Below are 72,089 nucleotides of genomic sequence, written 5' to 3' on the forward strand. Positions count from 1 at the left end.
TTAACAGAGAAGGCTCCTTCATTAGAGGATAATCTAAAAGCAGCAGTTTTCTTGTAGAGCTGATTTGGTGTGTGAAGCATTGGAAGACCACTAAATTCAAGCAGAGAATGATAACCACTGTTTAAAACTTTAAAATCTAGAGACTAATCTCAAGCCACTGCAAATGTCTTTCCAATTAAAAGAGGCTAGCACCATGAGAATGTTTTGATTTATATAATGTAATTTAATTTCATTTTCATTTCGCCATTCGTATTCATCATGGGTATGGTCCCAATGCACTGTAGGTTGAAGGCCTTCTGAGGGACAGATGTCCAGAGTTTAGGAATGTTTGGAGGGGCTAGTATGCGTGTGTGCATAATGGCCATTAAAGGTTGTGAGGGCGTGGCTGGTTCCCTGCTACCGACCCATGTCTAAATGGCATGTGTATGGATGGGGAGAGGTACACTGGAGATATAGGCAGGGGGTCTGTGTAAGAGGATAGTCGATTATGTATGCAGCTACAGATTTGAATTTTTTTGTCATGAAAGGTAGCTACATTCTTATGACAGCAGTGTTGTGCAGAGTGTCATTGGAGTTCTTTCTGAAAGCAGATGTGTGCAGAGTGAGGCCCGCCTTTGGCTAAATCCAACAGCATGGATTGTGAGTGGAAGAAAGCAGTGGTTATAATCAAGAGAAAGAAGAGATTTGGTCAATTTGGTATAATTCTGACACATCTGGGTTGGTAACTTATGGTGGGTATATTCTGAATGCTGCATATATCATTAGGTGGTTACCTTCAAGACCCCACTTAACCGTAGAGACAATGCCAACACCTGCATTACAGGCAGTGGAGCACATTCTACAATCACCTAGAAACTCTAATTAGGTCACCCTCATGGCATTAGCAAGACGCAGCACCCTGGTCAACTGTGAAACTGAAACTTTGGTTGCCCTAATTGCCTTGGCTAAGTGCAACACCCTGGCTACTTGCACAACCCTTCTAGGTGCTATTCACCGGATCTCACTGGTGACTCCATCTAAGTGGAAAATCTGCTCTCTCTCAGTGTCAATCTAAGTGCAATATATGTCCACACCTCAGTGTTCATCTGAGTATGAATATGCTGCCCAATCTCAGGACCATCCAACTGCAATATATTACCCACATCAGACAGTTCGAGCTATGAGAGAAAAGCCCACACTCAAGATGCACTAAAGTATAATCCATTGTCCACCCGTAAGCAGTCCAGATGCAGAGCATAGTCCACCTCCAAGTCTGTCCAGCACAACACATTTCTTGCCCTCAAGAGTCAGTCTAGGTGCATTATTTTTCCCTCGCACCTCAGTGCTCTTCTAAGTGTGATACAAAGCCCACTCTCAATTCCTTCTAAATTCAATGCATTACCCACATCAGGTAGTTCCTGTGCTGGGAAAGTGCCCTCCCACGGAAAGCATTAAAGAGTAATACCTTGCCCACCTTTGGACAGTCCAGATGCCTTGCATAGTCCACCCCAAAATCCATGAAGGTGTGACACATTGCCCGCCCTCAGGTAGTCGCTCAAGTGTGCCACATTGACCGCGCTCAAGTTCATGCAGGTGCAATGCCAAGACCTGTTTTTGAAGGTCTTCCAAGTGGGGGTAGGCTGATGCCCCCAAGACTCCATCACGTGCCATACCCTATCCCTTCTGGTGGGGTGAGGGGAGCAGTAGCACCGGCGAGAGAAAAATGATAGGGTTGGGGAAGTGCCCAGATAAAGGCTAAAGGAGTGAAGCAAAGTAACTGAACGGGGAAGGAGGAGCCATGGCACAGGGAAGAGAATGGGAGAGATTTTGTGCAGGGCCCAGAAAAAAAGAGAGAGGAATGTAGCAAGTAACTATAGTGGAGTAGAACAGCGGGGTTAGCAGTTGCATGCCTGTGGTTGTGTGGCAGCAGTGTTTCATGTATCGGGGGGGGGGGGCCAGGTTTTAAGGCCCTTCCTGAAGGATAGGTGGTCCTCTATGAGATGGAGGGTGAGGGGTAGGGAGTTCCAGAGCATGGGAGCTAGGATGGAGAAGGAAGAGCCTCCTAATCTGGAGAAACTGAATGGAGGGACCACCAGGATGTGTGCAGAACCTGATGTTAGGATTCGATTGAGGATGTACAGTTTAAGTATGTCTTGGAGGAATTTGGGGCCTTTCTCGTCTAAGGCCCAATGTATAATTCACATGGCTTTGAAAAAGGCCTGGTGGCAGATGGGCAGCCAGTGGAGCACCCTGAGAGCAACTGAGACTTGCTCCCTGGGCGAAAGTCCAGTCCAAGGGGGAGTCTTGCTGCAGAGTTGTGGATCTGTTGACATTTTCTGAGAGGAAATTGGAATAGTCTAGGCAGGATAGGATGATGGCCATGATTTCTGAGATTCGGTGAGGGGAGGAGAGATAGTGAACAATCTGCTTGACCATGTGGAGTTGGAAGCGGCAGGATCTGGAGATTGCATTAATGTGGAGAGGTAGAGTTGACTCTGACCTGAGGGTGCAACCCATATATTTGACCGAGGATGATGGAGTGGAAGGGGGTCCTAAGGAGGGTGGCCAAGGATTAAGTTTTAGAGCATTTTTGCAACAGATTAGGTTTTGCCAGGGTTGAGGAGGGGGTTGTTGTTTGTCATCCAGCGATCTATGTCTGTGAGGCAGGATCCACGATCAGGGAGGGGTGAAGATGGGGAATTATGGATCTTGAGAATGATCTCTGTGTCATCAGCATAGTTGTAGCAAGTGAGGTTGTGGGAGTGCAAGAGTCCTGGGAATGGGTATAGGTAAAGGTTGAAAAGGAGAGGGGATAGGGAATCTCCCTGATGGAGTGTCTGGTTGACAGGTCAGGGGGGAGATGTGAAAGGTTGGAGAAAGGTGATTTGGCAGAGTGTCAGACAGGAAGGAAGTGATCCATCTTAGGGTAGAGTCTCTGATGCCTAGTGAGAAGAGTATGTTAGAGAGAGTGGTGTGGTTGATCATGTCAAAAGCTGACGAGAGGTCCAAGAGGATAAGTGTGGTGCAGCCTTCTAAATCTGCTGTTCTTTTCAGGTCGTCCCCGATTGAGACAAGGGAGTTTTCAATTCCATGAAGGGGTCTGAACCCTGACTGAGCAGCGTCTAGAAGGCCATGGGATTCTGCAAAGAGGATGAGCTGGGCGTAAGCTGTGCAATCCAGGTGTTTGGCAACAAAGCAATTGTTAGAGATGGGGCGGTAATTGGAGGGGGAGATGGTTAACAGAGGGCTTTTTAGTAGAGGTGTATTGTAAGAGGTTTTGAATGCTTCCAGGAAAATGCCTGATGTCAGTGAGTGGTTCAATAAGCATCTGGTGAGTTTGCCCATGTATGTGAAGAGATAATGTCCTTGAAGCGGGTGGGGGTGGCAAGGGTCTCCAGTGGATCCTGAGGGGCAGCTATGTGAGAAGAGCATTAGGAATTCAGAGTGGGAGATGGCAAAGAAGGAGCAGAACAGGGCATGTGTCGGGTCGGGGGTGAGGAGGGGTATGTGGAAGGTGATGGTGGGGGAAAGGATGCTAGTTTATTCAGGATGGAGAGGTTTCTTTCAATGGCTATGTTGTAGTAGAGGTCTGACAGGGAATCACAGAGTGCTTGGGAGATAGTGGGAATGGGGTTTGTGCAGAGAGGGGATCTGAACTATGTGATAATCTTGTGGCATTCCTTACAGTGGTTGGTGGCATTGGAGATGCAAGAGTTTTAGAATTATTTTTTAGCTTTCCTGATTTCCATCCTGCAGGCTCTGGTCTGTCTAGCAAGGATGGATTTGTTCTGGGGGGAAGGGCTGGCCCACAATTGGCATCCCAGGCATTGGTTGAGTGTTTTGAGCGATTTTAGGGAGTCATTGAAACACCTAGGAGAAGGACTTGTACAGTTGGAGGTGGGTCTCATCTGAGTGAGGGGTGAGAGGGCATTGGAAATACATTGGACGAGCTGGTCAGGGGAGGGGTTACCTCCTTGTAGGAGAGTGAGGGAAGAGAGTAGAGTAAGAAGTTGGACAAATGTGTGTAGATAATTACCTTGTTCCAAAGTAGGATTCAGGAGAGGAAGTAAGGGGTACAGGTTGGAGGAGGGCTGGAAGCTAGGCATGAGAAATAGCGCAGTGATCAGTCCAGATTAGGGGATACTTGAGGGGGAGAAGATGTGAGTGGTGTAGCTGAACACAGCATCCAGGGTGTGACCTGTTATATGGGTGTGCCCTGATATAGGTTGTGAGAGATAAAGGGCTTCCAAGCTGTCAATGAGGTGATGGGTCATGGGGATGGAGGGCATGTTGAACCAGATGTCTGATCCACTAGAGGGGTGAGTGAGGGGTGTGAGACAATGATGGTGGCTACAGAGCCGCAAAGGGAATCTGCGAAAGTTCTGTTAAACCGCAGAGGTCTGTAAAGGAGGAGGAAGGAGTGAGTGAAAGATGGTGACATTTGGAATTTGACAAGCATTTATTCACAGTCATTGCTGGAGAAGGTGTGTGCATACCGAGCAATCATCAATGTTCTGGAAACAGGCAAATTGGCAGGTAGAATACAGGAAACTGTTCTTGCTCTCAATTTGAGGATGTGCATCAGAGCACTTTGATGCGTGCTGGAAACTGTTTAAAGCACCTGCGGTCAATGCAGACAATATAATCAGTAAGTAAGAGTGACTCTTAGTGGCTAGTTTATCTCTGCTTCAATGTCAGACCTTGCAAAGGATTTCAGGAGCAGTTTAGGAGTTCATGCATCCTTTACAGGCGTTCAAAGAGTGGATATGCAGCATGCAAACCTTTGAGCAGAAAGAAAGACAATGCCAACCACAAACAGCGATTGTTATCTAGATATGCAAATGGTTATTTAGGAGAGTGAACAATGTCCTATATTGTTTAGATCGAACCATACATAGACAGCAGGATGAATATGCCAACAGTTGATAACATTATAGAGAGTGAGACGGACAGAAATATATAGAACAGAAGAGTTCCTTGCAACGTTGCTTTCTGTTTCTCACAATGGCAGTCACTTCTCCTCTGGTCACGACATCAGTCAATGGAGTGTATTGTAATTTCTGGTGCCATTTAGGGATTTCTTTTCAAGGAAATAAAATGAATCAGGGCAGTGTCCCTCGTGAGGGTGGAGATTTTACTCTTAGTAAAGTCCAGGTTTAGGATCTTGGAGAACAGAGACCTGCTGAGGATGAATCCCTGTAGAAGTATCAGCATTCACTGACAATGTGACCGCAGTACCAGCTGGAACTTGAAGTAAAGTCTGCATTGGAGATCTATTACCAGTACAGCAGCTATGCAAACAAGAGAAGACCGATATGAGAGTGATCCTAGTGACAAATCTTTCGAAGAATGGTTGAAGTCGAGGTCACCGAAGATGATGTAGTCGGTTATGATGCTCCAACTGGAGGCTGGGCCTGACTGCAGGAGGGATCATGAACCAAGGATGGCTGCCTTTCACAATTAAAAACTGTCTGAGTCATATAAATAACTTTGTGGGCCACCTGCCATTGTGGTTAAAGCACCAACATCCACTGGTGCACTAGTAGGTAGACCCAGTGCCCTCACTTAAGCAAACAGCAGAGTCTGTCAGCTGCTTCCAATAGACTTCCTTTCCACTGTGGATAAATAAATCTGATAGCCTTTAAAAGGGCCTTGAAATAATTTCAAATCTTCCAAATAAAGTTTCAGGCTGCACTGAGGCGCGTAGTAGCCATACCCATGAGGCACCTTGTCAGGTTCTGATTTGGACAATGCTGGAAATTGAAATTATTAACTGTGGGATCCCACCGGTCACAGAGGGGGTATGTGCAGGGTGCAGTTCAGTGAGTGATGGGGCTTAGGAGGGCACAGTTTGTAAGCATGGAGGAGGGGGAAACTCAGGAGATTTTTCTCAGCTCCGCCCAATAAATGTACTTTTAAGTAAACCGGAGATTCATTAATAAATTATTAAAGAAAGGATAAGTGTTTCCTATAATGTTGCAATCAAATTAGAAAAGGTGCGTAACTTTACAAAGCTGAACTTGACTATTTTGTGCAGGGTACAATCCTGACAGGATTACTAACAAGTGTTGCATGCAGACCTTCCAGTAGTCTAGTGGGTAATTCACTCAACTTGTCCTGATGATCTGAGATTGAATCCCTGGCTTGGAAACAAAAGCAAATTGATTAAATTCATGGGCACAACAGTTTTCCTGGATCTAAGACCGGCTGACATTTTTGTCAGATTTCGGATCCAAGAAAATCCAGCCCAATGACCACCGTTGGATTTAGATTATTACAGATATTAAGTAGGACCAAAGTAGGGCCCAAGGCCGTTTCAGACCAGTCGCTTAGCAAAACCTTTCACAAACCGGTTTTATTATCAGCATTGTTACACTCTACCACACTTCTAGATTGAGGATCATAGGCACAATTTAAATGTTAGGTAATATTTAGAGCTATGCAACTATCTTTCACCACTCGGCCTGTCAAGTGTGATCCCCTGTCAGTGTCTATTGTAGCACAAAGACCACAGTGAGGAATACACTTTGTAACAATTGTATTACCAACAGCAACAGGGCCTGTTTGTCCACATGGGAAAGACTCAATACACCCAGAGAACACATCTATAACCAAAAAACAATACTCATATGATAAACCTTTGCACAACTGACACAATATTATCTGTGTATTAAGGAATGGGCCCTGTGGAGCAGGGTATTCAGAGTGTAAAATTGTGACAGCTTGTTCCACGATATGAGCTAAAGAAATTGGACAAGTACTAGATTAATTTTGAGATGAAGTAGAATGATATGGTGAAAAGCAGTTGTGGTTAACAACCACTATCATACAATGCTTACCAGAATGGTCCACTTAGTGAGCCAGCCAGGCACGGTAAGGTAAAAGCTATCTAGGCGTTATCAGGCAGCCATCCAGGCTGCACCTTGAAGTGTGAATGTCTGCAAGACCAGTTTGCCTTCTCTTGCTCCGGATTAGATCCTCCAACAAGGCCTGCCCAGAGAGGGTGCCACTTGAGGAATGATGCATTGCAAAACAGAAAAGGATATTGTTATGATCGAAAGAGCCTTTTAAGGATGCAGTTTGAGCTGATTCATCAGCAAAGTGCTTACTACTTGCAACATTGTATGAGAGATTTACTAAGCCGTACATCTATCCATCAGATTGGAGGCTATAGGTAACTTCAGCTCATCTACCAAAGCAGCAACATAGGGACCATTCTATATAAGAGGGCCATGTGAAGTTAAGCAACAAAGCTGCTTCCACGATATGCCAAAGACAGGTGTGAATTCATGCTAAAGCAGGCAGATTTACCCTTTTCCAAAATACAAGCACACGTGACAACAAATAGCATGGCAACTTGGACTGAATCAACATGTGGTAATCAGTAACTTCGAAAACATCATATCCTGTACCTTCTGCATTCCACTACGTGAGTTATCCCAGAAGAGAATCTCTCAAACTAGAACCATCTATGCACTCACTTAGTTCAGGGTTTTGCAAAGCCACATCCTTTAGATAAATTCTAAGCATTCTAAAATTCTCTGTGATGAAGTGATAATCATGGGGCTGACAGTCAGTGGGAGTCACAAGTAAAGAAGAGGCTGTCAGAATAGAGCATTGAAGGGATGACACCACCTAATCAAACAGGAGCATCTACAACAAATCTCCATCCAGAGTTTCTAGGTACGTATAAATGCACCACTCTGTTGGACACCGGCCGCATGCATGGTTACCCGCACATGTCAGAATACAGCAATGACTACTACAAATTTGTTCTTACTCTGCACATAATTGTTCCACCTACTTACACCAGCTTAAGCATCAAAATACCTCTGCCACCAGTATGCAGTTAAGACCTATGACAAATTTGGGCCAGCTGGACATATAATGACTCTCGTGAACTCACGCTTCCTCTTGACCGATCTCAGCACCTACTCACATGCCTGACCCATGGGTTGCTTTTACCAGAGCCTGGCCAGCCCTCCTAAGACTTTTCATGACCAAATGCGCACACGCATTCTAAACCTACTCAGTGATTTCTCACATTTTGGAATCCGGTCCTGAGGACTTTCCCACCACTATTGTATTGAGACTAATAATGGTAAAAGGCACTATTAAAATCTCAACTACAATACAATGGCTGCAAGGACCCAACCCCTGAACAGTGTACCTTACTTGCTACATTTGTAAACCAATAATTATGGGTGTAGCCAAAATGGACCCTGCAAAGCCCAGTGTGGTGGAAAAGTAGCTCCTATTTAGTTTATAGAAACCAACAGTGATCATCTTCTGAACCACTGGTTTTATTACGGGCAGCATTCAATTCCATTGTTTTTTCAGTTGTTTTTGTAATTAAAGGAGGGGTTAATCAGAAAGGCAATGCTGGAATTTAAAGTACAATGTGTACGAGACCCATGTCTAGTATTACTCTCTCAACATCTATGTCCAGCACTATAATTTACAGAACTACAGCTTAGCATGTTGCCTATGCTATAAATGCGGTTTAATGCAGATTTGCACCCAGGAAAGACAGTTTAGCAAATCAAGTGTCTGGAACAGAGGGCGAGAATACACATTCCATGCCTGCTGTTCCAGCCACACAAGGCTCTTACCTCGGTGGCATCATTGGCTCTCCCTGTTGCCCACTGACTCCTCCATTCCCCCAAAATAACTACAATCGCCTCTCCAACCCTCCATCCATCCCCTCTTTCCTGCTGGACCAGAGCTTTGTGCTCTGGTCCCAGAGCTCCTCCTATCTCCCAGCCACCACAGAAATGGAAAAGAGACTTGGTTCCTTTTCCTTATGACGGCAGACATCTTTTTTGCAGAGATTAGCAGTGCAAGCGGTGCAATTCTCCAGAGGGAGAAAAAACATGTGCACCCTAGTTAAACCTCAGGGTGCAAAGGACATTCACCCCTGCAGTGTGGGGGCGACCAGGTCTTTTTCAAAGCAGTGCTATTGTTTACTATTCATGTATAAAATAACCCAACATTGCGTTAGAAGGCACATCAAATAATCCATATAAGTCAGGCCAATAGCAAATAGTAAATGAAGTCCACTAAACAAAAATAAAATTAGTTGAAATTAAAAATCAATATAAATAAAAAATAGCCAATTGCAAATTCAGATGACCAAAGTTGCAGAAAATACACAAACAATATTCATAATTACAAATGAGTGGGATGCATAGGGTTGGTATAGGGAGGATTGTCAGGGAAAGAGAGGTATACAAATTCTGCATCAATATCAGTTACTGCATTTTTTAACATAACAGAGCACAACGTTTACTACTGATCTGGTATTCAGTCTTGAAAGTGCCGGTTGCATGCACACCCATTACTCGGTTACCATTCTTTACACATGTCCATAACTCTGTGATTCCTAATATGCTGTAGTGACTGGGCACTCATACTGCACTTGTCTTAAAACATGCATTGAGGTTAATGTCACATTGCCACGCATTTCGTCACCTTATTGTCATTTAAATCATTAATCAAGGTCTACTCGTTTATGAATTTGCATGGAATTAGAAATCCCTTTAACCTGAAAAAAGTAGAATATATTTGGTTTATTTCCAGACATGTTCTACCTAACAATATTACAGAATTGTATATAGTAGCTTGTGTCACATCCAGGCAGAATTGTGAATATTAGCCAGTGTCACATCTAGACAGATTTCTTTATTTAATATAAGCTTGCTTCACATCCAGAAAGAATTGTGAAGATTTGCCTGTGTCACATCTAGACAGAATTGAGAAGATTAGCTAGTGGCACATCCAGACAGAATTGTGAATATTAGCGTGTGTCATATCCAGACAGAATTGTGAAAATTAGCCTGTGTCTCATCTAGACAGAATTGAGAAGATTAGCTTGTGTCATATCCAGACAGAATTGTGAAGATTAGCCTGTGTCTCATCTAGATAGAATTGTGAATATTAGCTTGTGTCACATCCAGGCATAATTGTGAAGATTAGCTAGTGTCACATCTAGAGAGAGCTCTGAAGATTAGCCTTTGTCACAGCTATACAGAATTGAGAAGTTTGCATCACATCTAGACAGAATTGTGAAGAGTAGCCTTGAGTCACATCTAGACAGAATTGTGAAGATTGACATGTGTCATTTCTAGATAGAATTGTGAAGATTAGCATGCATCACATCTAAATGGATTGGTGGATATCAGCCTGTGCCCCATCTAGATAGTAATGCCGCTAACCAACCCTACTAAAAAAAGAAAAAGTCACCCCCCTGTGTACACCTCTCAAACTCTAACCTAAACACAACTATGCCTCTAAAGCACAAAAAACCTCACACACTTCATTATACCGCAACAACAAAACAAACTACACATAGCCTCGCACAATAGCACATGAAGGCTACCAACTGGAAAACACATGTGTGCACAGCGAACCGTTTAAACCAAACTGAAGCTGCCAACAGCACATCAGAGCTCTCTTGCTTTTTTCTCCTGCTCAGTCCTACTAACTTACTCTACCCTCTTGCATTTCAGATCCGCCTGAGTGGCAGAGGACCACTCCGGTGGTGGCAGTGCACAGTATAAATATCCTTTAACATAACATAACATAATTTGAGCACTGTACAATAATAATGAATCTTCCCTGTTAGAGTAAGTACTTCTTAGAAGAATCTTTTCAAATAATTACAGACTCTGTTATGGTGAATATATATTTTGATCAATCTGCTATAATCAGGTTGCAGTCGGTCTTGTTATTGTAGGCAATAGGCCAGGGCCATCTGTCCGTGTCAGATGTGCATGCTGACGTCTACATTGCACTTGCAATACCTGTTCAATTACTGTACATAATCAGGGCTGCATTAGTCGTACTTAGGGTATCTAGTTGCTAGCGTATTGACTTTAACAGGTATCTATTATTAGCATAATGCTGTGTCCCTCGATTGGACAGCAATGGGATAGTTAGTTTTTTCTTATATAAGGCAATACAAGGTTAAATACACGTACAGTACTTGAGTGATGGCCAGTTTAATCTTACCTTATTATACGTATGTTGAGCCAATGACCACACCAGCAGGGCTTATTGGTTGGTTTATTAGCATTAATAAAAACACATTACTTAAGACCCCCAACCTATACAGCAGCTCTAGCCAACTGATAAACTTTAAGCAACAACAACATAGAAATTCTATCATCAGAATGCTCTGACCTCATAAGCTCAGAGCCTAGACCATAACATTCTACAATGAATATCAACAGCACTGTAAATGCATTAGGCATTCATATAACACACCCCCCTCCCTTATTGAAAAGAAAAAATACACAACATTTTATAAGAACAATTCCAGTGAATCTGGAATTCACATCTCTTTGAGAAATGTTGCAAAATATTGTCACATTATATCTACTTCTTACTTCTTCATTTTTGCTACTCTGGACATATTGCACACTTGCACACTCTCCAATCTCACAGCATTTTCAAAAACCTGAGTGACCCTTACTAGATCTGAGTACAACGGATCCCGCTTTTTGGGTATCACAGCTCTCCTTATCCTAACAAGATCTCCCACCTCAACTATCGTTCTTTTTCTTGGAAATTTCCTGTTCACCCTTCTCACCCACTTATCCTTGTGGTCATTCATCCTTTTCCTTACATCATCCGCAACAATGTCAGATTCTCTCACCCTCCCTAACCAGGCAGGTGACAATAATGTGTTGCCCTTGCGACCTCTCATAAGTTCAAAGGGGCTAGCGCCAGTTTCAGCACACGGTGCCATTCGCAAAGCATATAGTCGTTCCTTCACTGCCACCTTCTTATCAAGGCCACAAGCATTTGCACCTCTGACAGCCTCCATTATGGACCGGTTTACCCTTTCAATCATACCGTTTCCCTGTGGATAATATAGAGCAGACCTTTTGTGCTTTATACCACACTTTGCCAAATACTCTTCAAACTATTTCCCGGCAAATTGCGGGCCATTATCCGTGTTAAGGTGAGAATCACGGGAATGTTGCGTACCTGAATTCCTGGTCGATCTCGACGGGGCAGCCAGGCTGACAAGAAGATTGGGTGACGCAAGCAACCAGCCCCTCCTCCACCCTGAATGGATACTGGGTAGAAGATGGACCGATTTCCAACGCCACAAGCTGGATTCAGTGGCGACAGAACTGTGCAAGCACAGGCAGGTGAAGTAGAAGGAGATAATCCTTGAAGAGGCGAAGCTCCGGAGTACAAAGATGAGAGAGTAGTTCTCCAGAAACTAGCACGGGTTGTCTTGAGAAGTTGAGAGTCCCAAGTAGTGGGAGCGTACTCCCGTAGCTGGCAATGGGTGTTGTGGTGACGAGAGTCCGAAGGTGTGGGAGCCTACTCCCATAACAGTCACTGGAGGCTGAGGTAATGAGAGTCCAAAGGTGTGGAAACTGTACTCCCGTAGCTGGTACTGGAGGCTGTGAAGATGAGAGACCAAAGGTGTGGATTCCGTACTTCCGTAGCTGGTACTGGGGACTGAGATGATGAGAGTCCAATAAATGGGTAAAGTCCCAAGAGAAGCACTGGAGGGAACCACAGAGAAATGGCCTGGCCAGGAGGTTTAGGAGGGAGTAGGCAGGCAGGAAAACCAGGGTTGGCAAGGGAGAGGAACCAGGAAGGGAAAGGAAGCAGACTGGAACCAGGGGAGAGAGATCAGGGGACAACTTGCCCAAGGGGAGACCAAAAGGCAACAGGCAAAGGAGAAGGGGAGCAGGTCAGGACACTGGGGAAAAGGCTAAGCTGAGCTGAGCAAGGGAGAGCGAGGACACGATCCGGAACAGAACGCGTTGAGACGCGATCTGCTCCCGACCGCGTCTCTCCCTTTATGGGCCGCCGGCACCTGCGAGGCCCGGAGCGCAAGCCTGATGGTTGCCAGGCGCCGGCGGACCCAGAATGAGGCTTGAGCAGCAAGCTGCTCCAATCCTGGGTGACTGCCCCACGACGCATGCGCGGGACCGTGACCGTGGTCCCTGACGCACACGCCGAGGAGCCGCAACCCATGTCCCTGGAGCTCTCCCCCCGGCGCCTCCCCAAGCGCGAAAGCGCAAATAGAGGCGCCAGGGAGGAGGAGCGCGAGCAAAGAACCCCGGTCTCCCGGTAAGCGTGACACTATACCCCCTCCCAGGAAGGCCCAGAGCCCCAGGTTTCCAGGGAAACCAGTGATAGAACTCGCGTACAAGATGCGGAGCGTGCACATGCCGAGAGGGTTCCCAAGTGCGATCACAGGCCGGGTACCCCTTCCAATCCACCAGGAAATGGAGCACACCCCTGCGATAGCGGGCATCACAGATCTCCTGAACCTCGAATTCTGGAACCCCCTGTACCAGAACAGGGGCCGGACAAGCACTGGTACGACCATAAGGATCTACCACATAGGGCTTCAGGAGGGAAACATGGAAAACAGGATGTACATGCCACGAACGGGGCAGCTGGAGACGAAAAGCTACAGAGGACAGGCGTTTAATAATCCTAAATGTGCCAAAGTACCGAGGAGCCAATTTAACAGGTAGGTTGCGAAGAGGCAGATTCTTAGAGGACAGCCAAACCCTATCCCCAACCTGGAAGTCAGGTTCCACCCGCCTCCTACGGTCAGCCTGAACCTTCATATGGTCACGAGCAGCCTTCAAAGAGTTACGTGCCAATTCATGCTGCCGTTGGATAGTCGAAACCAAGGCATCAGCGGAAGGAACCGTACTGGTAGGTGCAGGGCGGAAATGAAACAACTTGGGATGTTGTCCCATAGAGCAATGAAAGGGGCTGGTCCCAATGGAGGAATGAAAAGAATTATTGTAGGACACCTCTGTTAGGGAGAATTCTCTGTTTAGGCTGAATTTCCCTACCTAGTGAGTCCCCCAGCAGCTTTGCTGGATTTCTGGGGTTTAATTTTAATTTTTTTTCTCCTGCCAAGAGTGAGACTCTTTTACCCTCACTCTTGGACATGTTGAAGTGTGTTTTCTTGGTTAAACCTTGTGTTGAATGGGCTATGGGGTCTTTTACTCCATAGGGCCTCATGTATTTTTGTGATGTGGGTTACACAGCACCCTCTGTGCCGTGACCCAGGGGTGTCCTAGGGACTCCCCAACATAGACTCCATACCCTGGGACTGACTACTGTCTCCCAGGGCATGTAAAGTCACCAAAGACTTTGCTAGTCTTGAATCCTGAACAGAACCAGTACAAACCATCATATTGTGGACGTACTGGCTGGGGCAATTCGATTGCCCCAGGGTCTGTTAGTCGAGGGGGCACGTCTCCGTCCCCCCTGATCGAGTTTTGGCTGGTGGCAGTGGAAACTACGTTTTATATTCGACCGCGAATATTTTCCTATGGGATTTCCCATTGTTTTAGGCTAACACATTTAATTATTTATTTACGGTAGCCTTAAACATACCGCCGGTTTATATATTTATTTTTATAACTCCGGTTGGGACTTTTTGCCAAAACTTGATTCTAAAATGGCGTTGGTGTTCGCCTCTGTAACTCTGACCCAAAGTGGAGCCCTTTGTTCCACTTTTGGCGGGCTTCTCCACAGAAGCCCTCCAAAGTGGTGCCACTCTGTCTGGGGTACTTAGGAGGGGTGGAGGGGGATTTAGGCACCCTGGACTGAGTTACCTTGGTAACTCAAGTCGCACTCCGTCCTGATTGGCCCAAGTGGTGAGCCGCCCGGCTCACCACTTAGCATGTTTGAGTGACAGCTAGGCTGGGTGAATGGGGGTTTGCTGCATAAAAGCAGGGCTTTGGGGACTGGGACTTCAGAAGTCGCCACAGGACCAAGAATCCGACGAGGGAAGGGCTGAGCCGACCTGCTTCGACGACACCACCCGGTGGAGCCCTGCTGAACCGTCTCACCACTTTTCCCGACGACCGAGGAGAACTCTTAACGGAGTGGCTCCTTCCCTTGACTGGTGGGGACAACCAGTTTTCGCCTTCTTTTCGCTTCTCGAGGTATCTCGTGGCCGCCTTGCCAGTGCCAAGCACCCCGGCAACCGGAACCCCACCACTTTTACCCCAACCACGAAAGTCGGTACGACCCTTTAACCGGAGGACTCCGCGGCTGGTTTCTTCCCGGGCAGTGCAACGACCCTCTTCTTCTGCTCCTCAGCGAGAACTTCTTCTCCCCTGACCGACGTCGAGCCCTGCTGCCACTGCCTGGAACAACTGCCACCGCTGGAGGATCCTTTCCGCTTAAGGTACCGTGTTCCGCCTGGCTTCCCTTGCTACCGACTGTACGGGGTAGATTTAGCCCCCGGCTTTCGAACCTGGGAGAGCCTGGGACACCCTGGCTAAACTTTCTAAGCCACTCTAACCTCTTTCTAACTCTTTGCAAGACTTTGAATCCCTAATAACGGTGTGATCTTGGGCACATTTTCGCTCCGGCTACTCTAAGAGTGGGCCCTGCCTAGTGACTTTTGCTCACCTGTGACTTTGTGCTTCTTTGAGCCTATTGCAAGTGTTCTGGACCTTAGAGTGGTGTGTTTAACCCATTTCTGCTTTTTCTCTCCCTTTCTTGGAAACTACTAGAGTGTCATCTAACGTTAAGCACTCACCTCTGTTTTAATTAAGTGGTGTTAACCTAGAGTTGTCTAGTTAGGAGAAAGGATTGAATCTACTTTCGTTATAACTGTGTTTAAAGTGTTTACTATATTTTGCTAGAGTGTTTTTTTAACTTATGTGTATTTTAAATAAATAACTATATACTTTTGAAACCAAGCTCTGGTCAGTGTTTGCTTGTGCTATTGTGTGTTGGTACATATTGTGTATACTTTGCATACTGCCTACCTCTTCTTGAGAGAAGTCTGACTGCTCAGCCACAGCTACCAGGTAAATCTGGGTGGTACAGACTGCTACCAAAGGGGTTTACTGCTCTACCTGTAGTCTTAAATCTTTTGCAGTGTTCCCCAAGGGAACTGCACAGGTTTCTGCCTAACACTGGTGTACAGCGGTGGGATTTGTATTGAGTATACATTTTATTGTGCTTTAGATACCTTAGTGCAACTAACCACAAAGCTTAGCACTGAAAAAGTAAAACCTCTAACATGTCAGTTATAGAAAGCTATAGTCAAGAGTCCCTTGCAGCCAAAACTGCTGATTGTTTAAGAGTGCTCTGTAAACATAAGGATCTCCTGACTAAGGGCAAGAAAATGGAGCTGATTGAAAGATTGTTAGCTAACCAAAGTCTGGGTGATGGTTCAGAGGAACCTACCACTCCAGCAACTGTAGATGACAGTGTTGAAATTAACATGGAGCAAAATGTTGATGATTCTGAGGAAGAGTCAGAAGAGGAGGGTGAGGCTGTTGTAACTGTCCCCCCTAGGCCTCTGCCTGCTCTACCTGCTGTGCCTACTGGACCTTTACCAGGTCCCATATTTAGTCCTCAGTACTTTGAACTGGAGAAAATGAAGCTAGAATTGGAGTATAAGAAACTTAATGCTCAAACTGACAAAGAACTAAGGCTAAGGGAAATGGAGCTCAAGTATGACTTAGAAATGAAGAAATTATCTGTTGAGAATGTTTCTCTCTCTGGCTCCTCTAGAAGTTCCAGTCCTAAAAGACCCCGGATGCCTAAAGAATTGGTTGGTATGTATGAGCCTAAGTTGGATGTGTTGGATTGGTTGTCTCTGTTTGAATATAATCATGGGCTCCAGAACATCACAGGAAATGACTTACTCACCTGGTTGTTCTCTAGGCTTCCCCCTGTTGCAACTGATGTGGTAATGGAGATGGGGGAGGAGGATAGGAAGGACTATGAATGTGTGAAACTAGCTTTGATAGCTAGGTTTGGGAAGACCCCTTCCCAGTATCTTAAGAGGTTTAGGAACCTCAAAAAGCATGATGGTACCCCTTGGGCTACCTGGGTGAGTGAATGTTTGAAAAACTTAGAGGGATGGATTAAGGGTTACAAGGTGAACACTTATGAAGGTATGAAGAATTTGTTTATGTTGGAGACTATTTATGATGCCTGCTCTCCTGAGCTCAGACAACACTTGGCTGATTCCAGGGAATTGGATTCCCGGAAACTAGCTAAGGCTGCTGACTTGTGGGTTGCCAACAGGGCCACTCACAAGGATTCTGGGGTAACTCAGAAGAAGGATGGGGAAAAACAGTCTAAGAAGGACTCCAAAGAGAATTCTAATACTACAAATTCCAAAGAGGGCCCCAAACAAAACTATAAGGGTAAGCCACAAGGGAAACCAAATCAGGCTAGTGTACCTTCTGGTCCCAGACCAGAAGGGGGTCAGAACAAGCCTCCATTCCAGCGAGCCTTTGGCTCATGCTTTGTTTGTAAGGCTACTGACCATGTGAAAGGAGATCCCAGATGTAAGGGTAAACCTTCAGGGGTCCAGCTTGCCTCCTTAGCCTTCGCTCCAGAAGAGGAAGTACATATGGCAAGTGGAAACTTTCTATTACTAGCTGATGAACCCACTGGAGTCTCAGCTAGTGTTTCTTTAGTCTCTCTGGGGTTGTGGGAGCAACAGAATCTAGATGTCTATAACTCTATCCCAGATAATACTAAAGAGTATTATAAGGACAGTGTCCAGGTGAATGGTCAGGAGACTCCTGCCATTAGGGACACTGGAGCCAGCATAACTGTGGTGGATGAATCATTTTTCAAGGCAGAGGATGTTGCTAAGGCACCCAAATGCCTCACCAAGTTAGCTGGTGGGCCTGTGCAGATGTGTCCCCAGTTACCAGTTCTCATCCAATGTAATGATATGGCTGTAAAAATACCTGTCAGTGTACAATGTGAAGTGCCAGGTAGGGTTCTGTTGGGTAATGACCTCAAAGCTCTTGGAGTTGTATCTCATACCCCCAGACCTCCTAGCAAAAGGTTCCAGGAACTCACAAAACCTGCAAGGGAGAAAACCCTGAGAGGGTTATCTCAGGAGATGATGACAGAAATCACTCCTCTACCACTGGAGCAACTTACTGCAGTAACTACCAGATCAGGAGCAAAGGGGCAACCCAAGACTCCTAGGAAAAAGCCAGCAGCAAGCACTCCAGTGCTTCCAACAAGGACTTCCCCTAGGTTGTCCAAAGTTACACCTGTAACTCCACCTCCAGCTGAGGCTGAGAGGGAGGTACAACCCTGTGTGGTTGAGCTAGACTCTGAGGAAGAGCTAGAAGGAGGCCCCAACCTTATTGGAGATTTGGACCCTGAGGACCATCCTGAGCTGCAGTCTTTACTGGCAGAAGGTGGGCCTAGCAGGGCAGCTTTTCGTAAGGGGCAAAGAGAATGTCCAACTCTGGAAGGTCTCCGCCACCAGGCAGCTTCTCAAGCTGATGGGCAAGAGCCTGGGAAGTATAGGTTGCACTGGGAAGATGGCCTCTTCTACAGTGAACCCACTGAGTCTGAACCTGGAGACTACAAACGCCTTGTAGTCCCACAAGAAAACAGACAACAGTTCTTACAACTAGCCCATGAGATACCTTTGGCTGGCCACTTGAGTTTCAAGAAGACCAAGGAAAGGCTCTCACTCTACTTTTATTGGCCAAAGATGGGGGCCGAAGTAGATAGATATTGTAAGAGCTGCCATACCTGCCAGACTTCTGGTAAGGTTGGTTCCAAGAATGTGGCACCTTTAGTGCCTCTCCCAGTTGTGGGAGTCCCATTTGAGAGGGTAGGGATTGACATTGTTGGTCCCCTTGATCCTCCAACCTCCTCAGGCAACAGGTTTATCCTTGTTGTAGTAGACCATGCTACTAGGTACCCTGAGGCCATTCCTATGAGGACTGTTACAGCTCCGGCTGTGGCTAAGGCCCTCCTTGGTATTTTTACCAGGGTTGGGTTTCCTAAGGAGGTAATCTCTGACAGGGGGTCAAACTTTATGTCCCACTACATGAAGGCCATGTGGAAAACCTGTGGAGTTACCTACAAGTTCTCAACCGCCTACCACCCTCAGACAAACGGGTTGGTTGAAAGGTTTAACAGAACCATGAAGAGCATGATAGGTGCTTTGGAAGAACCCCTTAAGAAAAAGTGGGACCTTCTACTGCCATGCCTTCTCTTTGCTTATAGAGAAGTCCCTCAGGAGGGAGTAGGTTATTCTCCCTTTGAGCTTCTCTATGGCCATCCAGTCAGAGGTCCATTGGCCCTGATTAAGGAGGGGTTGGAAGGTGCTCCTCCCCTCAAGCCAGTCAGAGTGACTGACTATGTGATAGGTCTCCGGAAGAGAATGTCACACATGATGGCAGAAGCAAGTGACAACTTGAAAGCTGGTCAAGCCCTGGTCAAACATTGGCACGACCAGAAGGCTAACATGGTTGAGTTTACTCAAGACCAGCTAGTTCTAGTTATGCTCCCAACAAGGCAGAGGGCCTTGCAAGACAAATGGATGGGACCCTTCAAGGTTGTGGGAAAACTTGGAGAGGTCAACTATCTGGTGGATCTGGGCAGACCCAGGGAAGCTCCTAGAGTCTTCCACACCAACCGACTAAAAGCCTACATCTCCAGACCTGATGTAGGAGCCTTGCTTCTAGCTTCAGCGGCCGAGGAGGAAGAGAGTGAATCTCTCCCTGATCTCCTCAGAGGTGTACCTTTAGATGAAAAAGTTGAAGGAGTTAATCTCTCTTCAGACCTGACACCTGAGCAACAAGAGGAGTGCAAATCTATGTTAAATCAGTTTGCCTCCCTGTTCTCACTGTCACCAGGCTTGACCCCTTGGGGCCAGCATGAGATACTCACTGGTGACTGTCTGCCAGTCAAAAGCAGAGGATACAGAATGTCAGAACATATCAGAGCCCACATCAAAGGAGAGGTCAAGAAGATGCTTGATCTCGGGGTAATAGAGCCCTCTACTAGTCCATGGTCTAGCCCAGTTGTGTTAGTACCAAAGGCAGGATCCAAAGACTTGAGATTCTGTGTGGACTATAGAGCTCTAAATGCAGTCACCAAGACTGATGCCCACCCTTTGCCCAGGACAGATGAGTTGGTGGATAAGCTTGGTGCAGCCAAGTACCTCAGCACATTTGACCTGACGTCAGGCTATTGGCAAATAGCCCTGACAGACCATGCCAAGGAGAAAACTGCATTTTCGACCCCAGTTGGCTTGTACCAGTTTAAGGTCATGCCTTTTGGACTAAAAAATGCACCTGCCACATTCCAAAGGATGGTGAACCAAGTTCTGGCTGGGATGGAAGATTTCTGCATGGCATACTTGGATGACATTGCAGTCTTCAGCCACTCCTGGGAAGAACATGTGAACCACCTAGGACATGTGTTGCAGGCTCTGGAACAGGCCCATTTGACAATCAAAGCCAGTAAGTGCCAGATTGGTCAAAGTAAAGTGGTCTACCTTGGACATGAGGTAGGAGGTGGAGAAATAAGGCCTTTGCCCAGCAAGATTGAAGCTGTGCAAAATTGGACAACACCAACTACTCAAACCCAAGTGAGAGCTTTTCTAGGCCTCACTGGATATTACAGGAATTTCATTGAGAACTATGGGACCATAGCTTCTCCACTGAATGTAATCTCCTCTCCCAAATTCCCTAAAAAGGTAAAATGGAATGAGGAGTGCAATCAGGCCTTTGAAAAACTGAAGAGAGCTCTTTGCCAAGCTCCAGTATTGAGAGCTCCTGACTACCACCAACCTTTCATTGTACAAACTGATGCTTCCAATGTAGGTATAGGTGCAGTTCTAAGCCAACTGGATGAGAAGGGTAGGGAGCACCCCATTTGCTTCATCAGTAGGAAACTGAAGGATCCTGAGACAAGGTGGGCAACTATCGAAAGAGAATGCTTTGCTATTGTGTGGGCACTGAAGAAGTTTAGGCCATACTTGTATGGTTCTACTTTTGTTATTCAGACTGACCACCAACCCTTGAGATGGTTAATGCAAATGAAAGGGGAAAATCCAAAACTATTGAGATGGTCAATCTGCCTGCAAGGGTTTGATTTCACCATTGAGCACAGGTCAGGGTGTCACCATCAAAATGCTGATGGACTCTCTAGGATGTATATCATCGACTAGAGGTATGAGGTTCATCCAGGAGTGGATTAAATCCTCCTGTCCCTTAGTCTGGGGGGGGCGAGTGTTAGGGAGAATTCTCTGTTTAGGCTGAATTTCCCTACCTAGTGAGTCCCCCAGCAGCTTTGCTGGATTTCTGGGGTTTAATTTTAATTTTTTTTCTCCTGCCAAGAGTGAGACTCTTTTACCCTCACTCTTGGACATGTTGAAGTGTGTTTTCTTGGTTAAACCTTGTGTTGAATGGGCTATGGGGTCTTTTACTCCATAGGGCCTCATGTATTTTTGTGATGTGGGTTACACAGCACCCTCTGTGCCGTGACCCAGGGGTGTCCTAGGGACTCCCCAACATAGACTCCATACCCTGGGACTGACTACTGTCTCCCAGGGCATGTAAAGTCACCAAAGACTTTGCTAGTCTTGAATCCTGAACAGAACCAGTACAAACCATCATATTGTGGACGTACTGGCTGGGGCAATTCGATTGCCCCAGGGTCTGTTAGTCGAGGGGGCACGTCTCCGTCCCCCCTGATCGAGTTTTGGCTGGTGGCAGTGGAAACTACGTTTTATATTCGACCGCGAATATTTTCCTATGGGATTTCCCATTGTTTTAGGCTAACACATTTAATTATTTATTTACGGTAGCCTTAAACATACCGCCGGTTTATATATTTATTTTTATAACTCCGGTTGGGACTTTTTGCCAAAACTTGATTCTAAAATGGCGTTGGTGTTCGCCTCTGTAACTCTGACCCAAAGTGGAGCCCTTTGTTCCACTTTTGGCGGGCTTCTCCACAGAAGCCCTCCAAAGTGGTGCCACTCTGTCTGGGGTACTTAGGAGGGGTGGAGGGGGATTTAGGCACCCTGGACTGAGTTACCTTGGTAACTCAAGTCGCACTCCGTCCTGATTGGCCCAAGTGGTGAGCCGCCCGGCTCACCACTTAGCATGTTTGAGTGACAGCTAGGCTGGGTGAATGGGGGTTTGCTGCATAAAAGCAGGGCTTTGGGGACTGGGACTTCAGAAGTCGCCACAGGACCAAGAATCCGACGAGGGAAGGGCTGAGCCGACCTGCTTCGACGACACCACCCGGTGGAGCCCTGCTGAACCGTCTCACCACTTTTCCCGACGACCGAGGAGAACTCTTAACGGAGTGGCTCCTTCCCTTGACTGGTGGGGACAACCAGTTTTCGCCTTCTTTTCGCTTCTCGAGGTATCTCGTGGCCGCCTTGCCAGTGCCAAGCACCCCGGCAACCGGAACCCCACCACTTTTACCCCAACCACGAAAGTCGGTACGACCCTTTAACCGGAGGACTCCGCGGCTGGTTTCTTCCCGGGCAGTGCAACGACCCTCTTCTTCTGCTCCTCAGCGAGAACTTCTTCTCCCCTGACCGACGTCGAGCCCTGCTGCCACTGCCTGGAACAACTGCCACCGCTGGAGGATCCTTTCCGCTTAAGGTACCGTGTTCCGCCTGGCTTCCCTTGCTACCGACTGTACGGGGTAGATTTAGCCCCCGGCTTTCGAACCTGGGAGAGCCTGGGACACCCTGGCTAAACTTTCTAAGCCACTCTAACCTCTTTCTAACTCTTTGCAAGACTTTGAATCCCTAATAACGGTGTGATCTTGGGCACATTTTCGCTCCGGCTACTCTAAGAGTGGGCCCTGCCTAGTGACTTTTGCTCACCTGTGACTTTGTGCTTCTTTGAGCCTATTGCAAGTGTTCTGGACCTTAGAGTGGTGTGTTTAACCCATTTCTGCTTTTTCTCTCCCTTTCTTGGAAACTACTAGAGTGTCATCTAACGTTAAGCACTCACCTCTGTTTTAATTAAGTGGTGTTAACCTAGAGTTGTCTAGTTAGGAGAAAGGATTGAATCTACTTTCGTTATAACTGTGTTTAAAGTGTTTACTATATTTTGCTAGAGTGTTTTTTTAACTTATGTGTATTTTAAATAAATAACTATATACTTTTGAAACCAAGCTCTGGTCAGTGTTTGCTTGTGCTATTGTGTGTTGGTACATATTGTGTATACTTTGCATACTGCCTACCTCTTCTTGAGAGAAGTCTGACTGCTCAGCCACAGCTACCAGGTAAATCTGGGTGGTACAGACTGCTACCAAAGGGGTTTACTGCTCTACCTGTAGTCTTAAATCTTTTGCAGTGTTCCCCAAGGGAACTGCACAGGTTTCTGCCTAACAACCTCAGCTAAATCTAGATAGGAACTCCAATTGGATTGCGTGGCATTTGCAAAACTACGGAGGTAGGTTTCCAGTGTCTGGTTTGTTCTCTCCGTGAGACCATTGGACTGCGGATGATAACCCGAGCTTAAGGCTCTATGGATACCAAGATGACCACAAACTTTACTCCAAAAGGAAGAGAGAAACTGAGCCCCTCGGTCAGAGATGATTTTCTCAGGAAGACCATGTAAACGATAGATTTCGTGTAGAAAAGCTGTGGCCATTTGGACCGCGGTAGGTATCTTCACGAAAGGGATGAAATGGGCATATTTCGTAAAACAGTCCACAACGACCATAATACAAGTGTGCCCTGCAGAGGGAGGAAGGTCGACAATAAAGTCGGTAGCAATTGAGTGCCAAGGGTATGGTGGTAATTCAGTAGGAGAAAGCAACCCCAAAGGACGTTGTCTGGGAACTTTGGATTGAGCACAGATCGGACAGGCCTGTACATATCTCCGAACCTCTCCAGCCCAGCCAGGCCACCAAAATTGTAGTGATAGTAAGTCTTGTGTTGCACGAATCCCTCGATGACCTCCAATGGGGGAATCATGAACACCGTGCAAAATGCCATCACGTATCTCTCCTTCAGGGACGTACAGTCTTTTCCGAAAGAATAAGAGGCCATGATTTTCAGATATTGAAGGCCGTCGAAGCAAAACTGACCTCCAAGAATCAGACCGGGTGGCGTCCGTTATTGACTGTAAGAGTGGTGATAAGGTCGATAGAAAATGATGAGGAGAGATCAGTGGTTGAATCTGACTGGAGTTGTCTTCTTTCTTCTCTATCTCCAAGGACCGAGACAAGGCATCTGCTCTTAAATTCGAGGACCCAGGGATGTAAGTAATATGGAACACAAACGGAGAAAAGAAGAAGGCCCACCGTGCTTGCCTGGGTGTCCGACATTGCAAGGAGCGCAAATACTGCAGGTTTCGGTGATCAGTACGGACCTCAACCGAGAAGCGGGCTCCCAATAGGTGGTGTCTCCATTCCTCAAACGCTATCTTGATAGCCAACAGTTCCTTCTCAATAACTGCATAATTCCTTTCGCTAGGATTCAACTTGCGAGAGAAGTAAGCCACGGGATGTTCAACCGATGTAGCGGGATCCTTCTGTAGAAGTACTGCCCCAACAGCAAAGTCCGAAGCGTCTGCTTCAACAATGAAGGGCAAGTCATCCTGTGGGTGGCGTAGGATCGGAGCGGCCATAAAGGCTGACTTTAAGGCATCAAAAGCTTGTGTGGCAGAAGAGTCCCACAGGAAAGCAATCTTGCTGCTCGTCAGTCTAGTGAGGGGTGCAGAGATCTCAGAGAAGCGTGGAATGAATTGCCTGTAAAAGTTGGCGAATCCCAAAAAGCGTTGCAAGGACGTTACATCATGAGGCTGTTGCCACTCTTGAATTGCTTGGACTTTCTTGAAATCCATCTCAATACCAGATTGACTTATTACGAAACCTAGGAATTCTATCCTGGATTGATGAAAGGAACACTTCTCCGCCTTGACAAACAGATGATTGTGGAAAAGCCGATTAAGGACCTCTCGTACATGACTTATGTGTTCCTCCTTTGATCTGGAAAAGATTAAAATGTCATCCAGATAAATCCAGACTGACATTCCGATTACGTCTCCAAAGATGTGATCCATGAGCCGTTGGAAAACCGCAGGGGCATTGCACAGACCAAAAGGCATCAACCTGTATTCGAAATGCCCAAATGGTGTCTTAAATGCTGTCTTCCATTCATCTCCACTCTTGATGCGGACCAGATGATAGGCCCCTCGAAGATCAAGCTTAGTAAAAATCCGAGCCTGATGTAGGGTCTCAAGGATACTACGGATCAACGGTAGTGGGTACCGGTCTTTGATGGTAATATCGTTTAATTGCCGGTAATCTACACAGGGTCTTAAAGTGCCTTCCTTTTTCTTTACAAAAAACAAAGGAAATCCAGCGGGAGATTTGGATGGTACGATGTACCCCTTACTCAAACAGTCCGATAAGTAATCCTGCAACACTCGTCTCTCCTCCCGAGACAAAGCGTACAGTTTGCCATGGGGAATCTCAACCCCAGGAGACAGTTCTATGGCACAATCGAACGACCGATGAGGTGGCAGGGGTATGTTACTTGGTTCAGCAAAGACTTGTTCGAAGTCGGCATACTCAGGAGGAATCAGTAATGCGGAACAAAGGCTGGTCCCCTTGTCGCGAAGTTCCAAATTAGTTGAAGAAACCAGAGTCTGGACTGGCAAGCTGCATTTCGAGGTACAAGAGGTGGAGGAGAAGGTCAAGGTGTGCGTCCTCCAATCAATAACCGGATTGTGATGCTGGAGCCAAGGTAACCCTAAGACCAACTTATAGGTAGGTGACCTTATAACGTCCAAAGCAAGCCTCTCCACGTGATCGGCGATCCGAAGACTTAATCCCACAGTGTGCAGACGAACCGGTCCAGAAGACAAAGGAGTGCCGTCAATAACCTCCACAGGAAGGGCTGTGTGTCTGGGCAAAAGAGGAATCTTGTGGCTGCTAGCAAAATCCTCATCGATGTAATTGCCAGACGCTCCACTATCCAACAGCCCAAAAACTTCAAGCGTCCGACCGGGCAGTTGAATCTGAACCCTCAATGTTTGTAGAACAGCAGGTTGCATGGGAAGAAGAATCGAGCAAAAGGTGGAAAGGTCTGAAAAAGGGGTGAGACCTGTCGTTGCCTTTCCTCCACACGACAGGTCCTCTAGTTTCCCGACTTCTTCTTCTGTGGCCGTAAAGGACACATTCCCAAGTAGTGTCCAGCAGCACCACAGTACAGACATAGGCGTAAAGTTCTTCTTCGTATTCTCTCCTCGTCCGATAACGGCCCTCTCACTGCTCCCAACTGCATAGGTTCTGGTCCAGATTCTGTTGAACCAAAAGCCCCTGCGGGAAGACTGGCTGTTCTGGGATCGAATTTCTCCAGCCGACGTCTCTCAGCCTTTCGTTCGGCCAGTCTCTGGACAATGCGAAGCACCTGATTAATTAAGAGTTGGAGACTCTCAGGTTCGGGGATGTGAAGTAGTTTGTCCTTGTATTCCTCCCTTAACCCCCGGCGAAACAGGGTCTTTTGCGTGACTTCTGGCCATTGTGAATCTGTGGCCAGCAGGCGGAAGTGACTGATGTATGTTATTATGTCAGAACCGCCCTGCTTGATGTCCATTAGCTGATTCTGTGCAGCGGCAGCCAGATTGGGTGTCTGAAAAACCTCCAAGAATGCCTTCTCAAAAGCAGCAAAATCATTCAAAATGGGGCTATTAGTAGCCACAAAAGGTGTAGCCCAGGCTAGGGCATTCCCAGTTAAATTTCCCAAGATATATCCGATCTTGGCCTTATCATTATTGAAATAGGTAGACCTGAAAAGGAAGTGAATACGACAGTGGTTGCAGAATTCCGCCACTCGACGTGGGTCTCCATCGAACCTGATTGGGGCAGTATGGGCCAAAGAACTTTCAGCCTGCGGAGCACCTCCTGTCCCCTGAGTTATCATCTGACGTAAGACTTGATTTTCTTGGTGTAAGGCAGTCATTTCTGCTCTGAGGGCTTGCAACTCGTTTCGCAGGTCCTGTGTGTCTTCCATTTCCAGATCGGAAGGTTGGCGTCTCAATCTGTTAAGGTGAGAATCACGGGAATGTTGCGTACCTGAATTCCTGGTCGATCTCGACGGGGCAGCCAGGCTGACAAGAAGATTGGGTGACGCAAGCAACCAGCCCCTCCTCCACCCTGAATGGATACTGGGTAGAAGATGGACCGATTTCCAACGCCACAAGCTGGATTCAGTGGCGACGGAACTGTGCAAGCACAGGCAGGTGAAGTAGAAGGAGATAATCCTTGAAGAGGCGAAGCTCCGGAGTACAAAGATGAGAGAGTAGTTCTCCAGAAACTAGCACGGGCTGTCTTGAGAAGTTGAGAGTCCCAAGTAGTGGGAGCGTACTCCCGTAGCTGGCAATGGGTGTTGTGGTGACGAGAGTCCGAAGGTGTGGGAGCCTACTCCCATAACAGTCACTGGAGGCTGAGGTAATGAGAGTCCAAAGGTGTGGAAACTGTACTCCCGTAGCTGGTACTGGAGGCTGTGAAGATGAGAGACCAAAGGTGTGGATTCCGTACTTCCGTAGCTGGTACTGGGGACTGAGATGATGAGAGTCCAATAAATGGGTAAAGTCCCAAGAGAAGCACTGGAGGGAACCACAGAGAAATGGCCTGGCCAGGAGGTTTAGGAGGGAGTAGGCAGGCAGGAAAACCAGGGTTGGCAAGGGAGAGGAACCAGGAAGGGAAAGGAAGCAGACTGGAACCAGGGGAGAGAGATCAGGGGACAACTTGCCCAAGGGGAGACCAAAAGGCAACAGGCAAAGGAGAAGGGGAGCAGGTCAGGACACTGGGGAAAAGGCTAAGCTGAGCTGAGCAAGGGAGAGCGAGGACACGATCCGGAACAGAACGCGTTGAGACGCGATCTGCTCCTGACCGCGTCTCTCCCTTTATGGGCCGCCGGCGCCTACGAGGCCCGGAGCGCAAGCCTGATGGTTGCCAGGTGCCGGCAGACCCAGAATGAGGCTTGAGCAGCAAGCTGCTCCAATCCTGGGTGACTGCCCCACGACGCATGCGCGGGATCGTGACCGTGGTCCCTGACGCACGCGCCGAGGAGCCGCAACCCATGTCCCCGGAGCTCTCCCCCCGGCGCCTCCCCAAGCGCGAAAGCGCGAATAGAGGCGCCAGGGAGGAGGAGCGCGAGCAAAGAACCCCGGTCTCCCGGTAAGCGTGACAATCCGTAAGTACGCTCCTGGGCAATCCTTCTCTCTCAAATATCCCAGACAAGAACTCTACAACATGCTGACATGTAACATCTCTTAGAATTTTGAATTCAGTCCATCTTGAGAACATGACTACTAAAGCAAGGATAAATCTTCCTCGCCCCACTCCCATATCGACCTGTCCCATAATATCCATCGCAACATCTTGCAACACTCCCATGGGTGCTTGAACTTTTCTCATTGGCTGTGACACAGCTATCAAATTCTTCCCCGATTTGATACAGTCGGCACAACCTCCCACCATTTTCTCAATATCACGCTCCAAACCTGGCCACCAGTAATCAGCTTTAATTATTTCTTTAGTTTTGTACATACCTATTTGTCCTTGATGTGCGGTTCTTCCAAGTCTTTCCCTCAGACAATGTGGAACAATTAATTTATCCCAATGGTAGACCAGACCCTCCTTCACGGACAACTCATAACTTACTTCCCACAAGGCTCTTTCCTCACCAGATAACAGTCTTTTTTCCGGCCACTCCTCCCTGACAAAACACACTATCCGTTTCCACATCTCGTCCGACTCCAATATTTGTGTCACTCATCCTTTTGTATGATTCCCTCTACAGTTGCAAAAACCATATTTCCAATCTCAAAAAAAAATTCTCTCTCCTCTTCAGTACCTTCTTCCGTTCTTACTCTGGACACATGATCAGCCTGTACATTGTCTTTACCTGAAACTAATTCTATAGCAAATTTGTGACATTGTAGTCTAGTCACCCAACAGGCAACTCTCCTTGACACCTTATCAAGCCCCTTTGTTTCAAATATGGCCTTCAATGGTTTATGGTCAGTTCTCAGAGTAAATTCTTGTCCCCACACAAAGTTTTTGAGTTTTTCTATGCGCCAATGACATGCCAGGGCTTCTTTCTCCAAAACAGAATAGTTAAGTTCCGCACCTTTCAACATGCGGGAAGCATGTAACACAATTTCCTCATGTCCATCTGCTACCAATTGTGACATCACCACCCCTATGCCAGTATCACTTGTGTCTACAGCTAAAATAGTTCTCCTTCTAGTGTCATACATGCTCAATGGTTTTGCCATGTCAATCTTTTGTTTAATAACATTGAACTCTCGCTCACATTCCTCGCTCCACACGAACTCTGCTCCCTTCTTCAAAATAGCCCACAAAGCGGTTACACTATCAGCATAATTTTCCACAAACCTATGGTAGAATTCAATTGTTCCCAGGAACGATCTCAAGTCTGCTTTATTTTTGGGTGGTTGCATTCTCACCATACCATCCACAAGATCTCTTTTGGGCCTCAAGCCTTCCTCTGAAATCTCATGGCCTATATACTCTACCACCCGGGTTGAGAAAACACATTTTTCTCCTCTCAATGTTATGCCCCTCCCTCTAAAGATTTCCAGAACAATTTCCACTCTCTTTCTCAATTCCTCCTCACTGTTTCCACAAATCAGGATATCATCCTGGAAACACCATACTCAATTTACGTCCTTTAATAACTTATCCATTACCTTTTGTTAACACTGAGGACGCAGAGATTAATCCAAAAGGCATGCAGCGAAACTGGTAAACTCCCTCATTTGTAATAAAGGCAGTGAGCTTTCTAGACTCCACATACAAATTTATCTGGTGGTACGCACTCGACATATCTAATTTGGCGAAGAATTTTGCATTCCCTATGCGACTCAAGAGCTCTCACATATTGGGAAGCGGATGTCGGTCAGCAACCACACAACAATTAAGTTCTCTTAAATCCACACAAACTCTCAGATCCCCATTGGCTTTTTTCACTAGAACCACTGGAGAAATCCATTCAACGGCTTTGGCAGGTTCAATTATTCCATCTTTTCCTAATTTGCTAAGTTCTTCGCGCACAGCAGAACGCATTGATAATGGCAAAGGCCTAAGCTTAGCTGCCACCGGTACGCTACCCTCTTTTACCACTATCTTATGTAACATAACTTTGAGACAACCCACTGCCTTGCCGAAGACTTCAGGATATTTAGCAATGGTATCTTGACCTTTGTTGGCAATTTTGTCTAAACTCTCATTGTTGGCTACATTAAGAACTTGTTCCTTGCTGTTGGGGTCTAGTTTGATACTTAGCCCCCTCTGCTCCCTCCACCCAAGCAAAGTCTCACCCTTCTCAGTAACATATATCTTTATATAGGCTATCCTACCCTTGAACTTAAATTGAGCTTTGCAGCAACCTAGTACCTCAATTCTACTCCCATTGTATCCCCCGGGATTTTTATCTGAGGGACTTAAATCTCTTATAGATCCTCCAATAACATTTTCATAAACCATCCTGGACATCAGGGTGATTTTTAAGCAAGAATCAGCTAACATCTTCACCTGATGACCATTTACCTCAACCCAGGCAGAAGGATGTTCACAATCACCATGATCCGAACAATGCACCATATTTACTGTAATAATTTCATTCTCTGAAATATCTCCTTCTTCCGACGAAATTGCATCATTTTCATCAATTAACATTATGCCTTTCCCACCACCTATGCGGTAATTTTTGCAACAGTTTTCAAAATGCCCCACCTCTTGCAAATACTACAATTGGTCCTTCTCCCAGGGCATATGGGAGAAGTGGACAAATGGCGTGCACTACCGCACCGGAAACATAATTTATTATCTTTCTTGGTTCCTCCTTGCATTTCTCCTTGCGTACAATCTTTCTGAGACTGTTTATTTCCCAGATCACTCACACCCCCTTTGCTTTGACCATACTGCTTAGATGATCTGACTTTATTTTTCTTTTTCTCCCTCATGCCATCCTTTTTCTTATCACTCACTCTCAGAACCTCTGTGCCTTGGGCAACCTTAGGTACATTTACAGATAACTTGGCAACACAATGCAACGTATGTTCAATTCTCTTGGCCATCCCATTACTTCCTCTAGACTGGGATCGTCTTTGAGCCACATCTCCTCGCGGATTTTGTCATTAGAACAATGTAGCATGAATTGGTCTCTTATGTGTTCGTCTAATGAACCACCGAATTTACAATTTAAAGACAAATGTCTCAATGCAGTAATATAATCTTCCACCGACTCTCCTTCATGTTGGTACCTCATACCAAAATTGTACCTTTCAAGCACAGTGCTTATTTTGGCTTCAAAGTGCTTATCTAATTTAGCCAGTGCCACATCAAAATCAGTTGCTCCATCTTCCAATTCTAACTCTGAGACATCGGGAAGGGTATCATAAATCCTCTGGCCTTCATATCTAAGAAAATGCATCAGCATGGCAACCTTGCGCTCGACAGACATACCATTCCCACACGTAGCCTTAACATAATGCAAAAATCCCTTTTTCCAGGGAGCCCACTTGATCCTTGGTGCCCCTGGCGTAGGCATGAACACCTGTGAGCCAGGTACTCCTGACAACGCCATCTCCCTAGTTTTCCGGTGTTCGCTGGTTTATGCTAGTCCTCTGACCACCTGGATGCAATATCCAGATATGGGAATATTGTCAAACACGCCAAACTTTCTCCCTTCACACCAGTGAGTTTTTGCACTACTCTCACCTGTGATCCTGAAGCATATCAAAGACTTGCCATTGATGGTTTAATTGCAAATCAACTGGAATTAAAACTCCAGACCGCCTTCCCGTTAGGGCCCTGGGCAGCTGTGTGACTCTGTTACTTCACAAGGCTTAACATAAGTAAACTGTGAGCTTGCAGCGTCGCGTATCATCTGCGGAAGCGCTGGTCTCAGCACAACAACAATCACGTGACCTGTCACGTGATGTTAGGGAGGCGGAGCGGGGAGGGGTGAAGCCTTTTGCCCGATCCAAGCTCTCCCCTTCTCTATACGCATGAACGGCACCGCTTCCGCCCCAGCAGAACAGAGAAGCAGGGGCGGGATCCACTCACCCACGGGAGCGAGCGAGGAAACGCTCTAATCTGCCTCCGCTCTTGGACGCTCTCAGCGGCTTCTGTTCAGCCATTCGTCGCAGCCTCCGGCGAACACAGGGAACTCCGCTCCGCCTCTCTCTGCTCTCTGGCGTCGCTGGCTTCTGAGGAGTTCAGCAAACTCCTGGGTCTCCCGGCGCCAGTACCACAAGAGGTCCTCCGTCTCTCAGGGGCGTCCTCCTTCTGCCGAACGGCTCTCCATCTCACGGCAGCGCCATTTCCCAGCCCTCCAAGGTGTTTGGGAATCGCGGGTCGGTCCCGCAGGGCGCTTGGCAGCCCACTGCAGATCCTTGAGGGGACGGTTGCTCTGCTCCTTAATCCAGCGACGGGGCAACACGGAAGCGATCTGTTGGGAAGGTAGGCACCACCCTGCTGTATCTTGCTGGTCGGGGGTCTTGGGATAGGGACTGGCACTTGAGGGACAGTGCTGGCATCCCACATCCCATCCTCGTCGCCAATGTTGAGCCAATGACCACACCAGCAGGGCTTATTGGTTGGTTTATTAGCATTAATAAAGACACATTACTTAAGACCCCCAACCTATACAGCAGCTCTAGCCAACTGATAAACTTTAAGCAACAACAACATAGAAATTTTAACATCAGAATGCTCTGACCTCATAAGCTCAGAGCCTAGACCATAACATTCTACAATGAATATCAACAGCACTGTAAATGCATCAGGCATTCACATAACAACGTATCCACGTGGTACCGAAGGTTAACTAGCCTAATGGTGCTCCTCGTGCTGGTAAGCCGCCAGCATCATTTTGATGTCTCTTAAGTACAGGTAAAAAAAGATTGCGTCACACTGGTGCCATATTGGAAGGAGCTAAAATCCCTCTATTTTTATAGCATTAATACCATTCATGTTCACAAGTAGTACACCTCAGGATCTAAGATTAGGAGCTCAAAACTGACGTATTATAAGAATCGGTTCCGCATTACAGTAATACATATTACATTATTTATTAATTTTATTTATTTTATTGAGCATTTTTTTCGTGCCTGTACAACAGAATTCTGTTTCAAAGCACCACAAGGCTAAATGGGAAGGGAACAGGAGAAAAATAACAATAACAATAGCAAAACAGTAAGATATACAGACGTGGTCCTACTAGGCCTTGTGGCATTAGGATCAGCAATGCAGTTAGGGGAAGTGCAGGAGATAATGATGGAAGGAGGGTGCGGGGGCAGTGGAGTGGACAAGTGCTGGTGGAGGGCTGGGAGAAAAGTGCTAAGGGGGGCCAGGAGGGAGCCCTCAGACTAAATCCTAGCGCAGGCGACGCCCAAGGTTGGTATGCAGAGTAGCCAGCAGGGGCCCACAAAGGCAGTGCAGTGGGCAGGGGTGGGTTGCAGGTGACGACCGGGAGTTTCATGGGGATCAGGCCACCAGTCACAGCGGCAGTGGGGGGATTAACAGGAAAGTGAAAGAGGGAAAGAGAAGAGAAGAGCTTTAAGCAGTTTCCAGAATTTAGGGAGGTCTGGCTCAAGTCTGAAGGGGGGAAGGGAGGCTGTTCCAGAGGGAGGCACCACACGAGAAGAGAGGCCTGCTGTTAGGGAGAATTCTAATTTATGGCTAATTCCCCTCACCTAGTGAGTCCCTCAGCAGCTTTGCTGGATTTCAGGGGTTTATTTTTTCCACATGGTAAGAGTGTGAGCCTTTTTCCCACTCTTACATGTGTTTTGCCATGTGTATTTCTACTGTTTGTGTGATCTTGGGCTCTGGAGCCACACCACTCCAGGAGCCCCACTTTGTGTGTGTTACACAGCACCTTCATTGCAGGGTTGTCTTTGAGACTTCACACTGAGTCCATTTGTCTAGGGCTGACCACTGTCGCCCAGAAACAGGTAAAGTTGCCATTAACTTTACATAGTCACTTTAAACTACATGCCCAGAACACCCCATCTAACATGGAGCATCGGAAAGGGTTAATTCCTATCCCTTTTTGTCTGTGATTCTATGCGCTTTGTTTTGCTCTCTTAACATTTAGACTTGGCTGGTGGCAGTGGTATCTACCCTAACTTTTCTACCGTGATTATACTATATAAACATGATACTGTTTTAGGCTATTATATTAGCCTGCAACTTAAACCCACTTGACCAAATACTTTTTATTTTTGCTATGGTCGGGTTTAGTCGCCATTTCTTTTTGTTGAAGTCATTCTTGTGTTTTACTTTTCACACCAAAACAGATTTGCCTTCTTTGTTCACCGACCTTTGGCGGGCTTCTGTCCGGAAACCCCCCTTTGGCGTCTGGGTGTCTAGGTAGGCTGAATGTGAGGGAGGGGTTTAGTCACCCCCTGCACAGGGTCTCCTTGGAGACCCAAGTCGCACTTTGTGTCGATTGGCTGAGGTGGTTGTCCGGGCCGGACAACCCCCCTGCTGAGTGATTGACAGCCAGGCTGTGTGAATGGGGGATTTTGGCATAAAAGGCAGGACTCTTGGGCTGGAAGTCAGAGTCGCCACTGGAACTGCAAAGAACCAAAGAGAAGCGGAGAAGAAGACAGCTGCTGCAACTCCCGAGTCCCGGTGGAGCCCTGCTGCAGTCCTGAGCTATGTACCCATCAACGACCAGAGAAGATCAATTCCGGAGTCTTCTTCCCTTGAGCCTGGTGGGGTCAACCAGGTCACCTTCCACAGCCAGAGGATACTCTTCGTGGTCGAAATCGCTGCACACTGCTGTAGTGGTCCGGATAGCCATCTGAAGAGCCTCTCCTGTTTTAAAGGAGTGCACCTTTTATTCGCCGTCGTTTCGCAGGTGCTGGCCTCATCCCTGGGTAGTACAGATCGCTCCAAACGTCCTCCTTCTTGTCTCCATGACTGAAGCTCCAGGAAGCGTGAGTCTGCAGAAACTACCAGGAACAACTGCTGTGGCACCAGCTTTCTTCGATGAATAAGGTACTATGTCCGACTTTGAGGAATTGGGGTGAACCCTTCTTCCTCACCAAAGGCTTGTCCTTTTCTTCATTCCCTCTTATAACTTTTGCCTCCTTCCGTGATGATATCTAAGTACTCCTGGCAATCTCGAATTGTGAACTGTACTAATCGTGTGATCCTCAGCAAAAGGACCCCTGTTACTTTTGACACTGGCGCAGGCCTATTGACTTTTATCTATGGGTTAAATGGTGCCCTCTGATTCTATCTGTCTTTACAAAAGTATTGCCTATGATTTTTATCCCAAATTTTCTTGTGTGAATTCATGTGCTAAGTGTGTTTGACTACGGTTACATTTCTTCCTGCGGGTACGCTTATCTTTAATGAGACCAAACTGTCATTACTGTCAAAAAGTGATCGCATATGTACTCCCTGTAATGTCTTTGTTTCACAACACTGGTCTGTCAAATCCAAATGTACTTACCTTGAATTTATCTACAATAGGGGAATTGGTTGTGTGTAATGTATGTGAAGTGTGGTTTTATCTTAATAGAAGTGAAGTGTTTTGTGAACAGATGGTTTAAAAATAAATGTACTTATAATTTTTTTAACCAGAAACCTTGAGTCAGTGTTTGCTTGGGTCACAGTAATTGTAGTCCTTTGTGTAATCTCTACTACTGCTCATTTGCTCTTGATATAAGTCTGGCTGCTCAGCCATTGCTACCACTTTTCTGTGCAGTACAGGCTTGAACCAAAGGCGAAATTGTACTACCACTTGTAGTCTTAATTGTGTGTAGTGGTCCCTAAGGCCACTGCACAGGATCCTTCCTAACACTGGTGTACAGCGGCAGGATTTTTAAGTATAGTGATTACACTTAGAGTGCTGCTATTACCTTGGGTCAACTAACCACAAGGCTAAACACCACTATATTTATTAACTGAAATATCATGTCAAGTATGGAAAACTACAGTGAAGAGAATCTCTTAAACTACACTGCTGAGGTTTTGAGAACTATGTGTAGAGAACAGAGCCTCTCTGGCAAAGGAAAACAATCTGAACTGGTTGCTAAGTTATTGGCAAAACAAAGTCTGGAGAGTGGGTCAGAAGGGTCTACCCCTCCAGCAAATGTGGATATTGATGTTTCTGATTCCAAGAGTGTTGGATTAGAAGAAGTAGATGAGTCCTTGTTAGGAAACCGTTCAACTCCCCTACCTGCACAGAAACCACAACCTCTGTCCACGGGGACCCCAACAGGTCCTACACTCACTCCTGAATGTATTGCCCTTGAGAAAATGAGACTTCAATTAGAAGTGAAGTGTATTGAGGCACAAACGGCCATGAAACATCAAGAGTTAAGGCTCAGGGAAATGGAGACGGCTCATGCTTTAGAGATGAAATTGTCTTTGGAAAATGCTTCTCTCCCAGAATCTTCTAGGTCTTCCAGTCCTAAGAGACCCCCGATGCCAAAGGAAATGATTAGTATGTATGCGACTAAACTTGATGTTTTGGATTGGTTAGCAATGTTTGAGTACAATCATTGAATTCGCGGTCTCACAGGGAATCAGTTGATTCCTTGGCTTTTCTCCAGGCTTTCCCCTGCTGCAAGTGATGCTGTAATGGAGTTGGGGAGGAGGATAGGCAGGATTATGAGTGTGTGAAGCTAGCTTTGATAGCTAGATTTGGGAAGACCCCTTCCCAGTACCGTAAGAGGTGTAGGACCCTCAAAAAGCATGAGCATTGGGCTACTTGGGTGTGTGAATGTTTGAACAACGTAGAAGGTTGGGTTAAGGGTTACAAGGTGAACACTTATGAAGTCTTGAGGAATCTTGTTATGTTGGAGTCAATTTAAGATGCCTGCTCTCCTGAGCTCAGACAGCACTTGGATGATTCAAAGGAGATAGATCCTAAGAAGTTAGCTAAAGCTGCTGACTTGTGGGTTGCCAACAGGGCTACTCACAGGGATTCTGGGGCAACTCAGAAGAAGGATGAGGGAAAGCAGCCAAAGAAAGATAACAAGGAGAATGCCAATAACTCCCATCCAAAAGAGGGCCCCAAACATAACCAGGGTAAACCACAAGGGAAACCGAATCAGGGTAGTGTACAATCTGGTCCCAAACCAGATGGATGTCAGAACAAGTCCCCATTCATTAAAGCATTTGGAAACTGCTGTGCTTGTGGGTCAACTGACCATGTGAAAGGGGATCCCAGATGCAAGGGTAAACCTTCAAGGGTCCACACTGTCTCCTTAGCCTTCACCCAGATGGAAGAAGTAACTATAGCCAATGGAAACTTTAAGTTACTAGCTGATGAGCCCATGAGAGTCTCAGCTAGTGTTTCTGGAGTGTCTTTGGGTCTTTGGGAGCAACAGAACTTAGATGTTTCTAACTCAATTCCAGATAATACTAAAGAGTACTATAAAGATAGTGTTCTTGTGAATTGTCAGGCGACACCTGCCATCCGAGACACTGGAGCCAGCATAACTGTGGTTGATGAATGTTTTTTCAAGGTGGAGGATGTTGCTAAGGCACTCAAACACTTAAACAAGTTAGCTGGAGGCCCTGTGAAAATGGTTCCCAAGTTACCAGCTCTCATCCAGTCTAATGACATGACTGTCAGAATACCTGTTAGTATGCAAAGTGACATACCTGGAGGGTTCTGTTGGGTAATGACCTGAAAACCCTTCTAGTTGTGTCCAGTACCCCCAGGCCCCACAGAAAAAGGAAGCAGGAGCTCACAAGGCCTGCAAGGGAGAGAACCTTGAGAGGCTATTCTCGGGACTTGATAGAAGAAGCTATCACCCCAAGTCCACAGGACTTATGTACTGCTATTGCAAGACAAAAAGAGACAAAGGGGAAACCCAAGTCTACCAGCAAGAAAACAGCAAGCACCCCTGTGCCTACAAGGACATCACCAGGACTGTCCAAAGTCACACCAGTGACTCCTCCACCAGCTGAGGCTGAGTGTGAGGTTCAACCCTGTGTGTTTCCACCAGATACTAAGGACTCAGATCTGGAAGAAGATCTTACTCTGGTTGGAGATCTTGACCCTGTTGAACATCCTGAACTGCAGTCTTTACTGGCAGAAGGTGGACCCAACAGGGTAGACTTCAGCAGAGGACAAAGAGAGTGTCCTACTCTTGAAGGTCTTTGCCTACAGGCAGCTTCTCAGCTTGATGAGGAAGAGCCTGGGAAGTATAGGTTGCACTGGGAAGATGGCCTCTTATACAGTGAACCGACTGAGTCAACCCCTGGAGACTGCAAAAGCCTTGTAGGACCTCTAGTGCACTGACTCCAGACTCTGACTTACTACAGTTAGCCCACGAGATACCTTTGGCTGATCACTTAAGTTTTAAGAAGACCAAAGAAAGGCTCTCTCTTTACTTCTACTGGCCTAAAATGGGTTAAGAAGTAGACAAAATCTGTAGGAGCTGTCACACTTGTCAAACTTCTGGCAAGAGTGGAGCCAAGAATGTGGCACCCTTGGTGTCTCTCCCAGTGGTAGAAGTTCCTTTTGAGAGGGTCAGGATTGACATTGTTGTTCCTCTTGACCCTCCAACATCTTCAGGTAACAGGTTCATCTTGGTTGTAGTAGACCATGCTACTAGGTATCCTGACGCAATACCTATGAGAACTGTTACGGCTCAGGCTGTGGCTAATGCCCTACTTGGTATTTTTACCAGAGTAGGTTTTCCTAAGGAAGTAATATGTGACAGGGGATCAAATTTTATGTCCCACTACATGCAAGCCATGTGGAAAACCTGTGGAGAAACTTACACGTTCTCTACTGCCTACCACCCACAAACCAATGAGTTGGTGGAGAGGTTTAACAGAACTATGAAGAGCATGATAGGTGCTTTAGAAGAACCCCTTAAAAGAAAGTGGAACCTTCTACTGCCATGCCTTCTCTTTGCATATAGAGAAGTCCTTCAGGAGGGAGTAGGTTACAGTCCCTTTGAACTTCTCTATGGCCATCCAGTCAGAGGTCCATTGGCCCTGATTAAGGAGGGGTTGGAGAGTGTTCCTTCCCCCAAGCCAGTCAGAGCGACTGACTATCTTATATGTCTCCAGAGGAGAATGTCACACATGATGGCAGAGGCAAGTGATAACTTGAGGGCTGGTCAAGCTCTGGGCATGAACTGGCATGACCAGAAGTCTAAAATGGTTCAGTTTACTCAGGACCAGCTTGTTCTTGTTATGGTACCCACAAGGCAGAGGGTCTTTCAGGACAAATGGATAGGACCCTTCAAAGTTGTGGATAAACTTGGAGAGGTGAACTATCTGGTGGATTTAGGCAATCCTAAGGAGACTCCCAGAGTCTTTCACACCAACCATTTGAAGGCTTATGTCTCTAGACCTGAAATGGGAGCTTTTCTTCTAGCTTCAGCTCAAGAGGAGGAGGAGAGTGAACCTCTGCCTGACCTCCTCAGAGGCTTACCTTTAGATGAGAAAGTGGAAGGAGTTAATCTCTCTTCCAGTCTAACATCTGACCAGCAGGAAGAGTGCAGATTACTGTTAAATCAGTGTTCCTCCTTGTTCTCAATTTCACCAGGTTTGACCCCTTGGGCCAGCATGATATCCTCACTGGTGACTGTTTGCCTGTGAAAAGCAGGGGGTACAGAATGTCTAACAATGTAAGAACCCATGTAAGGAATGAGGTCAACAAGATGCTTGATCTCTGGGTAATAGAGCCCTCTACTAGCCCATGGTCTAGCCCAGTTGTGCTTGTACCAAAGGCAGGATCCAAAGAGATGAGATTCTGCATGGACTATAAAGCTCTAAATGCAGTCACCAAGACTGATGTCCATCCTTTACCTAGGACAGATGAGCTGGTGGACAAACTTGGTGCAGCCAAGTACCTCAGCACATTTGACCTAATGTCAGGCTATTGGGCAAATAGCCCTGACAGACCATGCCAAGAGAAAACTGCATTCTCCACCCCAGCAGGCCTCTACAAATTTAAGGAAATGCCTTTTCGACTAAAGAATGCACCTGCTACATTTCAGAGGATGGTCAATCAAGTTCTGAATGGGATGGAAGACTTCTGCATGGCATACTTGGATGACATTGCAGTGTTCAGCCCTACATGGAAAGAACATATTGATCACCTAGGATATGTTTTGCAGGCCCTTCAACAGGCCCATCTGACCATCAAGGCAAGTAAATGTCAAATTGGTTAGAGCAAAGTGGTCTGCCTTGGACATGAGGTAGGAGGGGGTGAAATAAGGCCATTCCCTGGCAAAGTACAGGCTGTACAAAACTGGGCAACCCCTACTACTCAAACCCAAGTGTGAGTCTTCCTAGGTCTCACTGTATATTACAGGAACTTCATAGAGAACTATGGGACCATAGCTTCTCCCTTGAATGTGATGTCCTCTCCAAAATTCCCTAAAAAGGTTAGATGGAATGAGGAGTGCACTCAAGACTTTGAAGGCTTGAAGAAAGCCCTTTGTCAAGCTCCAGTCCATAGAGCTCCTGCATACCACCAACCCTTCATTGTACAAACTGATGCTTCTAATGCAGGTATAGGTGCAGTCCTTAGTCAACTGGATGAGAAAGGTAGGGAACATCCCATTTGTTTCATCAGCAGGAAGTTGAAGGATCCTGAGACAAGGTGGGCAATAACGCGAATACTTTGCTATTGTGTGGGCACTGAAGAAGTTTAGACCGTACCTATATGGATCTACTTTTATTATTCAGACTGACCATCAACCCTTGAGATGGCTGATGCAAATGAAAGGGGAAACCCCTAAATTACTAAAATGGTCAATCTACCTGCAGGGGTTTGATTTTACCATTGAGCACAGATCAGGAAGTCACCACCAAAATGCTGATGGTTTCTCTAGGATGTTCATAACCGACTAGAGATATGAGGTCCACCATCCAGGAGTGGATTAAATCCTCCTTTCCCTTATTCTGGGGGGGGGAGAGTGTTAGGGAGAATTCTCATTTATGGCTAATTTCTGTCCGTCACCTAGTGAGTCCCTCAGCAGATTTTCTGGATTTCTGGGGTTTATTTGTTCCACCTGGTAAGAGTGTGAGCCTTTTTCCCACACTTACATGTGTTTTGCCATGCGTATTTCTACTTTTTTTGTGATCTTTGGCGCTGGAGCCACACCACTCCATGAGCCCCACTTTTGTGTGTGTTACACAACACCTTTAGTGCAGTGACACAGGGTTGTCTTTGAGACTTCCCACTGACTCAATTGTTCTGGGGCTGACTACTGTCCCCCAAAAACAAGCAAAGTTGCCATTAACTTTACATAGTCACTTTAAACTAGAGACCCAGTACATCTCATCTTACATGGAGTATTGGAAAGGGTTAATTCCTACCCCTTTTTGTCTGTGCCTCTCTGAGCTTTGTTTTGCTCTCTTAACCTTTAGACTTGGCTGGTGGCAGTGGTATCTGCCCTAACTTTTCTACCGCGATTATACTATATAAACATGCTACTGTTTTAGGCTATTATATTAGCCTTGAAACCCGCTTGACCAAATACTTTTTATTTTTGCTCTGGTCGGGTTTAGTCGCCATTTTTTTTTGTTAAAGTCCTTCTTGTGTTTTACTTTTTTCACGCCAAACCAGATTTGCCTTCTTTGTTCGCCGACCATTGCCGGGCTTCTGTCCAGAAGCCCTCCTTTGGTGTCTGGGTGTCTAGGTGGGCTGAATGTGAGGGAGGGGTTTAGTCACCCCCTGCACAGGGACACCTTGGAGACCCAAGCCGCACTTTGTTGTCGATTGGCTGAGGTGGTTGTCCGGGCCGGACAACCCCACTGCTGAGTGATTGCCAGCCAGGCTGTGTGAATGGGGGATTTTGGCATAAAAGGCAGGACTCTTGGCCTGGAAGTCAGAGTCACCACTGGAACTGCAAAGAACCAAAGAGAAGCGGAGAAGAAGACGGCTACTGCAACTTCCGAGTCCCGGTGGAGCCCTGCTGCAGTCCTGAGCTATCTACCCTTCAAAGACCAGAGAAGATCCAGTCCAGAATCCTCTTCCCTTGAGCCTGGTGGGGTCAACCAGCTCAACTTCCACAGCCAGAGAATCCTCTTCGTGGTTGAAATTACTGCACACTGCTGTAGTGGTCCTTATAGCCAAATGAAGAGCCTCTCTGGTTTTAAAGGAGTGCACCTTTTATTCTCCGTCATTTCGCTGCTGGTGGCCTCATCCCTTGGTAGTGCAGATCTCTCCAGACGTCCTCCTTCTTTTCTCCACGATTGAAGCTCCAGGAAACGTGAGTCTGCAGGAACTACCAGGAACAACTGCTGTGGCACCAGCTTTCTTCAACGAATAAGGTGCTGTGTCCGACTTTGAGGAATTGGGGTGAACCCTTCTTCCTCACCAAAGGCTTGTCCTTTTCTTCCTTCCCTCTTATAACTTTTGCCTCCTTTCGTGCCGATATCTAAGTACTCCAGGCAATCTCGAATCGTGAACTGTACTAACCATGTGATCCTCATTGCCATGTGATCCTCGGCAACAGGACTGCTGTTACATTTGCAACTGGTGCAGGCCTATTGACTTTTATCTACGGGTTAAAAGGTGACCTCTGATTCTATCTGCCTTGACAAAGGTATTGCCTATGATTATTATCCCCAATTTTCTTGTGTGAATTCATGTGCTAAGTGTGTTTGACTATGGTTGAATTTCTTCCCGCGGGTACACTTATCTTTAGTAAGACCCAACTGTCATTACTGTCAAAAAGTGATAGCATATGTACTCCCGGTAACGTCTTTGTTTCACAACACTGGTCTGTCAAATCCCAATGTACTTACCTTGAATTTATCTACACAAGGGGAATTGGTTTTGTGTAGTGTATTCGAAGTGTGGTTTTATCTTAATAGAAGTGAAGTGTTTTGTGAACAGATGGTTTAAAAATAAATGTACTTATATTTTTTTTAACCAGAAACCTTGAGTCAGTGTTTGCTTGAGTCACAGTAATTGTAGTCCTTTGTGTAATCTCTGCTACTGCTCATTTGCTCTTGAGATAAGTCTGGCTGCTCAGCCATTGCTACCACTTTTTCTGTGTATTACAGGCTTGTACCAAAGGTGAGATTGCAGTACCACTTGTAGTCTTCATTGTGTGTAGTGGTCCCTAAGGGCACTGCACAGGATCCTGCCTAACACATGCCCCCCACTCTCTGCTTGGAGAGGCGTTTGCCAGTAAAAAGAGTTGGATTTAGAGCAGTATAGGGCTCTAGCAAGGGTATATTTAGAAAAGGAAAGTTGGATATAGTGTGGTCCCAGGGCCCAGAAGGCCTTGTGGATAATACAGAGGGTCTTGAATGTATTCCTTGCAGCCACCAGGAGCCAGTGGAGAGATTTTAGGGCTCTAGAGGTGCGGTCACTGGCCTCTCACTACGGCACATGAGGATTCACAGAGATATGAAAATTAGTAAACACAGTGTCAGTGTATGGGATTGATTTAGTCCTTAATCTCATATGAGAAGGCTAATAGTTCATAAATCCATACCCATACCGCTGTAAGCAGCATTCCACTGTAGAATCCAGCAAGAAGCAAAGGAGATCGGAGCAGCAAAGCAGCCTTTCACAACACTTACGGTGCACTTACGGGATGCACACGCACAGATGTGCAAGCATACAGATTAAATAGGAAGTGACACCGTTGAGGAGGCGGATGTTACAGCAGACAGAATATTGTTAAAGTAACAGCCGCAAAAGCAACCTATAAAACAAACACAGTGTCAGTGTATGGGATAGTCTTAGTCCTTAATCTCATATGAGAAGGCTAATAGTTCATAAGTCCATACCCATACCACTGTAAGCAGCGTTCCACTGAAGAATCCAGCAAGAAGCGAAGGAGATCGGAGCAGCAAAGCAACCTTCCGCAACACTTACGCAGCAATTACGGGATGTGGATGCAGGGATGCGTGAGCATTCTGATTATATAGGAAGTGGCACCATTGAGGAGGTGGACCTTACAGCACACAGAATATTGTTAAAGTAACAGTCGCAAAAGCAATCGGTGTAAGCAGCGTTCCACAGTAGAATCGAGCAAGAAGCAAAGGGGAGCAGATCAGCAAAGCAGCCTTCCACAGCACTTCCGGTGCACTTACGGGATGCACACCAGTGGCAATATCACTAAAGGCTAGCACCAGGAAGGGATGCATGGCTTTTATTCTTCAGCATTCACTTTGTCATAGATTCACTTTGTCACTTTATCTCTTCATGCCTTTACTTCTTTTGTCTTTCACTTCTTCTAAAATGCCCTTCGTCATTACAGAGGGAGATCCCCCAAACCCTGAACTGTTCTAACCCATATTCAGGGCTTTAAGTGGGGTAAGAAATCGAGGGGGGGGGCCTTATTTGGGGCATGGCTTTTGTGATGGGCGTGGCCATAAAAACATACACAAACAAAACATACACAAACCATAGTAAGGTACGCAAACATTTTATATATCTATTAGCCATAGATAGTGTGCAGGGGACGGGAGTTCCCAAATAGGGAACTTATTCTGGTTCTATTGTATCAACAACCCATATGCCAGGGTTGTTTCTATTCTCCCCTGCACGTCTAACCACATTAAAAACTTTAATTATAGGGACATAAAATCCATTTTCCCTTACAAAATAGAAAAACCTTTTACACTAGGAGTGCATGGTGTCTACATTCGATTGGTTGTTCAGATTACCTCTGACAGGGTTGGCATATATATATATATATATATATACACCTGCACCCACGTTTCTAAATTATGTCATTTTCGAAAATCAATACATTAACTGACAAAGGAGCAACCACCTTCGCCTTTAGCGAAGAAGAGGACAACCGTATTTTAGGCCTGATTAAGAATACAGATAAAGAGACATCAGGAGATAAAAACCCAGAAAGACTCATTTTCAAACTCAAAAAATTAATCAAAAGGGAAATACCGCAGAAATTACATGCTACGACTCTAGCGCAATATTACAAAAGTAAAAAAATCCCTAGGTGCTTGCGCGTATACCTCCGCCCCACATTGTAAGTTCCGGTGCAATCAATCATTTGTAAAACGTTGGGAACAAATCCTAAACAAATGCTCATTGGACCTCATCCTTTTAACCATTGAAGAACTAGCGGGGTCCCTTTCCTCCATCAACCAAGAAATTGAGGAACTAACTGAACAACTCTCAAAACTAAAATCAGCCGAGGACCTTAAAACCATTCTAGAGGACACCAATAGAAAATTGGAAGGATACAAATGTGATATCGAACAACGTAAAATAAGAAAATTCCGCTGAGATACACTGGACTACGCATGAGATATTGTTTATACATGGCAAGAGTTTTATAACAATCCAAGACCAGGACCTACAACACCACTTAAGCCACCAGGACCAACTGTCGTAAATCTCCCCCGTCTCACCTGTGATCGGGATCTCCCTTGTTCGGCCGCAGGACTCTTCCTGAGGATTGTTCGGGTCTTGAATAGGCTCGCCCGAGCCTCGTCAGGTTGCAGCACGCGTTCAGAGTTCCGGGAAGTTCGTGGTTCCAGGGTATCCAGGATTAGCGATGAACGAGTAAGTAGGGGGGGAAATCCAGGAACAGGATAAAAGGCAAGGAAGGAAGTAGGAGGATCAAAGGAAACCAATGTAGAGAGTAAGCACACGTCGGGTCACTACAGAAGATAGCGTTGAGACGCACGGACCCGCAGGGGCGTGACCAATTTATAGTACGTGCCACGACGTGAAAGCTAGTGCGTAGCACGGTGCTTGGTATGGCCAGGTTGGGAGGAACAAGGAGTACAAGCCCTTCGTGAAAATGACCATGAGGTCCAGAAGGGGCAATTTCGCCGGTTCATGACAGCATGCCCCCTCCGAAGACTGGTTCCTCCAGGCTTGCCTGGGTGAATAAGATGGAATCTTCTGAGCAAACGAGGGGTCTTTAAATTAGAAACTGGTTCCCATGTTCTCTCGCTAGGGGGGTAGCCTTTCCACTCGACCAGATATTGTAGTCGACCCCTCCTATACCTGGAATCACATATCCTGGACACCTCATATTCCAACTGGTCGTCCACAACAACAGGTGTGGGTTTGAAGGGTTTTCGAGTAGAACTAACGTAGGGTTTCAACAGGGAAGTATGGAAGACTGGATGTATCTTCTTCCAGGAATCTGGGAGCTTAAGTCGGAAGGAGACAGGATTGATGATCTCCTTTATAGAAAAAGGACCATAATAGCGAGGAGCTAATTAGTTTGGTCGTAGATGTCGAGGTAATATTTTCGAGGCTAACCAGACTTGATCGCCAACTGAATAGGAAGGTGATGGTCTTCTCTTAGAGTCTGCATATCTTTTGGTTCGAGTCTGGGCCTGTTCTAACTGATCCTTTGCCTCTCTTTGTAAGTCGATCAGCGTCTGAATCCAAGAGTCAAGGGTAGGTACCGGAGTAGATTGTGGAAGAACTGATGGTAAAACAGACGGGTGATAACCTTGACTGCAATAGAAAGGGCTGATCTTGAGAACTGAAGGATCTGAGTTATTGTAGGAGAATTCGGCTAAAGGTATAAGGAGAGACAAATCGTCTTGAACCTTGGTGACAAAACAACGAAGATATCGTTCAAGGGTTTGATTTACTCGTTCCGTTGCCCCATTGGTTTGTGGATGATAGCCTGAAGAAAGGGCACATTGGATTCCTAGAACACGACAGAGATGTTTCCAGAATTGTGAAATATACTGAGGTCCCCGACCCGAAATAATCTTGGAAGGAAGACCATGAAGACGAAAAATATGTTCCAGGAAAATTCCAGCAAGTTCTGAGGAAGATGGTAGTTTATACAATGGTGTAAAATGAGCTAGATGAGTGAAAAAGTCAATGTTTACCATGATGGTTGTATATCCTCGGGAAGGTGGTAATTCAACAATGAAGTCAGTGGCAATAACTTCCCAGGGTCTGGTTGGCAACGTAGGTTGTAGAAGCAGACCCGCCGGCCTCTGATTATCGTATTTGTTCTGACTACAAATAGCACAGGTCTTGATGTATTGAACTACACTGGACTTCATCCCTGGCCACCAGAACTGTCTTTGTATAAGACGGAAGGTGTTGGTTACTCCTCGATGGCCGGAGTGAAGAGTATCATGGCATAGATTCATTACCTTCTGTTGAAGTTCTTTTGTCGGAATGACCACTGAATTGTTCTTGAATAAATATCCTTCCTTGATTGTCAGACGCCAGGGATTTTTCTTCGATATGTCCTTCCAGAGTTCGGATAATTGAGTCTGTGCTCTGATTTCTTCCAGGAGATTGATCGCTTGAGCTACAAAGATTGTGGGTGGAAACTTTTTAGGATAGATCTTATCCTCCAAGGGAACCTAGTCGGGACACCGAGAAAGGGCATCGGCAATCAAGTTTTGCGATCCAGGAATGTGTGAAATTTGAAATTGATATTGAGCAAAGAAGTAGGCCCATCGAGCTTGTCTACTGTTCCTGCACTCCATGGATTGTAGGACCTGAAGATTTCGATGATCAGTACGGACTTGAACTGGATATTTAGCACCCAGGAGTAAATGTCTCCATTAAGTGAAGGCATGACGAATAGCCAATAACTCCTTCTCCAGAACTGAGTAGTGAGTCTCGCTGGTGGTCAGGGTCCGTGAGAGATAAGCAATGGGATGTTTCCACTTATCATCGGATTCTTGTTTTAAAACTGCTCCTATGGCGTAATTGGAGGCATCAGTTTCCACTAGAAAAGGACGATTTATGTCAGGTTGGGCCAGGATGGGGGCCTGAGTGAATTCTTCTTTCAAGCGTTGGAATGCCTTGTCTTGTGGTATAGACCAGTTAAATGGAACGTCTTTCTTCAGGAGATTAACAATGGGTTGAACAATCTCGGAAAAGGTGGGAATGAATTTCCGGTAGAAGTTGGCAAGCCCCAGAAAGGATTGTATTTGCTTAACAGATGTTGGGGCGGGCCAAGCCAGTATGGCCTTCACCTTTAAAGGGTCCATACTAATTCCTTCTGAACTAAGGACAAATCCTAGATAGTGAACTGATGTAACATGAAATAAACATTTTTCTGGTTTGGCTAAGAGTTGATTTTCACGGAGACGTTGAAGTACTGCTTTTACATGTTCTTCATGTTTCAAGGAGTCCTTCGAGAAGATCAATATGTCATCCAAGTAGACGATAACATTGAGAAATAACATGGCAGAGAACACCCTATCCATAAAACGCTGGAAGACAGCGGGAGCATTAGTCAGACCAAAGGGCATGACTAGGTATTCAAAGTGACCAAAGGGTGTTCTAAAGGCTGTTTTCCATTTGTCTCCTTCCCGGATACGGATCAAATGGTAAGCACCTCAGAGATCCAGTTTCGTGAATATCACTGCACCTCTCACAGCTTCAAGGATATCCGAGATCAAGGGTAGTGGGTATCTGTCTTTCAGGGTGTTTTGATTTAGGCCCCGATAGTCCAGGCAAGGTCTGAGCTCTTTGGTATCCTTTTTTGGAACAAAGAACAATGAAGCACCAGCTGGTGATTTTGAAGGTCTTATGGTGCCGTTCTCAAGATTAGTGTCTAGGTATTCCCGGAGGGCTCTCTTTTTGGGTTCTGAAAGGATAAACATCCTGCCAAAGGGAATCACTGCTGAGGGTTCAGTATCTATGGCACAGTCTTCGGGTCTATGTGGAGGTAACACTTGAACAATGGCAGTAGAGAATACATCAGCATACCCTTGATAGATCTCTGGAACTTGTACAATATTGGAAACCATGAGTGGTGTCTCTGGACACCTTGGTAGACTTATAGGAGCTGTGACTGAGGTATCCAGGTTTAAACAATGGTTCATACAGAACTCCGAGCCCAGGAATAAGGATCCGGCCGTCCAGTTAATATATGGATTGTGCCTCTGTAACCAGGGCATGCCCAGAACCAAGGGGTAATGGGCTGATTTTATAATGTGAAACACAATCCTTTCTTGATGATGATTTATGGAAAGATGGATCTCCCTTGTTTGCAGACTTATGGGTCCTGAGGAAAGAGGTCTTCCGTCAATTGCTTCCACTGGCTGTGAAAAACTTCTTGCTTCATATGGAATGTTATGACTTGTGACCCAATCTTGATGAATGAAGACTCCCATTGCTCCGCAATCCACCAAGGCCAGTATGGGGTAGACTTTGTCCTTGGATGGCGATAAAAAGGCCTGTAATATCACCAATTTGTTTTGTCCAGGAGAGTTCAAGGATGGAATTGATGTGGAGCAAACATCGCTCTCCCGAAACCTTGCTCCATTTAGGATCGGGAGCTGGCGTTTCCCGAGCGTCGGGGAGGAGCCAGAGGATACTCTTTAACTAGATGTTTATCTGAGGCACAATACATGCATAAGCCTGTGTGTATCCTTCTTAACCTTTGCTGCGGGGAAATTGGTCCACGAAAGGCTCCAAGTTGCATGGGTTCAGAATCAGTGCTCGGATTCTTGGCAGATTCTGTCCTTGTAGTATTCTCTGGGGAGTTTCTTTGAATTGAGACTTTATTCTTTTTCTTTTCGGCCTTTCTTTCTTGGATTCTGAAGTCTATTTGCATAGACAAGTCCAGGAGGGCCTGGAATGAACTAGGACGTGCCACCCTGGCTAATTCGTCCTTAATCTCTTCATTTAGACCTCTGCGAAACAAGGTAAAACTGGCTTCCAGGTACCAGTCCGCCTCTTTGGCTAGCTGTTTGAATCTGGTAACATAGGTAAACATGTCTTGGGATCCTTGTTGGAAGTCAAGTAACTTCTCTTGAGCACCAGCTCTGGACGTTCGAACATGGTCTTGAGTTCCGCGATGAACCCTTCATAATCATCCAGGAGAGCATCCCCTGAATTGAGTAAAGGAGTGGCCCATGTAAGGGCATTAACGGAAAGATGCGATATTATGAAGCCCACCTTAGCCCTAGGAGTTGAGAAATAGTAGGGCTTGAAGGTAAAATGTACCAAACAAGAATCCAGGAATCCACGTAAGGTCTTTGTTGAACCGTCGTATTTATCAACCACTCCTCCCAATAATACGCTGTCCTTGTTCGCGGAGTCACGTGACAAGACAAGCTGTCTTAGCGCCGCATTCTCGGCTTTTAAATTCTGCAACTCTGTGGAAAGTTCTTGCATTCCGCGCATCAGGTCCTGAATAGTATTCTCCATGGTAGAATGCGTATTGATCATTTGGCGTCTCAAACTGTCGTAAATCTCCCCCCGTCTCACCTGTGATCGGGATCTCCCTTGTTCGGCCGCAGGACTCTTCCTGAGGATCGTTCGGGTCTTGAATAGGCTCGCCCGAGCCTCGTCAGGTTGCAGGACGCGTTCAGAGTTCCGGGAAGTTCGTGGTTCCAGGGTATCCAGGATTAGCGATGAACCAGTAAGTAGGGGGGGAAATCCAGGAACAGGATAAAAGGCAAGGAAGGAAGTAAGAGGATCAAAGGAAACCAATGTAGAGAGTAAGCACACGTCGGGTCACTACCGAAGATAGCCTTGAGACGCGCGGACCCGCAGGGGCGTGACCAATTTATAGCACGTGCCACGACGTGAAAGCTAGTGCGTAGCACGGAGCTTGGTACGGCCATGTTGGGAGGAACAAGGAGTACAAGCCCTTCGTGACAATGACCATGAGGTCCAGAAGGGGCAATTTCGCCAGGTCATGACACCAACAAGTAATAGTGACAGCAGTGATGTAACTAGTGGTGAACAAGATACTTAAAATCAAACTCCATCGACATCACAGACACATCCCCCTCAGGAAGCAGCAAAAACACCTGCTCAGCCGGACATAGCAGCCACTACAACAACTGCGCCAGTTTTTTTAGGAGGAGGGAGAACCGAAGAGGGCAAAAGAAAGTCAAGACAAAAAAAACAAACAATAGAATCCATCATCTTGAATATTTCCTCCAAACAGTTTACAAAATCTCAAACTGACACTCTTAATCTTGGACTATCATTTATTCCAACTACCAACACTTCAAGCTTTGAAGAGGAAGTCAATTTGTTTAAACTCATACGAAAAATGGAGCTCAAGTTGTTTTTTGACTCACTCCCCGAACCATCAGACCAACATAAAAAACATGATTATCTTGAATTGAAGAACAAGAGCTCATTTCATCCACAGATAAATCATCCGATCATCAATTTATTCAACCAAAAGACATCTAATGAATTGTGAGGTCTCAAATACAGTTCCTCCAAAAACATCAACATCAGAAAACATCACCTAAAATTGATAAAGGAGCTAGCAGAGGATACTACCCTCACACTGAAACCATGCCGATAAGGGTGGAGCTTTAGTCCTAATGGATACTGGGCCTCACTACGACCCAGGCACTAAGTGGTTAACGGCGCCGTAAAAGGCTGCAGCGCCGTTTACCACTTAGCGCCTTACTACGAGGTCCCTTTGCGGGACCCGACCCAAATGGCTGTTCTGGACCAGCTGTTAAAGTAGGGACCCGCAAAGGGACCTCGCAGGCAATTACCGTACCGCAGTTTGCGGTACCGTAATTGCCGCCTTCCCCATTTCCATTGAGCCCTATGGGTCAAAAATGGGAATGTGGAAGGGCCATGGGGAAATGGGGAAATACCACCCCGCCAACCTTGGAATGGGGCGGTATTTCCCCATTTCACCATGGCGGACTCGTTACAACACCGGCACCAACCATGGTGCTAATAGCGCCATGGTTTATCGCCGGTGTTGTAAGGAGGGCCACTAAATTTTACAACTCAAGTTGTTTGAACTTACTCAATGACCAAGATACTTATCTAGTCCTAGATACAGACCCTGTATCTTCCATAAAAGAAATCATCAAAAAGGCAATAGATAAGGCTGCAGACTTGGATTGGATATTCCACATCAACAAGGCATCGGCTCTTTAGAATGGTTCCTCTCAAAACATAGAGAGACTTTGATCCACAAGAAATTTGCAATAGAATTGATTAACATAATTCTTTTCAACAACTGTTTTCGCTTTGACGGCAAATACTTTTTACAAACAGCTGGAACATGAATGGGTTCACCAGTAGCACCATCGTATGTGAACATATTTATGTTCCACTTTGAGGAAACTCATGTACTCAACAAAGATCCCTGGAAAGACAAAATTGTTTTTTGGAAAAGGATTATAGGTGACATTTTTGGGATTTGGTATGGTACCATCGAAAAACTCAATCAATTTCTACAATACCTGAACAACTGTAATGAAAGAATTACCTTCACTCTGGAAATAGGACAACCAGATATTCATTTTTTGGACATTAACAATAAAAAAATAGGAGCTACCTTATGTACGAGCATTTACAGAAAACAAACAGACTGCAACAGCACACTATATTTCGGGAGCTTTCATCCTACTCACCTTAAGGAGAATTTACCCTTTAGCCAGATGTTAAGACTCAAAAGGATTACATCGGACACCACACATCTTCAAGGAAAATATGACCACATGAAGAATAAGTTCAAGAAGAGAGGATTTCCCGACGAGATCTTAGAAAAAGCAGTTATACACATGGAATCCCTCACTAGGACTAATTTACTTGAAGAAAAGCCTAAAAAATCTACAACTCGACTAATCCACACCTTGAAGTTTTCAAGTCAAAGTTACCAAATCAAGAAGATCATCACAAAGAACTGGGACCTCATAAAATCGGACCCCAATCTACACAGACTGTTTCCAGAACCCCCTATGTTGGCTTACAAAAGGGGCAAACACTTTAAAGATAGCCTCATCAAGGCCGAAAAAAAAAAAACCTCCAGTCAAATTAAACTGAGAAAACAAAAACCAGAAACTTACCCATGCCTCCACTGCGAACATGGCGCTAACATTATCAAGGGAGATCATATCCGCCATCCCAATAATGGCAAAAAATATTTCTTCTGGATTTTGCTACATGTGACAGTAAAAATATAGTGTATGCCCTAAGATGCCCTTGTGGCAAATATTATGTTGGCAAAACTATTAGAAAAGCGAAAGAACGCTGACAAATCTCCAATATATAGACACTTTAAAAATAATGGCCATAACATCACCCAACTACGATGGGTAATCTTAGAAGCAGTACATTCACTACCCAGAGGGGGGGTTTTCGCTAAAAAATTATCTCAGAGAGAATTATGGTGGATACACAAATTAGATGCCATTAGCCCCCATGGGCTTAACGAGGATTTCTATCTAGGAGCGTTTCTCTAAAACTACCTTTTGTAAAAATTCAAGATGATCACTAATTCAGGTTGCATTATCTATTGGTGTTCGATTGTGAACTCTTTTTCTCTAAAATGTTTAGTTAAAATTAGATTGTGCACTCCTCTCTTATGAGCCAGAACTATCTACGATGATGTATGAAATCATGTCCACGCAATGTAATCTCCTAAATTTGGGATATACAGGCCGATTCATGGAATCAATGTGCGCTGAAATTTTCAGCGCAAGCATGCGAAAGCGCGCGAAAGCGTGCGAATCGCAGTGCCAGTGCGAAAATCGCAGCGAAACCCGTGTACAGCGATTCATGGAAGTCCGTGCGTGTGTAAATCCCAGGATGTGCGCCAGAATTCTGCGTGGCGCACGCTGGTGCACACGTCTCCAAACAGTGTGCGCTACACACACAGCGAAATCGCACATAGCGTGGCGCACACAACAAAAGTAGGAGGAACAGAGGGCGTGACACACAGAATTGGGAACAATGCGTGAAAATGTGGGCGTCACGGGGGAAGTACAGGAGGCAAATGCGCGGAACACCCACACGCACGTTCAAAACACGTATTCATGGATTCGAACGGGGCTAACGCGTGTGCCAAAAAAGACGGCACTAATCCGGAAACACGTACGCCAGCAGAAAGCAGGCGTACGTGGACCCGCGTAGCATAAAAGTGCGCGCAAACAATAAACAAGCTCAGACACCAGGATGAATATACCATTCCTTGCAGCAGTGGTCGTGGGATACCGCAGGAGGAGGAGGAGGATAGTCAGGCCCAGAATTTTCACTCCCAGAACCAGCCTTTTTGGGATGCCTGATGACCAGGTGTATGGGAGGTACAGGTTTCCACCTCACATAATACTCAACCCGGTGAGTGAGTGGGAGGATGACCTCACATCACCCACCCTGTGCTCCCAAGCACTCAGCCCCCTGGAGAAGGTCCTCAATGTACTGCACTTCTTGGCCACATTATCATTTCAGCGGACAAGTGCTATAGTGGGGGGGGGGGTGTCACAGGCCACGCAGTCACGCTGCCTACACCAGGTCTTGGCTATCATGACTGCACGCCCATCAGTCCGCAGGCATATATACCTGCCCAGAACACCTGCAGAAAGGCAGGCTGCCGTCCAGGATTTCTACGGGGTGGCACAATTCCCCAAAGTCCTAGGTGCCATTGATTGCACCCATGTGGCTCTATGTCCCCCCAGGGCATCAGAGCACATCTATAGAAACCGCAAGCACTGGCATTCCATCAACATTCAGGTAGTATGTGATGCCAAGGGAATCATCACCTCAGTATATGCCAACTATCCAGGGTCCACCCACGACAGTTTTATTTACAGAATGTCAACCCTAAACCGGGACCTAGAAGCTGGGCGGCATGGCGATACATGGCTGCTCGGTGAGTATAAATGCCACAGCACATGCATGCATGTCAGATACTGAGTAATGTCACAACCCCACTAATGATACCCATCACCACCTCCCCAGGGGACAGTGCCTACCCTCTGAGCACCCACATGATGACGCCAGTTCGGAACCCCACCACGCCACTTGAGGTAAGATACAACACAGCCCACATTGCAACCTGGGGCATAGTGGGGCGCAAATTCGGAGTGCTCAAGTCACGCTTTCGCTCCCTTGATCGTTATGGCAGGCAGCTGTTATATGCTTCCCCAGTAGTGTGCAGGATCATAGTGGCAGCATGTGTCCTGCACAACGTTGCAACACGCCGGGGCCTGCCCGTGGACATGGTGGTGCCCCCACATCCCCAACCACATGTACGCCCACTGCGCATGGGAGGGGAAAGGGCACGGGGAGAGGCAGCCCGTACGCCGCTGGTGGCTAATTACTTCACCTAAAATCACACCCCTGTGGAGTGCACACAGCCCTGGCACATACCATCTGACAATCAATGATGATGACATAAGTGACAGTCCACTGTCACAACCATACCAGCCTGAGATTGGTCACCTGGAAGTGTTACATTGTGTGCATCCCTACCTACACAAACACCACCAATGCTGTGTCATCAAAAGACACACTTTTATGCTGCTAAATTCATTACCCCCTTGCAAAATACAACATGCCAACAGTGCCATGTCACCCAACCCCTCCCCAGCACCGCCACCCAACACACCATGGCATGTCATGCTATGTGAGAGCAAACAAAGCAATCCCCAAAACATGACACAAGTGTCACAAAGTACAGTGTCCCTAATGGAAACTGGCCACACACAATATGCTCGCGTGTAAATCCCAGGATGTGCGCCAGAATTCTGCGTGGCGCACGCTGGTGCACACGTCTCCAAACAGCGTGCGCTACACACACAGCGAAATCGCACATAGCGTGGCGCACACAACAAAAGTAGGAGGAACAGAGGGCGTGACACACAGAATTGGGAACAATGCGTGAAAATGTGGGCGTCACGGGGGAAGTACAGGAGGCAAATGCGCGGAACGCCCACACGCACGTTCAAAACACGTATTCATGGATTCGAACGGGGCTAACGCGTGTGCCAAAAAAGACGGCACTAATCCGGAAACACGTACGCCAGCAGAAAGCAGGCGTACGTGGACCCGCGCAGCATAAAAGTGCGCGCAAACAACAAACAAGCTCAGACACCAGGATGAATATACCATTCCTTGCAGCAGTGGTCGTGGGATACCGCAGGAGGAGGAGGAGGATAGTCAGGCCCAGAATTTTCACTCCCAGAACCAGCCTTTTTGGGATGCCTGATGACCAGGTGTATGGGAGGTACAGGTTTCCACCTCACATAATACTCGACCCGGTGAGTGAGTGGGAGGATGACCTCACATCACCCACCCTGTGCTCCCAAGCACTCAGCCCCCTGGAGAAGGTCCTCAATGTACTGCACTTCTTGGCCACATTATCATTTCAGCGGACAAGTGCTATAGTGGGGGGGGGGTGTCACAGGCCACGCAGTCACGCTGCCTACACCAGGTCTTGGCTATCATGACTGCACGCCCATCAGTCCACAGGCATATATACCTGCCCAGAACACCTGCAGAAAGGCAGGCTGCCGTCCAGGATTTCTACGGGGTGGCACAATTCCCCAAAGTCCTAGGTGCCATTGATTGCACCCATGTGGCTCTATGTCCCCCCAGGGCATCAGAGCACATCTATAGAAACCGCAAGCACTGGCATTCCATCAACATTCAGGTAGTATGTGATACCAAGGGAATCATCACCTCAGTATATGCCAACTATCCAGGGTCCACCCACGACAGTTTTATTTACAGAATGTCAACCCTAAACCGGGACCTAGAAGCTGGGCGGCATGGCGATACATGGCTGCTCGGTGAGTATAAATGCCACAGCACATGCATGCATGTCAGATACTGAGTAATGTCACAACCCCACTAATGATACCCATCACCACCTCCCCAGGGGACAGTGCCTACCCTCTGAGCACCCACATGATGACGCCAATTCGGAACCCCACCACGCCACTTGAGGTAAGATACAACACAGCCCACATTGCAACCTGGGGCATAGTGGGGCGCAAATTCGGAGTGCTCAAGTCACGCTTTCGCTCCCTTGATCGTTATGGCAGGCAGCTGTTATATGCTTCCCCAGTAGTGTGCAGGATCATAGTGGCAGCATGTGTCCTGCACAACGTTGCAACACGCCGGGGCCTGCCCGTGGACATGGTGGTGCCCCCACATCCCCAACCACATGTACGCCCGCTGCGCATGGGAGGGGAGAGGGCACGGGGAGAGGCAGCCCGTACGCAGCTTGTGGCTAATTACTTCACCTAAAATCACACCCCTGTCGAGTGCACACAGCCCTGGCACATACCATCTGACAATCAATGATGATGACATAAGTGACAGTCCACTGTCACAACCATACCAGCCTGAGATTGGTCACCTGGAAGTGTTACATTGTGTGCATCCCTACCTACACAAACACCACCAATTCTGTGTCATCAAAAGACACACTTTTATGCTGCTAAATTCATTACCCCCTTGCAAAATACAACATGCCAACAGTGCCATGTCACCCAACCCCTCCCCAGCACCGCCACCCAACACACCATGGCATGTCATGCTATGTGAGAGCAAACAAAGCAATCCCCAAAACATGACACAAGTGTCACAAAGTACAGTGTCCCTAATGGAAACTGGCCACACACAATATGCTCCCAGTAATGTAGAACTAACAACATACATGACCAAATACTTACCAACAATACAATGCAGCTACACAACCTCAAACATAGCATAAACATGACAGTACTAAGTCAAAGTAGTGGTAGTCTTACAACCTGATTATGCCAGCACATCGACCACTTCCAACTGTACAGTGCTGCTGCCACACAAATGTGTAAGTGCATTGCTTACAACATGAACTCCATCTCCAACGTAGACGGCCTTGTGAAGACATGAAGAATGAACCTGCAAATTAGGAGCAAGACATGGATGCACAAGCACATATCAATACACCATGCAGTGTACAATACAACAACAATATCCACTAGGAATGTATACACAGTATTGACTACAGACTGCCCACACAGCTCATGGGAGTCCAACATCACTGTGTAAGTCACTGTTACTTGGGCACACCCTTTGCAAGCCCATGGAAACGGGAAGCAGGAGGGGTGTGTGTCTCACGAACCCAAGCATCTAACCCAAACTTAGGACAAGCCTGCATGTGCCCACCCGGAATACAGTGGATGCCCACGGGAGCCACACAAGGCAATACACTGTAAAAAAAAAAAAAATCAAAAATCAAAAATGGCCATGTGGGGGCTGGGGGGGAGGAGGAGGCCACCCAGGAGGTCCGAGGACAGGGTGCGCACCAACAGCCACCTTTGTGGATGTTGGAAAAAAAAACACCTCCATGGGCTCATTGCCTGTACGGCTATGCCAATGTGGGAGAACTGCTGCTGTCGCTCTCATCACCCTCTGCTGCTGCCACAGGAGGTGGTGGTGCTATGGGAGGCAGCCCACGCAAAGCCCTGGTATGGTCCTCCATGGCAGCAAGCATGCGAGTGTGGAAGGTCTCGTTCTGGAGGATTATAGTGCGGAGATCCCCATGCACCACCTGACGTGATGCCCGGATCTCCTCCCGAGTTGCCTGCATCTCAGCTGAGAGCGAACGTGTGAGACGCTCCAGCTGCTGTTCTGTCCTCAAGTTAGTGGAAGCCTCAAGGTCAACAAGAGTCTCCCTGAGGTGATGTAGTTCTACCCTCAGGGCTTCCCTGTGGCCCTGGGACTCTATTGATATTGATTGGCGTAGAGTCTCCAGTGCCACCAGTCTGTCCCTGTTGGATGCCAACATGTCCTCCCTGGCAAATGGAGTCTGTTGCCTGCTGTAGTTGCTCCATCTGCCTTTCAGGGGGGACAATGGAAGTGGCCACCCTCTCCATTGCTTGAGCCATCATCTCAACTGTTCCCATGCGGTATTGCCTGCTGGCGTACGGCCACCGCATCGGCGGGCACCACACCTGTTTGGGGCAAGGCGATCTGCACCTTGCTGTGCCGGCACTGCCTGAGGCTACAGGACTGCATTCCCCCTCTGATCTGCTGGCCCAGGAACAGGATCAGATGTTGTGGAGTGTGACCCTGCATCCGTAACCGCCAAAGGCGGACTTACCAACACTGACATCCCCATAAGGGTTTTACCCCTGGTGCAGGTGGGTTGGACAGAACAGAATCCCTACCAGAAACACTTAACTGCGACGCCACATAGGTCTCATCATCCGAAACAGCACCTGAATAGAGGTCTGGGGAGGTGCACCCAGAGACACCCCTGGACATAATGGTCTGCAGCAAGAATGGGTTCTCACCCACCACCACACCACGTCCCCCACTGGTACCTGGTCGTGCCTGAGATCCCTCCTGGGTCTGCACCATCTCCTCAACCTCAACAGCATCAAGTGCGTCATCCCCTGCAAAAACATGAAAGACAAAAAATGGAAACAGGCATTAGCATCATAGCACACAAATAGGCCTGACAAGCTACAGAACCAGTACATGATTTACACATGTCCCACATGACTATACCCCTCCCATGCATGCACAGTCAATGAGTTGGAAGGGGAGGCAAAAGGCTGACACTGATGACACCAAGATGGAAGAGCAACACATTTGCTGCATGCTGGGTAGCACTGCCATCACGCATTGGCCTGTGAGTGGCATGTCCAATACACATACATGACACATGCCATCACACAGATGGCATGTACCATAGCCATGGTAAATTCCACAAGTACATCCATATGTCAGTGAATGAATACTGTCAGCCATCCATGTGAGATGGACAAGATGAGATGAAAAATGCTACATAGTGTGACAAAATAGGCATGTGCCACACACTGCAACACATCCAGTGTACAAAAATACAGTGATTGCAGGCCGATGTACACATCAATGGTTGTGCACTTCAACATGACAGGAAACAACTATCATGTTCCACATTCAAACAGGCCCCAAAAATGTATGTGATCAGGCCAATACTCAATCAGCCTGAATGGTCAAATCATTACCTAACAAGGTAACGATGTGGGCCAATGTGGGGTTAATCAATGACAGAAGCATGTCACAAATGTGACAATAGGGCTGAGGAATGTGTTGCAAAAGTGGGAGAATAGAAACAATCAGCCTGAACGAACACTGAAAAATACAAACAATGTTGTTGCAAGATGCCACTTCAAGGGCAACCGCCGTAATGTTGCACCAAATTACTACTGTGGGCAGAAGGGATACTGTCCCACCCAAATCAAGGCTGCTGAATGTTTTGGATGAAGCACATGGGTGACCCATACCACTCAGGCAGACACACCCTCACCTGGCACTCAATCAGAACCCGTCACCCAAACAACATACACATGCATTACACACACATGCATGGGCACTCACCGGACAATGCATCATAATCAGGTAGTTCTCCCACACCTTGGATCTGTTCCTCTGTGATGAAGGCCCCAGCAACAGACTGATGTTTAGTGAGTTTGTTGTCCTCTTGTGGAGACCCATCGCCAGTCACCAGAGTAGCGGCATGATTTGAGGCCAGCTTGTTCTTTGCTCTGCGTTTCAGGTCATTCCACCGCTTGTAGCAATCATCAGCTGTGCGCCTCACAAATCCAAGGGCACTTATGCGGTCTGCAATGGTCTGCCAGTGTGCCCTATGTTGACCAGGTGTGGTCTTGCACCCTGCACTCACCACCATTTCGCGGCTATGTGCTGACACATAGGCCACAAGTGCATCAAGTTCCGGATCATTAAAGCAAGGCTTCCTTGAGGTACCGGAGTGTGTAGCCATGTCTGGGGTCTCAGCCTGTCGTGCCAGAGCACCCTCCTTCATCTTCTTTAAAGGTGGAGCAGAGCCAGAGTGGCTTACGCCGCTATGGTCAGTAGTGGCAGAATCACCGGTGGACTGGGTAGTAGGAGTGTGGGAATGCACAATGACCATAGGTCTTGATGCAGGCATTGGTTGCAGGGTAATGTTGGCAGGAGGAACGTCAGTTTGATGGACCTGGACTGACACTGTCCTGTCTGGGAGAGTCAGAGCTGGGGTGGATGGAGCTGCAGCTGCCCCTGCAGCCTCCCCACCCTGCATACTTGGGGCAGCAGATGACATATCTGCCCCAGATCCACGTTGCTTGGTGACAACAACTTGCACCGCCACACATGGCCTAGACTTGCTGACCTGGAAGTCAGCCAGGCAGTCATCCTGTGCCAGGTCAGGTGCCACAATGGGCTGGTCCAACAGGGGCTGAGCTGGGATGGGGTCAGCCACGTTTCCCTCAACCATGGGGGGGCATGGGTGTCCCTGATTGTTTCTCCACACATGGGGGTATAGGGGCACCCTGCAAATCCCGGCCACATCCCCTACCGCGCCCACAACGCCCACCTTTTGAAGGTCGGCCACCTTTGCCTCCATTACCGCTTGGTTGCCTCCCAACCATGGCATTGATGTTGTTGTGCATATGGGAGTTGCAGTAAACTATTGTCCTGGGCAATTGGGGGTCAAAGGGGTAGGATACCAGATGAAATTCATACCCTAGTGCTCTAACAAGGCTGTCTGTGACCCCTGGGGGAAGATGATGGGTCACGCAACGCACAGGCAGCCCAAAATCAAAAATTAACGTGCAAGCATCCCCTCGTAGACCACGTGTGTGAAAAAATGACCCCGCACTATGCTCTGACACCCAGAAACACAAAACTAAGTGTACGCGTAATACATGCAGCCTACAATGACCTCTGAAGGGGAACGCAACACATGGGGCAAGCACAGTTGCTAAGTACGTGCGGAACTCACCGTCTGCCTGGAAAAAGTACGTGAAAAATACGCGCGTGTGCGCGTTGGCAACACCCCCGCCAAAAGAAGAATTGTACGCTTTCTGAGGAGACAGGACAAAAGGAGAAGTGAACTCTGTTTGAGGAAACAGGCCCAACAAAAATTCAGAAAAGAGCTGTCAGAGGTAACAGGGAGTACGAACTAGAAACGCTGTGAAGTAATCGCGTGTGAACCGACAAGAAGTACAGATTTCACCCACTCGCTCTCCACGAAAAGCACGTACAAGGAATTGGCATCCTACACGTAGCTTTTAAACCGGCCCACACGTACACGTCAGATACGCGTGTATGCGGGCGCTTTCCTCCAATTACACGCAATGACACTCGGACGTGCAGTTTTTCCACGTGTGCTCTGTCATCACAAGCTATGAGGGAAACGCCCACAGGCGTAATGTAACTTACGTGCTACGCGCTAAGGGCCTTTGGTCCAATGAAATCGCATGCTTGTGCTGACGCGCTTATGCGCTAAGGCCCTTTCCTCGAATTACACGCTGATGTGCAATTTCTTCACGTGCCAAATCACTCCATATCAAGCTAGCCACGCGAAAACACACGGAAGACCACGCTCCTGCCCAGAAGGCCAAATTACTGCCCCCCAGAGCCCTGAGCACGCTCCCACCTGCCATCTGCCTGACTGCCTGCTGCCCACGTGCCCTGCCATTTGCTGCCTTCACGTCAGCCAGGGGTGTAGTTGCTGTGACCACCCCTGCTGGAACCGAAGACTCCGACTGGGATTCCATCGCTCCACAGCCCAGCCCCAGGATCTAGTTGCCCACCCACTCCTGCCTCTGGGGTTGCCATGTCCAGCACAACATCATCTGGCAGCACTGGCAACCCCCAGCCAGAGAGGCAAAGGGCCACCAGCTTCACTGTTACCGAAGTTGGTGTCCTTGTGGAGCAAGTCCTGGGGCAGTATGATGCCCTCTTTGGAAGTTTGTGCGCCGACAATGAAGGACGGACCAGGATCTGGATGGACATCGTGACTGCCATCAAGGTGGAAGGGGTGGCAGTCCGCGATTTACATCATGTCAAGAAGCGCTGGGAGGACTTCAGGTCCAGGACCCTCAACAAGGCCCAGTGCCTCGCTAAGGCAACGGATGCCAAGGGGCGCCGGGGCCAGCTGTCGAACCATCAAATGAGGGTCCTGGAATACATATGCCCAGCACTCTATGTCCAGATCCTTGAGAGGCAGACCCGTCTGGAGTCAAGCGGTAAGTGTACATGCATGCTGATAGTACGCTGTGCATGTCGTGGTGTGCCAGTGGTGTGCAGGTTGCACATGTGTTTATGTAGGGCCATGTAGGGATGTGTATGAACATGGGCGTGAGGCTGTCACATGTGAGTCCTCTGTATGTGTTGGTAAGCATGCTGGGCAAATGCAGGTGTGGGAGCACACATGTTTGAATTTCTGTGTATGTACATTGGCATGGTTGTGGCATGGATGGTGGTTCATAATGCATGTATCTGCACTGTGTACATGTGCATGTATGTGTATCTGACAAGTGTGCAACTGTGATGCAACATGGATGCACGTGACACTGATATGTAGAAGGATGAATGGCAGATGTGACATGTATGGCGATCTCATCACTGTAGCAGTTGGAGGAGATGTAGACATGCATGTAAGTGTGGTGGCGTGTGTGCATGTCTAGTGCACTCCTTATGTTTCATGTGATGTCAGGCTCACCTTTGGCTGTTCATGCTGTTGTATGTGTATGGATGGTGCTGCCTGGTGCAATATTGCTGTTGAAATGTTCATGTGTGTGAGTTAAAATGACATGTGTGTTGTGGAGTGTGATGCCGTGTCTGTAGTTAAACAATGCCACTCATGTGCAACTGTCATGTGTGTATCAGTCCATTGTACAGTGCCCTGATGCCTGTGTTTTATCTCTCCCTGTCTGCAGCGTCAACTGAAGTGGAGGGTGGAGAGGGTGCTGTGGAGCACAGCGGCAGGGTCCATCCCGCCAGCTGGAGACTCAAGGCCCGGCTCCCCTCCCAGGTTGTCATCTTGTCGGGGAGTGAGGAGTCCGGTGCCGCATCCCAGGCCGCAGCTGCCAAGGGAAGGTCCAAGAGGCGGAGGTCGGAGTTGGACTCCTCGGCAGCAGAAGGGGCAGCTGAGACCCCACAGGGTGCGACGGAGGAAGATGGCACGGAGTCATCTAGGTTGGTGGGGGGTTTGGTGGAGGAGGAGGCCGTGCAAGGGACAGTCACGGGGTCTGGAGGTGGGGATTCCACTGGTGCTAGTGGTGCAGTGCAGGGACAGGAGGCAGCACAGGCCTCCGCGGAGGTGCCTGTGTGTAATCCTGTCCCCGATCCTGTGAATGCATCATCCCGCACCAGCAGGGATGCCTACGTCCAGATCCGTTTTCAGGGAGGGGATCCGCTTACAACAACTGGCCTTCCCCACCCTGCGGACGTGGCTATCCGGGACTGGGTTGAGCCTGTCATGGGTGGGGTGGCGTTGCTTCAATGGGCCATGCGAGGTGACCTGCAGTCTTTTCATGAGGAGACTGCACGTCTTCTCGAATGGCTCGTTGACCTACTGGGACTGGTGAGCCGGATTCCTCCATTTTCTGGACCTTGTTCCGACCCCCTCCTCAACTGAACCCCCTATGCCCCAGTCCTCCTCCATGCCATCTTCCCACCCATATATCACCTGGGTACCCTCTGGAGCTGCCTCTGACCCTGCAGCCAGGCTGGTGGAGGACACATCCCTGCCACAGTCGGGAGTCAGACATCCAGCAGGGGTGGCCACCTCAACAACTGCACCCCAGCCGGAGGTGGATGTGCAGGCAGCAAGAGCCAGGGCACAGGCAGAGGCACAGCAGCAGTAGCAACAAGGTTGGAGCCATCATCGCTCAGGGCCTTCGACATCGGAGGGGCAGGCATTGGCCAGAGGGCAGGAGGACCCAGGACTGGAAGTGTCTTCCGTGTGGCAGCGGTTAGGCCATGCTATAGATGCGGAGCGGCAGCGGGCAGAAGAGGCACGGCTCACGATGGTCAGGGTGGAGAACTCCATGCGGAGGGCCCTGAGGCGGGCCGAGTGCCTCGAGGCAATTCGCAGGGAGTTGGAGGAGAACATGTTGTCGTCCCTGCGAACCCTCGGGGCCATGGAAGATGACCGCCTCCAGGACATTGAGCAGGAGTTCGATGATTCCCTGGCCCGGGACATCCAAAAATGAGCAGTCGGACTAGCCCGCTGCCCTTGTAAACAGTTTTTAGAGTTAGGTTTCCTTTTCGTTTTCCTTTTATTTGTAGTCAATGGACAATGCCACACAAATTTGTATATAGTTATATTTTTAGGTAGTTTATTAGGTAGGTATCATTTGTTTGGTTGGGATCATGGACCCATTACATCCTTGGACAATGGATTGTGTATAGTTTCATCATGTATTCATTTTTGGGTTTTTTTGCATTATGGTCATGAAGCAATGGATTTATTTTTTCCGGACAATGGATTGTAAATAGTTGGACTATGGACTATGGATTGATTTCTCTTTTTTTTTATTATGAACAAGCAATGGAGATTTTTTTTTACATTTCCTTTGGATTTGCGTTGTTGGAGGGTGACTTTGGACAGTTTTTCTTTCACATTTTTTTGGATTAGTTATCATTTTCATTCAATCATCTTTTTCACATGCTTTTCGTTTCATGTTTTGGTATGCTTTCATTTCATTTTTGATTTCATGTACATAATACATTTTCATTTTTTAGTTCCATGTGTGGGATTCGCTCATTGGGTTGATGTATGTGAAAATGTGGGTTTACACAAGCAATGCCAACCAGTGTATGTGTGTGACGGACATGTGTTGATGTACATAGTTGACTTTTGGTTTGTGACATATCCTTTGCAATAGGCTTAATTCTGCTCTTCACTACACCATTCCAGGACATCCATGACTGTATGCGGATAGCATCCCACAGCAGTAAGTGTCCTTGACTTGATTCGTAGTAACCCATTTAGCATGATGAACCTAGTTCACACCTATACGAATAAATCTTATGTTTTTCATATAGATTGTGGAACTTTGAAAACACCGCTTGGAGGGAAATCTTAAAAATACATTCTGGTTTGATCTACTTAGACATTTTTTTACAACATGATGAGCACACGGTATGCCTTTTGTATGCTTTCTGGTTTTCACTTTTTTGTTGAACATATACAATATGTATTAGGATGCTTTCCACACAAAGATGCTGAGTTTATAGTTTTAGTTGTCTTAATACCTAAAAGTGTCTAATATACACATACACTTGTCTCATCTGAGGCCCTATTTAAGAGTGAGCAAGTGCTCTAGATAACAGGATCTATCCTTTATAAAAAAAAAGCGATGTGAAGCACAATGTACTATTACCAACTATTTTCAAATCAAACCATTGGTTTTACAAATGTAGATTGATATGTTTATTTGCGCACCCTCTAAAGTTATGCTACATAAATATACTGACTTATATGTCTGTATTTCTTTCTTGTATCTATAGATTTTTGAAATTTGAATGAATTCACAGCCCCTGATGAAGAGAATTAATCCCGAAACGCGTTGGGCACTTATGTATGGAATAAATTATTGTGCGAAAAATTGAAAACCTCTTTGTAAAGTCTGCATTAATGTTTCTTCCCTAAATACAATTGTGACTCTACAGTGCATTCTTTTATATAGAATGCCACATGATGACTATATTTTCATTGAAATACTCATTTGAGCAACTTTAAATTACTGAGCTTGTTTAGCATAGATAGTGTGCAGGGGACGGGAGTTCCCAAATAGGGAATTTATTCTGGTTCTATTGTATCGACAACCCATATGCCAGGGTTGTTTCTATTCTCCTCTGCACCTCCAACCACATTAAAAACTTTAATTATAGGGACATGAAATCCATTTTCCCTTACAAAATAGAAAAACCTTTTACACTAGGAGTGCATGGTGTCTACATTCGATTGTTTTTGTAGTATGCAAGCCACTTTTTATAAACATAGAAATATGTAATATATTGCTATGTTTATAAAAGATGGCTTGCATAGTACACAAACCATAGTAAGGTACGCACCTAAATATATAAATGCTTACATGCATATATTTGTCTGCGTGCCTTACTATGGTTTGTGTACTTCAAGATGGCTTGAAAAGTACATCAACCATAGTAAGGTACGCACACAAATATATAGCATTTATATATTTGTGAGTGTACCTTATGGTTTGTGTACTTTCAAAGCCATCTTTGTTAAACATTTCTATGTTATAAAAGATGGCTTGAAAATTGCACAGTTCAATCCATCTTTTATAAAGCTTTCCCGACAGACAAAACCCGAGGTGTCTTTGTCTGTCGTCAAAGCTTTATAAAAGATGACTTGAATTGTGCACTTTTCAAGCCACTTTATATAAACCTCGAAATATGTTGAGTAGTCGCCAGGTTCGCCGAGGGTTAAAGATCGGCAACCTGGGAAAACAAAGGCACAGTAACTTCCTCTGGTGACCCCTCACGCAAGAGGTCACGTTAAGAAGTTACACTGACTAACAGAAGTGCCAGCCAGCCACAGCAATGCTGTGCCTGGCTGATACTTCTGTGAGCTTGCCTGACCTAATGGCAGGCGCATCTCCCATCGCGGCTGAGGCCGCAATGGGATAATGCATCTTGCCAATGCTGTGGTGGGACCGGGGGGCCCCGGCAGGGCCTCAAGTCAACCCCACTTTTGGGACACTGCTAGGGCTCAGCCCCAGCAGGCCCCGGCCCACTTAAAGCACTGCCCATATTCTTCCACCTAACCCCCTTCTTGACCCAACCCTAACCGTACAACTAACATTACCATATCGCTTGCCACTGTGACAGTGTGAAAATGTAGGCAAAGTAAAGGTAAGAAGAAGTAAATGCATGCAATGTGAATGTAGAAGAGGTAAGTGTTGAATAGGTTTTGTGGCAAAGTAAAGGGGGGAAACCCCAGAAAGATGACCATGCTGCGTCAGCCTATATGAATGTACATCTTCACATCCACTCCACCAAAGAATAAGAAAGATCCGGAAGCGGGAAAGAAACACAGCCTTGCTGGACTGTTCCATCTTCTGCTCGCAGAATCATTCAGAAGTCTACACTCTTGTCCATGCCAGTACCTAGGGGCAGGAATTGTGAAATGACACATAATGTCTCATATTGGTGGTGCAGTCATCATAAGTAAGGGCGAGCCTCTTCGTCCAGCTGTTGAATGATCAAGATGGAAACATATGGCAATGCGCCATCCGTTTCAAAGAGCTCAAAGCCGATCAAAGAAATCATTTCAAAGACGGGACAAACGTTTTCCAATGAGTGGGTATCATGCGCATAGGATAAACTGCTATCTGAATTGCATTTGGAAACTTTTAATTAAGGATTATATCCCGGATAAGTGTGTGGGTTGTAAATGCTATACATCTTAGAGTTTTGAAATCTTGTTTACCAGGGCCATCTAAAATTGGTATTGCAAAAAGTGTATAGAATGCCATATGCAACAACACACTTGGTTTTGAACCTTCGAGATATGACCACCTAAGTGCTTTAAAACAGCTCAACCTCCTGTCTGCTGCAGACAGGGTTGAGTCCAAGGCACTATACAAAAGAGAGAAAGAGAGAGAGAGAGAGAGGGAGAGAGAGAGAGAGAGAGAAAGAGAGCGAGAGAGAGAGAGAAAGAGAGAGAGAGAGATCAAAAGAGCCCAACATTTCTGAGCCCAACATTTTCCTCTCCTTCCCCCAGAAGCTCACTGTCTCCAGAGCTATGGTTCTCTCTAGGCTGGACTACTGCAACAGCCTCTTTCTAAATCTGCCTGCTTCTGCTCTCCGCCCTCTGCAACTCATCCAGAACAGGACTGCAAGACTTGTCTTTGGCCTCAGGCCCAGGGATATCTCTCCAGGCCTGAAATCTCTGCATTGGCTCCAAGTGGCTGCAAGGATTACATTCAAAACCCTCTGCATTGTCCACAAGGCCTTCTGGGCCTGGGGACTCAATACCATCTAAAAAAAAGGCCTAATGTACAAATATGAACCAATACTGTAGTAAATAAGCTTAACTCATATTAGTAACCCCAGGATGCTTTTTGCTACAATTGACCAGTCTGTGGGCTATAAAAACTCATATAGCCCTCAGATTGTCATAATTCTAATAGTGACGCATGCCCTCGGTCTGCCCTCGGTCGCAATTATACAACAGCTCTATATTCATTATATGAGCAACACTCCAATCCTCTGCTCTTAACAAACAACTAAAAGAGTGAATAAAGAAACCCACAAATGCGACAACAAAGTGATGCACTTGCATTGGAAAACCCTCCCCCTGAGCCGATCTATGGCTGTGCGGCAAGTCGACTGAGTTTCCTCTCCAGACAGGCGGCCATGACGCTGGTCAGTTTCAAACTACTGGCAATCCGCAATGCGAGGAATGGTTAACCTCGGAGTACAGCAATACGCAAGACAATATTGCACTAGCTCCCCATCTTGTCCAAAAACAGCACAAGCAAAAAAGATCACACTACCCTTTTTGACTCCCTATTACTTTTCCTTCTTATATTAAAGAACTAGACGGTAGACGTAGCTGTATACAGCTCGCCCTCAGCCAATGTCGGATGTCATGGGCCCATAAAGCTCATAGAACACCCTTGCTGTGCTCAGATCGTCAACTAAGTCTTTAGGGTCCAGGATGCCGGGTACGGCCCTCAGACTAGGTCTAAACTGCATAATTAGCACATGTCACGATAGGCCTCCTCGTCACCAATCAGAATGTTCTCAATGCAGACAACTACTACTGGTATTGACTGCGTTCCAGATGTGCTTACTATAGAAGCGGCAAGGGAAACAACAGCACTGCATTCACGAACCGACAATTCTAGTTCTGAGCAAGATTTCATATTAACAAGGCACTCCAAACTAATTTATCACAGCAAACTGAAAGCTAAAATATGGAACAATGCTTCACTTTTGTAAAGGAAATCTGTTCACTTTAACACTGCAGCTAAAGCGAGCGCATGATGAAACGATTAGAATTGAAATGCTTAGCTTAAAAAGACACCCGAGTGATGTAAATAGAACAAAAAGGAACTACATTAAATTTTGCATCACGTGTTTGTACTTTACTAACTATTGAAATAACATGTTTTATTTACTTCAACACCACAGCTCCAAAAACTTTCTTGCCACTAGCACTATGTGCACATACCCTTATATACCTTTAAAGAAGTCATTATCGTTTGGGTTTTGGGTCATGACTTGAAACTGGGTTATTATCGCACCATAATGACACCTCCATCGTCTATAAGGCTATATTAGTTCACCAACAGTAAATGGGGAAGCTATTTGACAAAAGAGAACAGCACATATATGCATTGTATACCAGCGTAAAATGGCCAAACCTCAGACACAGAGAAAGAATTCAGCACTTTAGAATATTTTAAATATGCGATTTATAAAATGGAAACAACCCTGTAGCACAAATATGGGAAATAGAGATTGTAATAACATCTGTCCCCTTATAACTTATTGTGTACATACTGACACACAAACACATTTCCAACTACATCCCCTGCATCCTTTTGCATTACTCCATAAAGAAGATTAGCAACCCGGTACCAACAACCCATATAGCACAAAAATGCAGGGGGGCGCCTGTAAAAACTAAGCGGAGGTATGGCCCGAAAGCATGCAGCCTCACCAAGGCTCCACCAGAGTTGACTAACTTTTTGGACACATGCACCCTTGCTCACAGATGTTAACAAACGCACTCTGCGGTACAATGCCAGATAATTACATCAGTCGGAAAAAAATACATTAATATTCAAATCGCTGTAATATTTTGAAAGAATTGCCTTCACAAAGCCAGCAACATGAAAAAGTATAATTAAGAAAGCCAGATGCTTGGAGCACATGGCATCGCGAGCAGCGAGCTGCGAGCAGGAGGAAATTAGCAATACTTGCAGTTCTTTGTTAGGCATAATTGAGATGTAATGCTTGCGTTAATAAGTTTGCATTTCTGTTTTATTCAAAGGCAATTTTCCATGCGAACAAATGCTAAAAACCATGTAAATAAATCCAGGCCAGAGCGCTGGATTTTTTTGGGACTACCAGTACTATAAACCATTAAAAGCATCGTGCTCGGAGTATTAAGTGAAATGAGTGTAGTATCTCAGCTCAGCATTGGTCAGATGATCACCTCCAAAGCTGCCCCTGGCATTCTTCCAAAAGTACATTGAGGCTCATCACAAGTATGGTGGCGCAGGAAAGAATTGACGGTAACAGAATTGCTGCCACTTTTCCTGCACCGCCGTTCTACGAGTATGGCCTTGGAGTGGGGCATTTACCTCCAGCATCATGCTGGAGGTAAATCCTCTTACTTTTTACTGCAGCGGTAAATCCGCCAGTGGTAATTCCACCAAAAATGCCAGATAGAGTCTAATTGACTCTAAAAAAAAATGTGCATTAACTCCTCCACTGTCACTTGTAATCCGGTGGTATTTCTGCTGGACCAAGTGGCGGAAATGGTAATTCTGTTAGGTGTTATTCCAGCAGATTTACCACCAGAATACCGACCAACTCGTAATGAGGTCCATTGGGTTTTCTTCAATTAATAGTTTTTGTCTCTGTGTACCTGTGTCTCTGATAAGTAGGGTTACGGTGAAGAGATGCTTGCCCGTGCATCGGTTTGTTATTCTCTCAGCTGGAAAGGATCTATTTTGGTATAGGTTCACCTGTACATAATGGCAGAAATAATACATTTAAGGTTCTGGTCTGTCTGTGCAACCTGGGTGTTGTTGACGGTGAGTTTGACTCTATCCGGCTTTGTGTTTGTCTGTTTCTGTCTGCATGCCACTGTAGAGTCCGCAGCCTTGGAATGGTATGTTTGCTTGTGTCTGTTGATCTACGAGCGGCTAAGTGTGTATTTGCCTGCCTCTCTGTACCTGTGGGGCGATGGTGCGATTAGCTAGTTTTAAAGCTTTCTCATTTAACAAAACCTGATAATATTATTATATTTTTAGTCTTATAAATAAAATGTGTAACTTCTTTTTATTGCAAAGTTTGGCATATATAACAATATATAACAATATAGACCATTACATATGAACCATCATACTGAAAGTCAGTATTAATTATTAAGTCTTGGGAGGGCCCCCAATGGTGCACCTCACTGTTCCTTTGAACTGGAACGAGCTTCCCTTAGTTTGTTAATGCCAAAAATTAACCAATAACCTAAATAACCCAACAAAACGGAGAAAACAAAAAGCATAAAACTAATACTAATACTAATAGCCTCTGGTACCGGGAACTGTAGCTGCGGCTGGTGTCCTCATACTAGCAAAGATGTGTGAATGGAATGATTTGTGCTTTGTTATCCAACCATAGTCTTATAATCTTGTTGGTGTAGGCCTACTTGACTGTCTACTGTCAGTGTCAGTAGTGGTATCATTGTCATTCTATTCAGTTTTCTGGTAATCCTGTGCAGTATTAGAGTAGTCCTCTGTAACCAGGCCCTCTTTTGGCTTGCATGCCCATGTATATGTCAGAGGGACTACTAGATGTGTATATTTTTTGATGGCAGACTGCATTTGAGCATGTAGCTCTCTACAGTGGTCTGCATGCATTTGGGGACCAGTGAAGTTTGCATCTGATATTGGCACAGGAGGAAGTACGTACACATTGGCCTTGTGAGAAGAGCATACCTTTGATGCCTATGGGCCTTATTTGGAATTTGGTGGTGCAGTTCAAAGGGGTCACTAACAGGATTATTGCCACTTTTACCACACTGCCAAATTCAGGGTTTCAAAATGAAATGCTCTAGAAACTGTCTGGTTTTCTGTGGAGGAAACATTTTCCACACAAAACCATTACCACATTATGT

The sequence above is a fragment of the Ambystoma mexicanum genome, chromosome 12, assembly GCF_040938575.1.
Source record: "Ambystoma mexicanum isolate Mex_15411 chromosome 12, UKY_AmexF1_1, whole genome shotgun sequence".
In the NCBI taxonomy this organism is placed as follows: domain Eukaryota; kingdom Metazoa; phylum Chordata; class Amphibia; order Caudata; family Ambystomatidae; genus Ambystoma; species Ambystoma mexicanum.